Here is a 72,089-nt window from a genome sequence, read left to right as displayed (position 1 = left end):
CTCATAGATGAGTGCTTGTCCCATGGCACTCACCGTCGTAGGTAGCATGCTTTTGCATGCATCAAAGACGTGGGTGGTGACGTATGTGGTTGCCTTGGAGGATTTTTTGTGGTGGGCAGATGAAGGTCGTTGGAGCCACGTTGTTGGCATGGGTGGCTAGTGGTAGGGTGGTTGGAGTTGGGAGTAGATCTGTTCGTTGCTAGGAATTGAGTTGGGGGCTAGTACATGTGTGGTTTGTGGGGATTCTACACACACTAATTGTTTGCTGGGCTTGTATGATAGGAATGGTCAAGAGGTCAGAATTGAGTGATGATGAAGAGTTGATGATGCATTTGATGGAGTCTTCAGTACTTGCGATTAAAAATCTCTCATATGTGGTCTCTCCCTGGGGCTAGTGCTAATCTTCTTATCGTGCACAAGACGTAGTTTGATTATTTTGGGAGACAGGTCGAACTCTAAGTAAGCTGAGAGTATTTTCCGGCACTTGATGACCCAAACTGTGTATATATTTTGGTACATATATTATGTGAGTGCTTGTGCATACTTAGTTAGATATTACGTAGTTAGAAGACCGTAGGTCTAGTTCCTCGTAACAATGTGTGGATGAAGCAAAGTTGTCCATGTTGAGGAGAAGTACACATGAAGGTGTATGAGACATCCTTTGCATTGTGACAACACGATGTAGCATAATTGAACACATTGACACCAAACTTTCGGTAGTTGGTAGCTACTAGGCTTGCTCGATGAGTACGGTGTACTTTTCATAGTTATTCGTGCAGTGCTTACCATGATCGATTGCAATGGTATTAAGGCAGTGGAGTGCAAAAAGGAATCATGCAAATGGGTCAGGGTGACAGGTCTAACCATAGGCGAGACAAGCTCCCTAGGTATGTCTTGCCCTTGATGTGCCATGATCAATTGTGGGGGATGTGTAGAGGGCTAGGGAACTAGGGACGGAGCCAAAAGACCAAGGTCACTCGGCGCACCTAATTTGTGGACCCATAGGTGTTGTGCTGTGATCATGGGTGCGTCTTTTCTCTCTTTTTTCTTTTTCTTTTTTTTTATTTCTCTTTTTCTTATTTTCTTTTCTTTCTCTTTTTTTTAATAAAGAATAACATGAGTACGACCATTGTAATACTTTGAGGCTATCGGCCTTTCAATTGGATTGGGAAATATCAAGATTCAAAGGCTACAAAACTAGATATTACAACAATGATTGTGTGTTAGCCTCGTTGCTAGAGGAACAGTTGTTGAGATGGAGAGATACACTAAAGATTTTGCAAAACCTCTTTGAAATTTGCGATGTCGGTATAATTGAGGTAATAGCTGCCGTGAGTGCCAGGTGTAGAGTTTGACCCAGAAGGAGAGAGTGGCCATTGATCATGCTTTGGGCCATGCAATGTGGGCGATCAGCAAGGGTGATTTATGCTTTCGATGGTGTGGCCTTGTCATGGCTCTTTGTAAGGTTAGCGGTCTTCCGGTGACTTGGGCATTGAACACTTTCGTATAAAGACATGTGTCATCTTGCATCCACTTGGTACTTCGTGAGAGCATATGCAAGTCACATGCATCAATTATCATGCACAGATGCAACACGAAAAGATATTACTTTATCAAAATCTTATGGTCTTGACTACGATACATATCATCGGTACTTGTTAAAGACGTGACATGTATTAGTAGTTGGTAAGAGATCTTTGTACAGTTGGGGAGCCTACCCCTTTAACCACTTAAGGACAAAAAGTTATGACAAAATGACATTTGGCAAGTAGCTTATACAACATAGGGCCTATTCTGTTTGTATGAGGCGAGGTGAATTTGGGTGGTCGTGGGCGACTAGGCCTGTGCTAGTGCGGGACTCCCATCAGGCTGAGCAGGGAAGATATCGGTTGGGACCCATATGGTGTAGTCCCTGACTGCATCTGTTTCAAGAATGCTTTTAAATAATTCATCAAATTCCCTCTTGTTTCTAGCTGCCTTCTCCTCTTTCGAGCACTTGGTGCCCAAGTGTCTGGTGAGGGCCTGCATCGCCGGAGTTGCCACCCCCTGGGCATTCCCTTGAGCCTTTGTTTTCCTAGCCTGGGAAGTTTTTGGCTTGCGTCCGGGGTGATGTCACTTAGGGCCTCTATTTGGTGCATACCTCTTAAGGGTAGGCACATATTGCTCTAGTGGAGGTGCTTGTGCCTTATGCTCCCTTCTGCGGAGGAGAGCTTCCTTGCATGCCAGCTGCATTGTGTGCTCCATGATGGCTAATGTGGGGAAATCTGCAAAATGTGCACCAAGGTTAGGCTTTGAGGCAGGATAGAATTATTTGCATGGAAGGGATTAAACAATGGATTATCAAGCACATATGAGGAGGAGGGGTGAGGTGAGGCATCCAGTGTTTGCCCCTGTGATGATATTCGTCTTGCTTCGACTGCAGGGCGTATTCCAACCATTAGCAGATCTTGGCTTATGCTAAGTTGCGTGGACTGGTTGTGATGGAGTGGAGCAGGGCTCGTCCTCGAAAGGATAGATCGAAAAAAGGGAAAGGTGTATAGAAGGGGACGGCACCCCGTTTACACCGTCAGAGATGTTGGTGAGGGCTTCCTATGGTGGTAATGAGGGTTGCATGCCCTCCATCTGGAGGCGAGAATGGTCACACGACTTCTAGACGTGTGGTGAGAGGAGGACCTGAGGAGCTGAGCCTGTTAAACCCAACTCTTCTCCCTATGCTTGATTATCATTGCTTGTCTGTGTTGATATTATCTATATAGGGTCACAAAACTCATTGTTTATTTATGTACGTGTTTAGGAATCCATGTCACTTTGTGAGGATAAAAACATGGCTTGAGGCAGAAGCTACAGAGGTTGGAAGAGAAAGAGTGAGTTCATGAAGGCATTGACATGACTGACTGTTACACAAGTGAATTAGGTTCTAAGATGGAGGCTTGGACTCATAAACACAATCTTGTGTATAGATTGACAATGACACAGAGACTTTACCGAAGGACAAAAGTACTATGACATTACTTTAGAAAAGAGAGCAAGTACAATGCTTTATAGGAAACTGGATGGTAGCACTTCTCCTACTGTGCTAATGGGATTTTAGTCCTGAGCCCAAACTACTCCATACAAAGAGGCTAAGTAGGTGTGATTGCAGAAATCTCAACACCCCTCCTCAATCACAACTAGAAGTACAAAGTGTGTAGAGGCTTTAGTGAGAGCAACACCTACAAAGTGTGGGCACACCATAAACATGGAAAAACACCAAAGGTTGTCACAAAAAAGGATAAGTGTGGGTACCACAAACATGGTGGAGATCCAGAGACTGTGACAGGGGCCTCATAAGGTGTACAGATGCTGTAGTACAAGGCTACATGAGGAGTTTACAAGTTTATGTCCGAAGCATTAGGGCTAGGCAATACAAGGCTAAAAAATTCTATCCAAATAGAAGGTCTGATGAGGTTTGTCCTTCTCTTGGTGGTTTTCTTCTTCTTCTTTCTTTGCTCCATGGTCTTCTTCTTCTTCAACTGCAACAAGATAGGCCTTCTGGGACCTTTTTTGGAATGGCAGAACTTCTTGGTGTGTCCGTTCCTTTTGCAAAATTCATAGAAAAGCTAGTCCTTCTTGCCTTTGTACATGTTGCCAACATATAATGCTTTTTCATCTCTAGAGGTGCTTGGTTCTTCCTTAGTTTTTAGCTTCTTTTCCTCCTCTAATAGTGATGCATGGATATCAACAAGCTCAGGGTTTGGCATATTGATTAGAGTTATTGACACATTATTATATTCAAGAGGAAAACTTTTAAGCAGAACACCAAAGTAAACATCTTCTTCCATTTTAATGTTGATTCCTGCAAGCTGGGTTAGAATTCCTTCCATGTAATTTAGATGTGTGGCATGTGATGTGTTGGACTTCATGTCAAGCCTTAAAAATTCAATCAAGAGACCATACTTTGATGACTTAGACTGTGCACCAAACAAAGATGAAATGACTCATTTCCAAGCATTGTATGGGCAAGAATTCTTGTCAATCTCTCAATTTTTCTCATCCAATGGTGAGGCATCAAAGCATTCAAAAAAATGCTAGAAGACATGGAGGAATAGAGCAAGTCCATTCGACAAGACATCAAATTCCTAACAAAAGGCCTCGACGAACCCCAAGAGGACTCCTTGGACATTCAAAGATAGAGACGTGGTGTTCCTAAGAGTCATATTGAAGAAGATTTCATTATCTCTTGGGAAATTTAAAAAATCAATCCAAGATATTTTGGACCCTACAAGATTGTCAAGTCTCTTGGTAAGAATGCTTTATAAATTAGAACTTCCACCTCATCTCAAAGTTTATATTGTATTTTATGTAAGCCTTCTCAAGCCCTATGTTCCCAACCCTAATCACATCCTAGATGATGGACAAATTATAATGCCAACTCATGGAATTTTAGAAGTTTAACCTAATAGAACCCTAGAGATTAGGGAAAAGCCTCTTAGGAGTCATACTCTCTGAGAGTACCTTATTCAATAGAAAGACTTCCCCAAAGAGGATGCCACATGGATTGAGGAGTCCATTCTCAGGAGAGATCAAATTGAGTTTCTCTTGAGATGAGGATATCTCAATTTCTCTAAGGAAAAGAAGATATAATAACCCCAAGATTTGCAAATATATATATTTCTTCCCATTGTGATTCCACCAGTAGGAAAAGACCCCCAAAACACAATCGAGTGCCTTGGAGCCCCATTGATAGGACCTTCAGAGACAACCGTAGGACCGACAGGACAATAAGATTGAGGACAAGGCACTACTAGAGTTACTCAAACTAATCGATAACCTTGTGGAGTGGGAAACAGAGACGATGTTAGGAGTGAACACAAACCTAGAAGATGACAAGTTGGAATTGGGTGAATTTCGAGTTGCGGTCCAAGACATGGTCAACAAATATGACTTGTTGACCATAACAATAATCCATAGTAGGCTAGTGGAGGAGGTAGTGTCAAGCCTAGAGGAAGAGAGAAAAGCGGTTAAGAAAGTGCAGCAGGGCATAGCTGCCTATAATCGCGAATAGAGAGCTAGGAAGTTGCAGCATGACATAGATGTGCACGAAGCTCGACACGTGCTAGCATTAGCCGGTAGGAGCAAAGTAGGACCAAACGCGGAGAGAGAGAGAGTGCTAGAGGCAGACCTTATGCTGAGCGAGCTTGTAACCAAGTAGCTCATGGACAACACAGTTGCCAAGTAGCTAAGCAAAGAGCTAATCAAAAATCCGTGTAGTAGCTAAGCAGCTAGAAAAGTACTAGTCTAGTAGCGACCCATACAACTTAGTGGTGTAGTTCGAGCAAGTTTGCAAGGCCAACGATCTCACAGACCTTGCACAATGCTCCTAGGATTTTGGGCTCTGCTTAGGTGATAAAGGTAGGACATGGTACACCAGCTTAGATGCAGCAGAGCAAGCAAACTTTGCCAACTAAAAGATCTCTGCATTAAGAGATTCTCGGAAGCAGGGTACTTTGATAACCTCATAGTCTGAACGTCAGTTAAAAGGACAAGGAGGACATAAGAGACTACATCACTCATGTGTGCAATCTCTTCAAGAGAATTCCAACGAATGAGCAGCCCAATGAAAGAGCTGTCTCCACCATATTCATAAATGGAATCTACAGTGAGGATTTGTACAAAAAGCCTTAGCAAGAAACTCCAGCTTGTAGCAAGATGTGCTAGATAGGATCTTTGAAGAAGCAATTAGGGTGGATGACCAGCTGAGAGAGAGGAGCTCTCAAAGCTCAAACTGTGATAACCATGATAATTGTAGTCAGAGGACCTCAAAGAGGACAACAACCTCTAGCAAGAGATCAACCCCTTGCACGTAGGACAAGGGAAATAGTATAGATCAAGGCTAGGAGCTAGCCAAGGTGAGGATGGAGCTAACATGACTATAGGAATTGGTGAGAAAACCAGTGTGATCACACATCCAATGTGTGCATTGTGGTGGCAACCGCCTCCCAACTGAGTGCCAGGATCCTAGATCTAGACCTTGCACGAATTGTGGTAGGTTCGGCCATGATACCATGCATTGTAGGTTTCCTGGGAGATTCCCCTATGTCCAAGAGTACAATCCGTCGTACCTAGGGAATAGCCCACCAAATTTCTTTGGAAGAGGAGCCTAGCTAGCTCTCCCAGCACCAAACAACATGAAAATAGCCATCCCTAGATGGAGATCAACCCGACAGGCATACCCAGGCCACCAGGACCCTACGTAACCCATCCATTGAGTGATGCTCCAATCCATTATGTGGAGGAACCTAATTAGGACGAAGCCTACATGAACCCTTATGTGTCGTATGACGAAGAGTAAAATCCAGTCCTGATGGACTATCGACCAGTTCACGGGGCCAACCCAAGATCCAATCTTGGGACTTGTGGTCACCCAGGCCATATCTCATCACGATGTCTAGAGAGAAAAAGCGAATAGGGAAAAAGCCAACCTCAGATGTCTTGAGTGCAGCATCACTCATCTCTTTGCCAATTGCCCTAGAAGGAAGCCATCCGCTAGCTCGACAATCATGCCATCAGTTCCTTTGGGGTTGTTCAGAGTTGAGACATTTGACAATGAGGACACACCCATCCCATAGTGTGTCATGACTAGAGCATAGATGAAGGAGGAAAGCATATCATTGCTTGGGCCTAGCAACTTAGATGTAGCCTCAATAGGAAAGAAGAGAAGAAGGAGAAGGAAGAAAAAGATTGACGCAAAGGTCACACTTAAGACTCAGGATGTGACAAAACTAGTGACTAGCAAGAAGGTCATGGATGCAGAGGCAAAGACCACTGCTCCCAAGACATAGTAGAGAAAGGGAGTGCCAAGGTAGGGGAGTATCCTCACCCTAGGTGCCAACTCGAGGCAATAGCCAAAGTCAAGGAGTGGGTAAAGAAAGCCTAAGAGCATCTCAAGGATGTTGACCTTATCTTAGAGAATAAGATAGAGGATCTCTCTAGAGTGAGCACACCAATCTCACCTACACGACCAAGGTTGAGAGACGCACCCATGCCACAGGCGGTGCCACCTAGGCCAAGTTTAGATGCTACGGGCCAACTAGTCAGTCAAGACCAATGGCCAAGAAGCACAAACCTAGGAGAGAGGCAAGTAACCATCAAACTCCTCGCAATGTTAGTGACCACCCCAGTAACTCTGAGTTTAGGAGACCTATTCAGGCAGCACCCATGCTATGGCATGAGTTGAAACACTGGGTGGAAGAACCGATGGAGCATATTGTCGCTGACTTGCAGGATCAAGATGTAGTCATGCAGATACCTAGCTTGACGCTGCGCTCACAGTGCCAAAGGCATTACATGTCAACGCCTTTTGGGAAGGCACTGAGATGCACACAATGTTGCCTATCCTAGCCCTAGGAGATATAGCACATAAGGGAATCATAGATATTGAGGTAGGAGTGAGTGTATTGAGCCATGCTGTGCTCTAGGATTGGGGAAACTCACCTGTTGAAACTACTAGGTTCAATGTCACTCTAGCTAACAGAATGAAAGTAAGGCCATTCGAAGTCCTAAAGAATTGCCCAGTGAAGATTGCGGGTGTCCAGTTCTCTATGAACCTCATCATCATGAAGGGAGCGGACTACGGCATTTTACTAGGCCGACCTTGGATGAGAAATGCTTGAGTCATTGAAGACTGGGCAACAGTCCTCTAATCTTCCTAGAAAATCGAATGGAAGCAGTAAAGGTCAAGATGGACACTTGGAAGATGACCCCTGCCAACCTGGATGCCATCTCTACCATGCTTAGGGGCGATGTGCCAATAAGAAATTCTTACGGGCCTTTGACCAAATACATCCCTTTCCTGAGGATGAGTAGGATTGGATGCACGTTCCTAAAACTGTTGATCTTCCATTCTTGAACGAAGAGGAGATGTACAAGTAGGCCGCTAAAACCACGAGTGTGTCATAGAAGGAGCCCTTAGTGCCACTATGCATGATGGCTAGGAGCCCAAGTGGCCAACCGAGGCCCTATCTCTTTCCATATAGCTAGCAACAAGTTAGAGCTTCATGAGATCCTAGAATAACTAACAAGCAGATTGGCTGGCAACCCCGTTGCTAATCTCAAACCCCTCAAAGATCTGTTAGATGAACCTAAGTGGAAGTGGATGAAGGTGCACAATTTGAACTTACTATACAATTGGGCCTTAGTCATTCATGATGGAGAAGCTAGAGATGGGAGTCTAGGGGATGATGAGCAGTGAGAAGATGATGCTTCTGACAATGAGTACAAGGATTGCCTCTATGTTAGTGAGGAGAGCGAAGAAGAGATAGACACCATAGAGTACGAAACTGAAGGAAAGGTGTTAGAGCAGATCATAGCACACTCCAAGCCCCAGAGAAGGAATGCTTACGCGATCAAGAGAGGAGTCATGAAAATGGAGAGCACATGGAAGCAATAGATTACAAACACGTAGGGATAGCCCACCCACTGGCAGCACCCTTGCTTAGGACGGATGCACCCACTGAGGCATGAGCCACCAGGAAGAATGATGCTAGGACCACAACAAAGTTCTTGTGGGAGCAGGTTATCTCACGATTTGGTTGCCCTATCAAATTATTAAGCGACCAAGGCACTCACTTCATCAATGAGGTGATTGTCCGCCTGCTCTCAACCTACTTAATCATCCATAGGAAATCCTCACCCTACTACCCTCAAGCTAATGGCCAAGCAGAATCCACAAACAAGATCTTAGTCAATGTCCTTACGAAGCTAGTTTCTACCTCGCGAAGTGACTAGGACAACAAACTTATGGCAGCATCATGGGCTTATCGGAAAATCTATAAAACAGTTGTAGGAGGACAAACACCCTTTAGGTTGACCTACAGGACTGAGGCTATCTTGCCTCTAGAATTCTTTGTCCCTAGCTTGAGGATAGGAGTATAGGAGAGATGGTAAGGGAAGGAATCTTGGACCGATCATCTCATGGAATTGGAACGACTCACTGAGACTCGGCTCCTAGCCACCCATGCCCTAATTTGTGAGAAAGCACGATGAAAGATGTGGTTCAACAAGTACATCAAAAAACTCGACTTTGAGCAGGGAGACCTTGTTTTTCTCTACTCGATAAAGGGCCATAAGCAGAAAATGAAATTCCAAGGATTAGGATCTTTCTGAGTGTGCACCATTAGTAAGACGGGCAACATAGAACTTGAAACTCTTGAAGGTGAGGGCATAGGATTCTTTAATGGTAGTCGCATAAAGAAGTACTACCCTCCCACACATCCATTTCATGAGCCCCCTATGCTAGAAGCCCTTGTCAATGTCTCTGTAGCCACCATCACCAAATTAGAGGACAAGGCTGAGGAGGTAGTAGCACCAGCATACTTGCGTATCATGGCCATTGCCTGGTGTATGCACGCATTTGATGCCTTGATCGATGAGGGAGTTAACTTCAATGTCTTGACTTATGCTCATTGGACCCTCATTGGTCAACCACAATTACAGCCCGCCAACGCTAAACTCAGCCCATTCGGGGGCAAGTCATATGCACTCCTAGGGAAGTGTAAGATCGTAGTCTCTATCGAGTCTAAGAGCCTACCAGTCATCTTCTATGTACTGCCAAATACAAAGGATGTAGGTCAAGAATTTTTGTTAGGATGCACTTTCAAGAAGCATGCACACTACAATGTGGGCTATGATCTGTAGTGTATTCACCTTTCCATTGGCAACATTTGAATCATGACAGCTTTCAGCAAGGGGACCAAGCTCCACCAACGCCTACTATGCCACCGATAGAGCTCCTTAGGACCAATCCTAAGGGGGTTTGTGAGTCATCACAACCCACCCAGACTACAAAACCACTACCAACTAAGGCCATCCCTAAAGCCATAGAGCCCATGCTTAAGTGGGTGCCAAGGCACCAAAAGTGACCTACTCGTAGCAAGCAAACATGGCCCCACAAGGCTAACAACTAACATTTGTAACCTAAGAGACCAACCCGACACTATCAACGTAGGTGCACAATCAAGCCGCAATGGATCCCCAAAGATATGTTGCAAGGCCAAGGATACTGCGAAGGCAATACATGGATATGGTGCCCTAGAAGGGAAATCCTAGGAGTGTAGCCCAACCACGACCATCGCTTGCCAGCCCATCTCCAGGAAGCCCCACTCTTGCTAAGGTAGTGAATACCCAGGAAACCCAAGATGCAAAGCCTATAGAGCCCGTGACGGTTGTGGTCAAAAGACCCCAACCAACTTCAATGTAATCACATGGAGACAGCTGTACACACACACACTAGATGTCACAGATGTCGGTGACTCATAAAGACGAACTGAAGTGAGATTGACTTCTAACACTCCCCCTCAAGCTCAAAACAAAACTCAAATCATCTGCATCAATCCTAGTAGCTATCTAAAGTGAATGAACTTATCTTTACCAAGTGATTTGGTAAAGATATTTGCTACCTGGTCTTCAATCTTCACATGCTCCAAGTCAATCTGATCTGCTAAAACCATTTCCTTGATGAAATGGTAGTGAACCTCAATGTGTTTCGATCTTGCATGATAAACATGATTGCTTGCTAACATGACACTGCTTAAATTGTCACAGTACATCCTTACTTTGTTGTCCAAGTGTACTCCCAAGTCATTCAGCAACTTCTATAACCACATAGCTTCACAGGCAGCTAAGGCCGCACCACGATACTCTGCTTCTGTACTGGACAATGAAACTGTAGGCTGTTTCTTACTCTGCCAACAACTGATCATGCTACTACCCAATCCAAATGCATAGCTGCTGGTTGACCTCCTGTCATAAGTGCAACCAGCCTAGTAAGCATCAGTATACCCCATCAAGTCAAGGGGTTTCCCATATGCATAAAACAACCCATGATCTATGGTACTCTTTACATATCTCAGAATTCTCCTGGACTGCATCCAAGTGTGGTTTGCGAGGCTTCTGCATGAACTGACTAATCAGCCCCACAGCATAACTCAAGTCAGGTCTAGTGATCATGAGATAGATCAAGCTGCCTACCATCTATCTGTACATGGTAACATTCTCAATCTCTGTCCCAACATCAATCTGCAGCTTGACATTCTACTCTAAAGGCGTATCCATAGGCTTGCAATCAGGCATACCATATTTCTGTAACATGTCCTGGGCATACTGCTTCTGTAGCAGCCATATGCCTTGAGGTGTAGAGACAACCTCAATCCCCAAAAAATATTTCTGCTCTCCTAGATCCTTGACCTTAAACTCAGCCTGTAAACATGTCTTTACTTTAGCAATCCCGCTTTCATCATCTCCTGTAATGATCAAGTCATCAACATAGACAACTAGGAATACATAGCCACGATCTGTCTTGTTCACAAACAAACTATGATCAGCATCACCCAATCAGAAACCATGTTGTTGCAAATAACTGCTGATGCAAGCATTCCATGCTCTGGGTGCCTATTTCAGCCCATATAATGCCTTTTTCAGCTGGCATACATGTGCTAGAAATTTTGGATGCACATAGCCGTCAGGCTGTTCCATGTAAACTTCTTCATGTAACTCTCCATTCAGAAAGGCATTCTTTACGTCCATCTGCCATAGTTTCCAGCCTCTAGCTGCTGCCAAAGCAATCACAGTTCTAATTGTAGCAATCTTTGCTACAGGGATGAAAGTCTCCTCATAATCAAGACCATACTGTTGCGCATACCCTTTTGCCTTGTATCTTTTCAATGATCCATCTGATTTACATTTTACCTTATACACCCACTTGCAGCAAATAGGTGTTTTGCCCTCAGGTAACTGTACCAAATCCCATGTGCCATTTTCTGCCAAAGCTGAATATTCCTCATCCATAGCAGCACGCTAATCCTCATCTACAAGTGCCTCATCAAACTTACTTGGTTCTCTAAAACTTGTTACTTTCATCATATAAGCATAATGACGGGCCGAATATCCAGTGTAAGTGTACCTATCAACAAGTTGTCTGACCCTCTCTGATCTCCTGAGCTGTGGCTCACTGTGAGCTTGCCTCTCATGAGGCGGTACATAACGACTCTGCCTAGCACTTGGCATCATAATAGACGGAATCCCCAATTCACTGTCTAAGCTGTCACTGCTAGATGAGTCATAACTTGTAGTGAATAGACCTGTTACATCTTCAAAAACCTTTTCTTTTCCCTTATCTATTTTTCCCCTCACTAACATATCTGTGTCAGTGGATGTAGTAGTGTGACTGTGCAATCGTCCTGTCCAAGGACTCACTGTAGATGATACATCACCTGTTTGACCACTCATGGAAGTACTCTCTGCAGAAGTATTTTCAGCACGACTCATACTGGGTGAGCCATCAGTAGGCATTGTAACATGATTCCCATACCAGGATGCTAACTCATCAAATACCACATCTTTGCTTATGAGTGTCTCATGTATAGATGGTACATAACACTTATAAGCTTTCCGTTCCTGTGCATATCCCACAAACACACTCTTCACTGCCTTAGGGTCAAGTTTCTTCCTCTTCTCATCCTATATATGCACATATGCAATGCTGCCAAATACCTTCAAGTGCAAAATATAATGTTTATGAGTATACAGCTTCTCATATGGAGTGACATCATGAATCCCTGCTGTAGGGGTTCGATTCAACACATAGACAACAGTCATCACTACTTCAGCCTAATAACCATTTGGCAGACATTTCTCATTCAGCATAGCTCTAGCTGATTCCATCAGGACCCTGTTTTTCCTCTCTGTAACACCGTTTTGCTGCGGTGTATAGCTACATGTGAGCTATCTTCTGATCCCATATTTAGCAAGATACCTGTCAAAGTAATTAGAGACATATTCACCTCCTCCATCTGATCTCAAACAGGATATGTAGCAGCCCATCTCATTTTTTGCATGCTTCTTGAAGTCTTTGAATGCATTAAACACATCATCTTTATGCTTCAAAATATAAATCCAAGTGTACCTGCTGAAATCATCAATAAATGGTACATAATACCGTGCACCTCCAAAAGAAGCATTATGTGAAGGACCCTAGGCATCAGAGTGCACCAACTGTAAAGGCCTAATGCTGTTTTTTACATGTCTCATGAAAGGAAACCATGCCTGCTTCCCAAACTGATATGCAGGGCATACATGACCGAAGTCATTATCTTGAATTTGGGTAATCCAAGTACTACTTCCTTCTGCTGCATAGATTTTAGCTTTTGTACATTGACATGTCCAATCCGCTTGTGCCAAATCTCTACATCCCGAATGGCACTCTCATCATGAGCAAACATGGCTGCCTTAAGTCTTGGAATGGTCGCATCCAATGTAAACATCCTGCCATCCCTTCTGCCCTTGGAAATTAACTTGCAGCCATTTCCATACTCCTCAATGAAACATCCATCTTTCTTAAATCTCACTTGCAGATTCTGTTCTACCATTTGACCCACAGACAAAAGATTCTTTGTTATGGTCGGTACATGTAATACATCATGTAGGCCTTTCTTCTTGCCATGAGATATCATGAGAGGAACAAACCCTTTATGCTTTATGTCATGTTGGGTGTCATCCCCAGTACATACATGACCATGTGTACCTGCAACCATCTCATCAAACCACTCTCCATGCGGTGTCATGTGGTTTGACTCTCCAGAGTCAATGTACCATCTATCATCTCTATTATGTCTCGATGCATTTTTGGATACATGCTGCATGGCAAAGAGTCTATCAACTTGCTCATCATGAGCACCACTAGAAGATGCATAGTGCCCATGTTGTCTACCCTTTGCCTTCATATCTCCCTGCTTCTTGTAACAGTCTTTTGCAATGTGCCCATACCTGCCGCAATAATGGTAATCCTTGTCCCTGTTGGACTGATAAGATGAATGCCATGAACCAGATCCACCACCTCTACCGCGGGGTGATCTCCCCCTGCCTCTAAGCTCGCCAGATCCACGCTGGCCTTGTGTATTTGCACCATGCCAATTACCCTACTGCTACTGCTGTCCATAAGCATTACGAGTGTCACCACGACCTTGAAATGAACCATGACCTCTAAATCCTCTGCCACGCTAGCTAGAGTATAACACAGTGTCTCTACTCTGAGATGCACTGTAACCTGTATTCAAACCAAGTTTGACCTCCTCATGTAGCAACAAAGCAATTAGCTCTTCCCAGGTAGGAGGCTCTTCTCTAACAGAAATAGATGTGTCAAAAGCTTTGTACTCTTTCCCTAATCCATTCAAGGCAACAACAATCATATCATCTTCTAATACACTTGAGCCAATGGTAGCAAGTTGATCAGCTATGGTCTTAATCTCCGTGGTATACACCTAGATGCTCCTACCATTCCTAGACATGTTGTTGAACTGCTGTTTCAACTGGATCTTTCCTGCATGTGTCATGGTTCCATAAATTTTCATCAGTATGTCCTAAGCATCCTTTGGAGTCTCACATCCAGTGATTTGAATTACCATAGCATAAGATATACATAGAGAAAACCAGTGCAACACCTTGCATGCTCTCTCATTCCATAGCTTATGAGCTCTTTTCTGTTCATTAGTTGGATTCATTGCAGGCAACTCAGGAGCAGCCTCATCTCTTGTACATAGATCCCAATAACCCCTGCCAACTAGAAAGTTCTTCATTCTGAATTTCCATAATGCAAAGTTCTTTTTGTCTAACTTCTCTCCAACTATCTGAGTGATATTATCAGTCCCATGTGCATTAGCCATGATGCAATAGACTGTCTGTCAGATGTTTAACTACCTACAAACCAATAAGTATGACAGTCCACAACAGTTTATGATAGTTTTCTGCAACTAATTACAATAAAAAACTAGGGTATTTCAGCCCACTGATAACCCAAAACAGTCCCAAAACAAATGGTCTAACCTGTAGGTAAAACAGTCAATACATATGCTATGTATTTGCTTCAGTTTAAACTCCTACAACCTCACTGCCAGGGACCAAAGATATAGTATGAAAACTGTAGACTGTGAGTAACCAGTAGCAATTTCAAGGCCAAAATCAATGTGTCTACATGTCATACATGTCCCAAAAACTCCAGAGTATCTGCTAATACATGTGGTAGTCCAAACATAACCATTCGAGCACAAAGTAGTGCATATCCAGCAAGTAAAAATGACATAAATCTGCTCACAGATTACAAACAACCAATACTCTGGTAACCAAGATGTATTTCAGCTCCAAAAATCTTCAAGACATGTCATACATTCACTTTGAAGTGATAGGCTCAATACATGAGCATTTGGGTAGACATAGACAACCTGTCTTCATTAATCAATGTCAAGGAATACATGATTGTTCATAACCAGCCCAAGGCAATTATTTCAGGTCTGGATTTGAGTATTCAGTAGCATCCAATGCTTTCCACAATCCTCCATACATTCAGCATGCATATGTCAGTTCATATAGGTGATAGAAGCTCCAAAGTGACATGTATTGCTTCAGCAAGATATAATGCTTGCTATTCACTGTGTATGACAGTTTCTAGCCATTAAAATATTTCTAGATCTGAATATTTTAGTCATAAAAAACCATCTCCAACACATGAGAACATATAGATGCGGCCTCCAAGCAAATGTCTATGCCTTGTTGATGCTTTTGGGCATAACCAAGAGCTTCTGTAGCTCAATGATAATCAAATGCAAGCTGTCCTTTCACTTTCCCAATAGTTCAAGACTATTTCACATTGTAAAATATTACACGACGCAGCGAACATAATCTGAGAAAGAGATAGAGAGTACACAACAGAAAATAGGAGAATCAGTAAATTCTTTAACTCCAAGCAACTGATACAAAGATGGCTCTGTCCACCCATGCGCCTCCACTGTGTGAAGCTTAGATGGCGATCTAGACAGAAGATAGGTGAAGAGCTTAAGGCTAGCTGGAACAACAACTCTGACTGGGTGAAAGATGAGTGATCGATGGCTGTGAAGGGGTTTAGCTTTTATAGCCTGCGAAGGCCGTGAGGTTGGACTGACCTACCATATAAGCCTCCACTAGTCAGCTAGGGAATATTCCCTTTACCATCGGGCCGGGGGCGCTGCCCCCGGACCCCCGCCAGGGGGGCCACTTCCGCGGCCCCTGGACCCTACAATAGGGGCCCCTTTTAACTCCCTTACCCCGCAACTCGATGCAGTGCGCCTTGAGTTGCTACCAGCTTAACCACTTCATCTAACCCAAAGATTAGACCCACAACGATCACCTTTTTGCCATCCGGTCACATAGACCTCATCTGATATACAAGTCAGGACTCAACCAATATCCGGGCTCACATGTGGCTTCTCCTCATAATGGGGGCCTTACAAATTTGAGCACCATGGATCATTGGTAGCACCTAATGAGGGTGGGGCATTGATCATATCTAACACCCCCCCTCAATGTCCACCCATAGGTGAACTATCTCCTCGGCCCAATGCCGAGTCTTTGAAGATGAACTTGAAGCAGATCCTTCGTAAGTGCTTTGGTGAAGATATCTGCTCCATTCTCCTCTATTGGACAGTAGACCAGTTCCACTATCCCATCCTCCATCAAATCACACACATAGTGATACTAGATCTCTATATGTTTGGTGCGTGCATGAAACACTGGATTTTTGGCAATGGCGATGCAACTCTGATTGTCACATCTTAGCACAGTTGGTTCTTTATCCTGCACTCCATATGCCATAGAATCCTTCTCAACCATACTGGTTCACATGCAGCAAAACAAGCTGCCTTGTACTCTGCTTTGGTAGAAGACAATGCCACTATTGGTTGCTTCTTATAACCAGAAACTGACTTCATGGAATCACTGTCTCCTACCCAATCTGAGTCACACTTCCCCACAAGAGAAGTTCCGAAACTGTATGTGATACCATAGTCAAGAGTTTTCTTCAAGTATCTGAGCACCCGCATCCCAGCCTTCCAATGACTCTCATGAGGTTTGTTTGAGAACCTGCTCAAAACACCAACAGCAAAACTGATATCTGGTCTGGTATTGCACAAGTAGATCAGACTGCCGACCAACCTCCTATACCTCCCAATGTCTGCTAGTGCTGATGTATCCTCGACGGATAACTTTGCATTCACCTCCATAGGTGTAGCTATCTCATTGCACTCGGTCATGCCAAATGCCTTCAAGATCTCCCATGCATACTTCTTCTAAGAGATGAAGATCTTTCTTGGCTCTTGCCAGACCTCAATCCCCAAACAATAGTGCAGCAAGCCCAAGTCTGTCATTTCAAACTCAGAACCCAAAGCCTTTCGAGTTTGGTTGATCATATCTTCATAGTCACCTATAATAAGAAGGTCATCCACATATAGGACAATCACTACAGACTTTTTACCATCCCTGTAAACATACAAGTTAGCATCTGAGGCACATCTTTTGAAGTTTAGGTTTAAAAAGAACTTATCTATCCGCTGGTACCATGCTCTGGGGGCTTGTTTCAGCCCATATAATGCCTTCTTCAGCTTACACACTTTGTTCTCAGAATGGGGGGCCTCAAACCCTGGTGGCTGAGCCACATACACCTCCTCCTTGAGGTCACCATTTAAGAACACTGACTTAACATCCATTTGGTACACTGGCCACTTCTTGTGGGCAGCCACTGCAAGTACCGTGCGAATAGTGGTCATTCTGGCAGTTGGGGAAAATGACTCTTGAAAATCAAACCCTTCAACTTGTGAAAATCCTTGGGCAACCAGTCTAGCTTTGTACTTTTCTAAGGTACCATCAGCCTTGTACTTTACCTTCTAGATCCACTTGGTGCCAATAACCTTTCGCTTTGCTGGTCAATCCACTAGCTCCCAAGTGTCATTCTTCATTATGCTGTCATACTCCACCTGCATAGCAGCCTTCCATGATGGATCTGCCAGTGCTTCTTCTAAGTCAGTTGGCTCCTTTACTTCTCTTATAATCTCAACCATCAAGGCCATATTGACTATGTGAGCAGAATCCCTCCTTTGCTCCTCTATTCTCTGAGACCTCCTTGGTCCGTTTGCCTTCTCCTCAATAGATGCAGGCATAGGATTATTGTGGTCATAGAGCTGCTTCACCCAGCACGGCAATGGCTTTTCCAGTGGGGTAATGTCAAGTTGGTGAACTTTTTCCTCATCATCTGAAGATGATGCTTCCTCCTCCTTAAGGATAGGGATAGCTCTAGGGACAGGTTCATCGTGGACTACTTCTTCGCTTGATGATAAAGTGGAAGAACTTGCCTTCTCCTCCTCCACTGTATGCGGCTCCTCCTTAAAAACCACATCACGGCTCGCGATGATATTCTTTGCCTCTTGGTCATATAATTTGTAAGCCTTCTGCTCATCACTATAACCCAAGAAGATACATTTTCTACTTTTTGGTTGTAACTTGTTTCTCTTCTCATCTGGAACATGTGCATAACATTCACATCCAAAAATTCTGAAATGTGAGACAGATGGTTTCTTACCAGTGTAAGCCTCATGGGGTGTTTTCCCCTTGAGAGCCTTTGTGTAGCTCAGATTTAGAATGTAGACTGTAGTATAACAGCTTCAGCCCAAAAATGGTTAGGCAATCCCTTGCCCTTTAGCATGCATCTTGCCATCTCCACAATGGTGCGATTACTGCGTTCCACAACACCGTTCTGCTGAGGTGTGTGAGGTGTTGTCAATTGACACTTGATCCCTTTGCTCTTGCAAAAGCCTTCAAACTCCTTTGAGTTGAACTCACCACCACCATCTGTTCTAAATTTCTTCACACTTTTCCCTGTTTCATTCTCAACAAGTTTTAGCCATTCTTTAAACTTACCAAAAGCTTGAGCCTTATCACGAAGGAAGTACACCCACATCTTCCTACTGTAGTCGTTGACAATCAACATAAAATAAGAAGATCCCCCCAAGGCCTGTGTAGGCATCTTACCACACAAGTCAACATGCACCAACTCTAGAGGAGCATGTGCTCTATTCTTGCTTTCTTGTGGAAATGCCTTTCTCTATTGCTTGCCCATCATACAAGCTTCACATGGTTCCTTCAATTCAGTTATTGTAGGTAGGTGAGCAACCATACCTTGCTTTTTCATCTCCTTCAACACTGCAAATCCGATGTGCCCAAACCTTTCATGCCAAAGCTTACTTGTGCCCACTCCAGCGGTGGCTGTAAGAGCACTTAGCTCATACAGGTTGTTCCTTCTTTCTCCTTTGCCAACAATTGTGCCAGCACTATCAAGAATTTCTGCACCTGTCTTCTTGAACCTCACTTCATGACCAAGATCAGTTATGGCAGCAACTGATAAGAGATTTCTCTTGATTTCGGGAACGTACAACACATTTGAAAGCTTTTTGACTTCACCATTTGCAGTAACAAAAGAAATAGTACCTGTGCCCGCAGCAGGGCATTAAGCATCATTTCCAACCGTCACAGTGATGGATTCTTGTAGAGGCTGCATAGAACTGTATAGACCTTTCTTGTTGGTCATGTGATGGGAGGCCCCACTATCCAACACCCGTGAGTCAGTGGTAGATTCTTCTTGCGCCGAGGAGCACACTTCCTCAATGGTCGCCATGAATAATTCCAACTCTGCTTCAGCCGTATTGGCTGTCTCTTTCCCTTTAGTTTTAAGGGTACCATTCTTTTCATCTGCCTTCTTGACACAACAATCTGCAATTGCATGTCCTTTCTTCTTGCAGTAGAAGCACTCTCCTTGAAACTTCTTCTTGCCGCCCTTCTTCTTTTTGTCACCATCATTTTTTGTGGAGGAAACACCTTTGCCTTTTGCATTGGCAGAGAATGCAGCATCTCCATTGTTGCTTCCTTCTCGGGCTTTCAGCCTCAACTCCTCCTCCATTAATAATGCACAAAATTCCTCAAAAGTCAAAGCTTGAGGTCTCACCTGAGTATTAAGGGCAGTTACTAGTCCATCAAACTTTTGTGGACAAATCCGAAGACACCTCCGAGCTAGCTCTTCGCTAATCTTTTGTATCCCAGCGCCAGCCATCTGGTTGCGCAGATTCTTAATCCGAGTGATGAATGCTTCAACCATCTCTCCTTCAGCAAACTTCTCCGTTGCTAGTTGATTCTCCAAGTTTTGAATCCTTGTTTGGTTTCGTGTTTCATACTGACTCCTTAGTACATTCCAAGCCTTTGAGGCTTTGGTTGTATGCTGAATCAAAGTCAAAACATTGTTAGAACAGCTTGTAACTAAGGCACACAATGCATCTGCATTCCTTCATTTCCAAGCTCGTAGAAGATCTACATTCAGAGGAATCATCACACTAGGATTTGATGGGTCGGGGATAGGCTGTGGTTCTACATCAGTCCCCAGCATAGTCTCCAGAAGCTCATAAGAATCAAGGATAGTTGTAATTTTGAACTTCCACAAGGTGTAGTTTGTACCATCTAACTTGCCTTCGCTGAAGGTTGGTGGACGAATCCTCAGTGTTTGAATAGCCGGTGCAGCAACACCACCTCCTGCACCGCTTCTTGATGCACCAGAACCGCTTCCGGAAGTCGACATAGTTTCTCTTTGCTGTTGAAGCCTTTGCCTCTTGCACACTCTCCGATCTCTAGAGCCCCCTGGGCTTTGATACCATGTAAAATATTACACGGCGCAGCGAACAGAATCTGAGAAAGAGATAGAGAGTACATAATAGAAATAGGAGAATCAGTAAATTCTTTAACTCCAAACAACTGATACAAAGATGGCTCTATCCACCCGTGCGCTTCCACTGTGTGAAGCTTAGATGGCGATCTAGACAGAAGATAGGTGAAGAGCTTAAGGCTAGCTGGAACAACAACTCTGACTGGGTGAAAGATGAGTGATCGATGGGGCTGTGAAGGGGTTTGGCTTTTATAGCCTGCAAAGGCCATGAGGTTGGCCTGACCAACCTACCATATAAGCCTCCACTAGTCGGCCAGGGAATATTCCCTTTACCATCGGGCCGGGGGCGCTACCCCCGGACCCCCGCCAGGGGGGCCGCTGGCCCCCTGGGACCCCCCCAGCCAGGGGCCTCTTCCGCGGCCCCCGGACCCCACAATAGGGGCCCCTTTTAACTCCCTTACCCCGCAACTCGATGCAGTGCGCCTCGAGTTGCTACCAGCTTAACCACTCCGTCTAACCCAAAGATTAGACCCACAACGGTCACCTTTTTGCCATCCGGTCACATAGACCTCATCTGATATACAAGTCAGGACTCAACCAATGTCCGGGCTCACATTTGGCTTCTCCTCATAATGGGGGCCTTACAACTTTGAGCACCATGGATCATTGGTAGCACCTAATGTGGGTGGGGCATTAATCATATCTAACACACATATCTATGTACTCTATTCCCAGCTCATAACAGAGCTCCAGCACAAGCAATGGCTTCCTGTAGTCTTCAAGTACCTTCAGAAGGTGTAGACAAGCTCCATATCACTTAGTAAATGATGTAGTTAATAGTTTGCAAAGATTTGTGATCAACAGTCCAGAAGGCGCAGTCACGCTGATTTCCAGATCTAGTTTGACAACTGGTCCTCCTCATCATGAGGCTCAATGAGCACTTACATATGCTCAAAGATGCCCCGCCAAGGCTCCCAGAAAGGCCTCAACCACTGTGACAAAGCATAGAGTCCAAATGAGCAAATGCATACCTTGACAGAGTAATGGAAGCCTGTTTTGTTTTCAAAAAACCTTGTTCTTCAACTTCTTCAAGTCTTCTTGACTCCCTCGTGCTCCAAGAAGTCCACCAAGTCCTACTCTGATACCATGTTCAAAGATGGGAGAGAGAGACAGGGAATACTCCATATCCATGAGCCTTCAGGCTCTCATTGTGTTTTCTTCATTATTTAAGAACTAATTGAGAAGTCCACAATACAGTGTAAAAGTAAACTAGCCTAGGTGTAGACCTAATTGACTAACTCTAGTCAGGTCACTAACTAACACATACCTGACTTATTCAATGTAATCACATGGAGATAGTTGTACACACACACTAGCTGTCATTGATGTCGGTCACTCATAAAGACGAATTGAAGTGAGCTTGACTTCTAACATGAGCCTTATCACGAAGGAACTACACCCACGTCTTCCTACTACAACGATTGACAATCAACATAAAATAAGAAGACCCCCTCCCCCCCCCCCCCCCAAGGCATGTGTAGGCATATTACCACACAAGTCAGCATGCACCAACTCTAGAGGAGCCTATGCTCTATTCTTACTTTCCTATGGAAATGCCTTTCTCTGTTGCTTGCCTATCATACAAGCTTCACATGGTTCCTTCAATTCAGTCTCATTGCAGGTAGGTAAAAAACCATACCTTGCTTGTGCATCTCCTTCAACACTGCAAATCCAATGTGTCCAAACCTTTCATGCCAAAGCTTACTTGTGCCCACTCCAGCGGTGGCTATAAGAGCACTTAGCTCATACAGGCTGTTCCTTCTTTCTCCTTTGCCAACAACTTTGCCACAACACTGTCGAGAATTTTTGCACCTGCCTTCTTGAACCTCACTTCATGACCAAGATAAGTCATGGCACTAAAAATTGATAATATATTTCTCCTAATTTGGGGAACATACAACACATGATCCCTAGAGCACCCTGGGCTCTGATACCATGTAAAAATTACACGGCACAATGAACAAAATCTGAGAAAGAGATATAGAGTATACAATAGATAAGAGGAGAATTTTCAAAAATTTTCTTTAGCTCCAAACAACTGATACAAAAATGGCTTTGTTCACCCGTGCGCATCCACTATGAAGCTTAGATGGCGGATCTAGACAGAAAATAGGTGAAGAGCTTAAAGCTAGCTGGAACAACTCTAATTGGGTGAAAGATAGATTATGGATGGCTTTGTGAAGGGGTTTAGCTTTTATAGCCCATGAAGGTGGTTAGGTCGGCCTGACCGACCTACCATATAAGCCTCCACTAGTCGGCTAGGGAATATTCCCTTTACCATCGGGCCGGGGACTCTGACTTGGGACCCCCTCCAAGAAAGGGGTCACTAGCCCCCCTAGGACCCCCCAGCCAGGGGCCGCTTCCATGGCCCTCGAACCCCAAAACAAGGGCCCCTTATAACTCCCTTACCCCGCAACTCGATGCAATGTGCCTCGAGTTGCTGCTAGCTTAACTATTCTATCTAACCCAAAGATTAGGCCCACAATGGACACCTTTTTGCCATCCAATCACATAGACCTCATCTGACATACAAGTTAGGACTCAACCAATATCCGAGCTCATATAGCTTCTCCTCATAATGGGGGCCTTAAACTTTGAGCACTATTAATCCTTGGTGGCACCTTATGAGGGTGGGGCATTGAGCATATCTAATAGTGTTGTGGATGATGGCGCATGCATAGGCTAGACTTGTGTGGAAAGATTGTGGAGCATGTGGTGTTGGATTAGATGGCATGTGGCATGGGGCATGTAACATCAATATAAAAGAGATATAATGAGGCTTAATCCTTCTCGATTGGTATAGGAGCTAAATTCATTTGTAAGTGCCACATTATCCTTGCTCTAACTAGAGAAAATGCAAAGTAGACCTTAATAAATATTTAATTTAAACATCTCATAAATGAAAATTTCCTAGGGCTAATCCTTAAACTTCTAAAAAATGTAAAGCTAAACTTTAAAGGACTCGAAATTGAACAATAAGATGCATATCAAACTATAAAAATCATTCACGAGTCTAGCTACTAATCTTAAGCTTTCCTTAGAAAAATGTCATTGCATGTTAACATGTTAGCCATATTATCATTCATCCAATTACATTACATATCCATCTATAAGAATCTTAACTTTCTCAAAAGCAATTCTTCATCGATATAGGTTGGCTTCATTATATGGTGCCTACCTTTATCTATCTCAAATAATTATATTGTAGCCTCCATTTCAAATTCATGCATGTAAACAACATGCAATGCATGCATCTTTCAAGATAAAGATCAACAAGTTGAACCTATAAATAGTGATCACAACAATTTCTCAAATAATTACTATACACATGCAACATGCAATTTGTGCATGCTTGAAGACATATATCAAGACTTGAACGAATGAAAAAAATGATCACCACAAATTTCCAAAGTATTTTTCAAATAATTATTGCATGCATGCATATTTTAAGATGTAGAACAAGACTTGAACGTATGACAAGCTAGAAATACCATCCTAATTTCTAAATGAAGGAGTTGCATGCATAAATTACTAAGATATTTGTAAATAAAATAAAGAAGTTAGAAATGTATAAGTAATGTCAAAGTAGTAGGCAATAGCAATAACAAATTGACCGGCACACACAAGAGGAGGAACAAGTTAAGTACCAAGTCTAGTGCCACTCGATTGTGATTTCTTAAATTCATTAGATTATTACTCATTTTATTATGATCCATCAAATTAATTAATTTTGATTTAACTCATTATTTTTCTAATTTTTATTTAATCTTATGCAATTATTCCATGCACGCAAAATGCAATGCATAGATTTATCATGCCAACTACAAAAAGGCCTTCAAAAAAATGTGAAAGCTAATGTTCAAGGTAAAGGCCTCCTTACTTCAAGTTGGAAGGCAATAGATGCAACTAGAAAATTAAAGAAGAAATTTGAAACCTAGATTATCAGAGTACAAAGTGGGTGCAAGCAATTAGTCTTAAATGGGCATCTATTGACCAACTCTACAAATTCAGAAATGGAATACCAATGACTATGAAATGGAATACAAATGACTATGCTACATATGCTCATGAGCATGAATCCATCATGAAAATTGATACAGTTAAACTAGAGAAAAAGATTCACAATGACAACCAATCTACAACTAATGTTGGGCTTGGAAAGATTCCTAATCAAATAGATGAAACTAAAGTTGGGGTGCTTCAATTGATTTTCACATGCAACATACAACGCATGAAGTTGTTGCATGAAATATTGATTTAAATACTAATGATCGATTTGCAACTTTATTTTCACATGCAAGCAATATTAGGAACAAATTAATGAATAAACCTTGCAAACCTACTATTCATTAGTTGGAACGAGTTAGTCAATTTTCACATGCAGCATGCACAATGTGTGAAGTCATCATGTGAAGTCCTCAATTGGGTTGCTTCAATTGATTTTCACATCCAAATACATGAAATAAAATTTCAAATAGAAACAACATGTTAGAAATTCACATGATATAGGTTGAAGCAATTATAGTAAAGTCCACAAGGCAAAGTAGATAGCATCAAAATAGGCACATGTAAGATTTTTTTTCCGTGCATTAAAACAAGAGGTTTCACCTATCTTTCAATCCCTTGTTTATCTTGAGAGTCCATTGAAATTGGCCCTAGATTTCCTCATCTACCCCTAAATTTGATAGAGGCATACAACATCTTGCTAATTGGTATAAGTAGAAGATGCATTTCATTGCCATCATGGAGTTTCGACAAGTAGTAAGGGAGAAAGGTTGCCATGTGGGCACATGTCCCTTGGGGGGCCCAAACATGGTCAATTGCACTTATGTGCCTAGGGTAAGAGAGAGGAAGCTGATTAGGAAGAAGCTTGACTACTATTGGTGAGGTATCCTCACTATTTCTAGGTTGAGATTAGAAAGACCACAACGAGAGAGAGAGAGAAAGAGAGAGAGAGAGAGAGAGAGAGAGAGAGAGAGAGAGAGAGAGAGAGAGAGAGAGAGAGAGAGAGAGAGAGAGAGAGAGAGAGAGAGAGAGAGAGAGAGAGAGAGAGAGAGAGAGAGAGCCTTCTATTTTTAGATTTCCATACTTAGGTAGGTTTCCAACTGGAGGGAGGGAGAGAGTGTTAATTTTTACCTTTTTAATGTAAAAAGGAAAAATAATATCAAAAGTTAGGGGTTAAATATTACAGATTGTAGATTTGGGGAACACTCTAAGAGCCAGTACACACACCTAGGTCAATTGACGTGGCATGGTCAATATAGTCAAGTCAATGCAAGTACGGTTCAACTACTTGACTTATGCTATTGAATTTGTGGGAAGCATATAAATCTCTCTCTCTCTCTCTCTCTCTCTCTCTCTCTCTCTCTCTCTCTCTCTCTCTCTCTCTCTCTCTCATATCAGTGCATCCCCAAGCTTCCTATCACTACTTTCTTATTGGTTCTATGATAGATAACATTCACAATAGTAAATAAATTATATTTAGGTAGGTAGGTTCATTTTTCATCAAGGTTTTAGTACAAATAATGATTTTAAAAGATTGTGAGATCATGCATTATGATCTTCAAGTTCTTATTGGTCTAGGCCCAATGTTGGTGTGTACAACAAATATAAAAGTTACATGGAAACAAAATTTGAGCCTATTTCTTATATCTTAGCTTGTATATTCTAATGGAAAGTATTAAAATCTTACATCTTAATACCTTGAGCACATGGAAAAATATTGTCCCCATCAAATCAAATAAGAATATAGATGCAAGCATATATTTTGCCCTCAAAATTTAAGTAGTATGTTCCATGTAATGGGAAAAACATGGAATTTGATGAGCAATGAAATTCATAAACTTTGATTTGTGTGAATGGTAGCTTAATTGAGCCATTGCAAGAGAATCAAGGTATAAGACAAGGTTGTCCCCTTAGCCCTTTGCTCTTTACATTAGCAACACATCCATTCTTCTGTATGATGGATAGGTTGAGTGCATTAGGAAATCTATAAGGATTAAACTACAAGAAAAAGTAGATAATAGGGCAAGGATATACAGATGACCTATCAATGATAATTTAGGTAAGGAAGAAGAATATTAGCAAGGCATCACAAATGTTAGCATCTATGAAGATGCCACTAGCTTTAATATGAATTTGAAAAATCCAATTTCGTTTGTGTTTTAGAGGAAGGTCCCCAAGCTTTGGACTCAAGATGTAATGTGCTTGATTGAGGAGCCCTTGGTGGCACGATTTAGTGCTCCATCGATAGACTTTTTCTAAGTGATGCCACCACGTACTTGTTAGAATAACACGAGGTTTGTCATCTAGGCTCTCTCGAGTCCATCTCACAACGAAAGGTTCTGAGACTGTAACCCATAAGGATCAACCTGAATCTGGGTTCTTAATTCACTGCTAAGGTCATCTATCAGCATAACTAGTGTTGAAAATGAAGCCGTCGTATTCACAAGTCAATTCAAATCGAAGCTTATCAATATTGTAGTTGGTTCATAGTGAGTGAGAAGGAAGAGAAAGCAACTTTCCTAAAACGGCATTGACCAATATCTACACCAGACGAGTCATGCATTTGATCACTTCCTAAATCTAGCACCTTAAAGAAAAACTCTTTGCTTGTCAAGATTACCCATCCATAGCATGAGACCCATCAAGGATATCACCCTCTCACTTTTTTCAAGGTGTGTTTTAGTTATCTAATTATCCTAACATATTTATGTTTGACATGAAAAGAAAGCTACCTTAATTAACCACCATTAACATTGGTTCCTCCATGTAAATTTTGGTCACATACACAAACACAACGTCAAACAATCCTTTGAAAGTAGTTACAAAACAATGTATTTATCTTACACCTTCTCTAAGGTATAATGCCAACCTAGCATTTAGTCTCTTAATTAAGACTCATGTCCGATCTCAGAAACATGATCCACTAATCTACTCTTATCTAGTATCATGGCTTTCCAAGAAGTCCACATCCTCAGCCACACAGGGGTTGGATAGTTCCTAAGAGCATAAGGGGTTTACTAGCTAGAGCCCTCCTAGTACCCTTACCTCATCCTGCCCAAGGGTTCCCTATGGAGAGACCTCTCGCATTTGGGGTTGGTCTTAGCCTCTAGCACAGTCAAACAACCCCTTGGTGAAGGGCTCCCACCACTAACCTTAGAGAGGTTTAATACATAACTATATATCTACCCATGAGGGCACAATAGCTTTTATGCAAACACAACCAAGCAATGAGCTTATCAACAATAGCTAGGAAAATATTCCTTTTATATCAATCCAAACAGTCACTTGGATATTCCATAAAAATTAGTCAACTTGTCTCGGCTAGGAAGTCATCTCTTATACTAACAAATCTTATCTCAACCTAAAGCAATATCTTAAAACACTTCATAAAACAAATATGATATTCAATTTTCCTTAGGTTTTACTTTTCCCCTTGGGAATTTCCTAGGTTTTCCAAGGTATGAAATCTTTAAAATATAACTTATGGCAAGTAAGCAACACTTTGAAGTCTTTCTCAAGGGATGGTACTCCTCATAGCATATCCATCCTATAAATTTCAATAGTTTATTAACACATGAAGTCATTTAATCAATATAAGTTTCCATTTGTAAATTTATCGTAGTTTTTGTTAATTTCCCCTTCCAAAGACTACAAGTCATGGATTTGACATGGCCAAGGGACGGTCCTTCGAAGCCTGGTACTACTCAACTTAGGGGTGTTGTTGCTTGTAAGATTTGATAGTTGGAAAAATTAAACTCTAGTTTTGCATCTATGGTTTGCCTTTTAATATTTTGTTGTGCGATGACGAGGATCAATGGGAGAACTCATAGGTGATGGGACTAACTATAGGGAACTTGCCTAAAATATATCTCTTCTTCTCCCTATTCTCTACTTGAACTACCTCCCTCTTCTTCTTTCCTTTCTTCTCCTCTTCCACCCCCTTCTATCTTCTTTCTCTCTCTAAATTCTCTTCTCCTCCCCTATCTTCCCTTCTTTCTCCTCCTCCCTACTCTTGCTTTCTTTCTCTTCCTCTACCTTTCTCTATCATCTCTCTCTTCACTATCTTCTCTCTTCCAAGTCTTCCCTTCTTTTCCTTCCCTCTCCATTCTCTCTCTCTCTCTCTCTCTCTCTCTCTCTCTCTCTCTCTCTCTCTCTCTCTTCTTTCGGATGCCCAGTGTTGCAAATAAATGAGAAGGCTCCCAATTAAGCCTTTGGCCAAGGCTTATATAGCGTTAATAGGCTATTCTTCTCCTCTCCTTTCTCTCAGGCTACATTACCTTCGCCACTGGTCGACATCGCACCGCGGCCTAATCCGTGAGACAACTCCTCCTCTCTCATTTGTCATCTCACTGCAACTTTTCTCTCTCTCTCTCTCTCTCTCTCTCATCGAGTTCAAAGCCATTGCGGTACACACAGCTGTGTGACGGTAACACAGTGAGTGGCATAAGTCTGGGGGATGCGATGCATTCGAGATGGTGAGGGTGGTGTGACTGCGGTGGAGTGGGAGTTACTGGCGGCGGCTGGTGGCGGCGTCAGCGATGGCAGGTAAGGTAAATATTAAAGTTTCTCTTTTTCTTTGTAATAGTTCTGGGGGTGGGGGCATTACGGGAGAGGCGGAGTCGTAAGAAGAGGCACAATCTTCCATTACATGGGCTTTCCAATGGGGAGACGGGATACTGCAGCTCTTATCCTTTCCGCTCTCACATTCTATAAATCATGGAGCTCACTCATTTCACATCTTTAGTGGAAAAAACAAGGGAAACAGACATATCTAGTGCCTACAGCTGCAATTGAGCTAACAAGGCCTTGAGTATGGCAGCTTAAAGATATTGGATGTTAAGCTGGAAGTAGCTAGGAGCAAGATCAAGTTACTCAAAAGTTGTATTGTGCAAGCACACTCCTTGGGGTATCTACTTTTGGTCCATGAGATATTCTCTACTCAAAACAAAGTATTTTGTGCTAGATGAAAATTGGACATCAAAGAGGCAATCACTTCTCATGCTGTGGAGAAGTTTAAAACGCATGGCATGTTTGAAAATATTTTGGAGTACTGGAAATTTTTCATGAAGAAAGCTAGGCCTGGAGCTGTTGAAATGACCATTAAAGGTGAGGATAATGTTTATTGGACCTAGGCTTTTGAACCCCACTTGCCATACAACTCAATGGTAGGGGTAGGTTCTTGGAAGAAATGTATATATCTAGTAAAGTATTGGATTAATCATGATGGTATAGTAGTTTAGTTACAACAAGTTAGGTACAAAAAGCATCTCTCATATGCTTCCAAAATTCCATGGGAGATGATTTCCATGAATCTGGATAGTAAAATTTGTTGCAGGAGCTACAAAAATAATCGAGAAGGTGAAAAAGGATATGTTGGAGCTTCAAATGCACAAATTTGGGCTAGTGCCAAACAAGGTCAAAATTGCAAAGCTCAAGGGGATAATCACCATTAAAAAGGAATCCCTAAGAGACATGGATGTTGAGGTTATAGACATACTCAACATCTATTGGTTTGGCGAAGAGGTGGCAGACTTAGATGTTTGCAAGCTTGATTTCTAGCTAGTAATTATATTTATTTTTTCATGGATGTAGACTTAATATGTTGTAAAGTATACTATGCCATTTTTATTATAGGGTTAGCACAACAATCTAATGTGCGAGGAGGTAGAGGTGGCAATAACACATCTTCAATTTGTGAGAAAACTATGAATTTGTTCAATACAAAAGTGCATGTTCCTTCCTATTAGACCTCTTGTTCATCTAGACATGGCCCATAGCAGTGCACCATTTGGTGATTGTGTTGGTTGCGGAATGTTGATAATGTAGAGTTGTTGTTTATGAGTGTATACATGCTTCAGTGCCTACACCCATATCACCCACTCACCACCTATACCTTTTAGTCCCATTGTCTATTTCAAAGCTCCAAAGAGTAGTGCAATGATGTGTTGGCAATGTTAGCACCTTGCGATGTGCATGTGGATGACCACAATGCACATAATACATGTTAGTACACTTTATAGTAGATTGATCATTGTTGTTTCACACTTTATACATTTTTTATTTTTTGCATGCTGATAACGCAGAGAAAAGACTAATTGTAGCTACAAAGCACAATTTGATGGCATTGGTAATACTTGGTAATTTGATTCTATATTTTTCTCTTAAAATTTCGATTCTATATTCTCCTCTTTGCAATTCTTTTCTATATTCTCCTCTTGTAGTGTTCCGAAAACTCTATTATCACTTCATCATTTGTGATTTGCACTCCCAAGCTAGGTCCTCCAGAGAGCCCAACATTTATAGTGCATGTAGTGCTGGAGTACATAAAGTGCCTAGTACCATCGAAGATGGCAAGAAGCCCCACCATATAACAAATAAATGGGCAATACATGGAGTAGATAATGTTAAAATCACTAACACATTATATGTATTTGGGAGATTGCACAAGGTTCACACTACCTAAGTTAATCGGCTTACCCTATGGTTGTATCCATCAATAAAGGGAGAGTATCCCTACACCCACCTTGCACTGTGTGAATGCACTTTAGGCACCAAACCTTTTCTCTTTAGAAAACCCTAATCCATCTTATTATATGCCTATAAAAGGGTACCCATCTTTCATGAATAAACATGTTATTTGCTTTGTACTTTCATTCTGTCATTGTACATGTGTACTTTCCCTCTCATTCTCTTTTCAAATTTTAACATGGTATCTAGAGTAATGATAGGTATGGATCCTCGAGCTCATGTTGCTATCCACCTCTTCTTGTTTATTCGTCTCACTATGCTCACTGCCATTGTAGTTGGAATGATATGAGCTAATGTCAATTGTTATCCCCATTAGATGGATCTGAAATAGGTGCCATTATTGATACCATCTCTCCTACTCACTATGGACTACTTTGTTGAGTTTTTGTTGCTATATGGGAGATCTTGCTTTTTAGCTAAATAAAGGTGTCATTGCTAAAATGATTCATGCTAGCAAAGCAGGTGCCATTCTTCGTGTTCTTTACTACCAAAAGCTATGGAGGAAGTCCATTATCAACTGAAGTAAAAAACAAGCTTAAATATCCCACAATAAGCGACCTTATTGTTGCTTATCTCTAACAACGATAGAAGGTCAAATATGCTACCATATCTACTCCATTCACGATGGTTAAAATAGTGAAGATCTACCCATCTACTCGTGTGATATGTCGAGTGTTCCTACTACTATATCATGACTAAGTTGCTAGATATCTATTGGCGAGCTGATGTTGTCATAAATCAATGATGGATCTGCACTTGAATCTTCATGCCATATGCTCTTGGAAACCAACACCATTGTTATCTATTGTTCATACTAGTATACAAGCATCCTTGCTAAAGGTTTGTTCACTCTACTAATAAGTTGTTTCTTTTGCCTACAACTTAGGCTTTCATTCTCAAGCATCTTCAAGCTTAGGATACTATTTATGGGGGTGAAATGATGCACCAATGAGATCTCCAATTTGAGTCTATCTGTTGCAATGAATTTTACTAATTCATTTCTCCTATGAAACATATCATATCTAAGCATTAGTGAGCTACCATAACCAACATCATTGTGTAGATATAACGAGCTTCTCATCTGATCCTACAAGTGATTTGCTCCTGCTCTTAGGTGTATTTAATGGCTCAAGTTTGAGCTGATTGAATATTGATCATTGTGGTGTTTAATGCTCTCCATCTATCCCTAAACTTTCAATGAAGTTTTAAACTCATTGATCTATGGCTCAAATATCGCCATTCTCATTGTCCAGTCTCAAGAATCTATGGACTAATTTGTTGCTACCTATTCATAGTTGAGAATATGTGTTTTAAAACATAGCACCATCATTTGCTGTGGCTTCCAACAATGGTGAAAATTGTGTTGTTAAGTTCAAAGGTTATGCAATTTATACTTGGTAGACAAGAATCAGATTGATTCTTTTTATGAAAGGCTTATGGAGTATTGCAAATGGAAAGGAGAAGAAACCCCAAGGTGCAACCCAAGTAGCTACATGGGAAGTACAGTATGACGAGGCCAAAGCCATCATTAAATTAGAGCTAGATAATACTTGCATTCATGATGTGGATGGATGTGACACTACAAAAGACACTTGGAATCAACTCAACAAGCTGTTTGGATCTCAATGCAAGAGTTTTAAGTTTGGGTTGCTAATTGAATTCTTTTATTGAGAAATGAAATATCAGTCTTTTCTTGCATCTCATTTGAATCACATGAAAGGCTTGTTAACTCAACTTGCAAGGATTGAACTTCAAGTTGAAGAAAAAATTGCTATTGGTGTCTTACTCAAATATTTGCATGGGAGTGTGTGCAAGAAGCAAGCTTTTGAAGCGAGCTTTTTTTTGAAAACTTTTAGTTTTATTCCACATAGTCCACTTGGTCCTCTTTTTTTTTTGGCATATATCAAGCTCTACTTCTACTCTTCCATTGCCACCACCACCACCCTATAAAAAGCTGGAAAAAAATAGGCGTTTAGTGTAGAAATAATAGTAATACCATGTCACACTAGCATAGGTATAAAAGGGAGAGACATGTAAATTTTCACATCTTTTTGAAGCATTACTACATTATAGTCTCTTACCTCATCACCTTGCTCACAGCTTCTATGGCTTATCACCACTTCATGTCTTTCTCTCTCCAATTTTAGTTTTTCTCTCTCTCTTTTGTAGTATTCTCTCTCATCTCTCTCTCTCTCTCTCTCTCTCTCTCGTCCACTCCTTGACAAGTGGTATCATAGCATTGTTCTTGGATCTTTTTTTTCTCTCTTTTCTTCATATTCAATCCAATTTTTCATCATATAAACCAATTTCAAACTAGCACTATGAGTACAAGACATGGACAGTGACTAGTAGTGGTTTACAGAACATCTACAGTTGGAAAAAGACTGTATCTAGAGATCGGTGGGACGACTGATATGGTAGTGAAAGGAAAAAATAGTAGGTCGTTATCAAATTTTCATTTAATTTTGAAGATAACATGGTCAAATGGGAGTTAACCGAACTTGGAAGGAAAACAATCTGTGGTTACTTTTCAAGGGAGGTTTCTCTTTCCTCTTTCCTCAAGCTCTTGTCAAGCTTCCATGAAGTTTTTAGTATAGATCTCCTTCTAGCTTCCAAATCATGAAATTTTCCAATCATTTTATACTTGAATCTTCTTCTACTCTTCATCCTCAATAGGAGGAGTATCAAGTTGCACTATAGTTGAAATGTTTACTACTGTAAATATCCCAAAAAATTGTAGTGTAATTTTCGGGTTGTTCTTTGGTTGATTCTTCCTATTGTTGATCATCACTTGGTTTGAGGCTTATCATCACTGATCTTTGGCATGCTAAAGTTTCAGCAAATTCTTGCAAAGTTGGCATTCTCTTCTTCTCCCATTTCTGAGAAACTCTAGCCATGGACAGCCATGAAAGCTTTAGCTCAAGCTTCAATTTCTCTTCAATTTCTTGAAGATTCTTCATTCTTTTAGCCTAGGGATTCATTTCAGTAAAGGTTCTTGGAAAATTTACAAGGATTGAGTATGAATGCCCAAGCATTAAAGCTTAAGATCTTCTACAGAGTCAAAATTTGAGGGAAATCAATTTAATGCTTCAATCTTAAGTATTTGAAGCTTCAAGTTTGCCTCCAAGCATTAAATGCACAAGGATTGAAGATTGTTTCAGTAATATTGGGCAACCAAAGGCTTCATCAAGCATTTGGGGATCAATTAAGTCTTCATGAAACATACAAAAGGTATTCCTCTTCCATTCTTAATCTCTCTCATTCATCCAATTGCTAAGCTTCATCTAATTGATTGAGAGATTAGAGAATTGTAAAAATTCCATCAAATTTTAGCAAATCATTGCTTAAATCAGCCCATTCATGGAATGCAATATTTAGTTGATGCATATTGGATCCAATCTTATTGAATTAAAAGCTTCTAACCGAAATTACAGCATTGCATTCAATCCAATTGATTAAACCCATTGATTGATAAGATTGCCTACTCTAATCCATTGGATTGCTAATGATTGTTCATTCATAGCAAAATATATCATAAATCATTCTACAAGGGTAAGTCAGCAGTGAGTCACTGCTTGGTAAGACTCTCTTCCCATTCATTTTGCCAAATTTTAATTCTCTTGCATTCCATGAAAAGAGCTAAATGAAAACTTTAGTAATACATTTCATGTCGATTAATTAGAGTAGTATGCCACTTCCATGTTGATATTCCCACTGAGGAAAAAGATAGATGCCGGGGGAGATAGTGGGACAAAAGAGATGTAACTCTCCCTTACTATTAAAGATCCCGAAGGGGTGTAACCAACCGACTCGTGGAGAACTTTGCCCACCTTCCGATGATTTAAAGCTCATGTCAGGAGCTTGTTCTACCGTTTTATCCCTCACATAGGTACAATGAGTGGAGAATTAAAGATTGAAGCACTTTAAAGGCTCAAGTACCTTCATGATCAAAACAAGGTAAAACATGGAATTTACAATATATACAGGGTATACACAGGTAATTACAAGTATCATTACTGAAGTACATATGCAGATACTATAGGGTATCCACATGTCCTATCTAGCTTCCTACAGGGTTTGGTAGCCATTAAGGACTACCATTTTGCTCTTACACAAGTGGAAATAGGGTACTTAAAGGTTAAAACAGGATGTAGACCTGGACATTTCAGCCTCAAATATTGAATTGTAAAATTTTCTATCCTAAACATATTATGACATGATATAGCTCATCTTGAAGAGGGCATCATTGGCTTTGATTGGAATCAAAAAGTTTGGAAATTCAGTTTCCTAGCTCAAGTTATAGTCAATTTTCTAACAGGGGGTACTATAGGACTACACTACTATCGGAGGTCATAAGGGAAAGAGTAAGACCCAGGATGAGTATGCACAACAAATCAAAGATTCCATGCTAGATAATATATCTATATAGGGCCTTGAAGAGCCTCAAATGTAATGTGAAATCAATGCACTCAATAATATCATATGTGAACATGAGAATAGATATACTCAAAGGCATGTGGAGTTGTTATCTAGAGTGGAGAAAATGATATTGTCTACTAATCAAACGAAGTCTTCCATTGAGAAGTTGGTAGATTCCACTACTCAAACAAAGGCTTCAATTGATAAATTAGTAGAATCCAATGCTCAAATAATGGCTCAATTCTCCCAATGGATGCAAATGCAAATGGAAACCAAGAAAGCTAAGGAGAAAGCTAATTCAAACAGTGAACCTTCAATCCCACTTCAGCCACCTTACCAAAATGGTCAAGATCATGATATCATTGAATGAAGGGGTATTCCCAATAGTCAATATGAAGTAGATGAGACTTCACAAAGGTATGATGACTTTTTGGGTAGTTTGAATTATGCTAATTCCCAAGCTTATGGGCTGAATTTTCAACTTCTTAGAGATCCTCTACCAATGGGAAGGTTTTATATTGGTTCTTAGCCATCTATTGGGAGAGTACTATCTTATTTTGAAGGTGCAATGTCTAGTAACAATGAGTAGTCTATTTTGGGATAGCAACCCTTTCATGAAAGAGAGTTGAAGAATAATATCATTTTAGAAAAGTACAATGGATAATCATCTTCACCGTCCCACCTAGAGGAATGGATTTCAAAATTGGAATCTTACTTTGATATGTTTCCTAGAATTGATGATATGAAGATTCATTTTGCATCTTTGCATTTGGAGAAATTTGTGCATACTTGGTGGAGATACATTAAGAAAGAGAATATACTTGTAGAGAATTGAGATACATTCAAGACACTTATGGCTGGAGGTCTTTGTCTCTCCTCTTGAAAAAGAGAAATTGGTACTGAGATGGTATGGATTAGAGCAAAGAGGCCTAAGTGTATGGGATTATACAAACCAATTCCTCAATCTTACAATGTATGTAGAGAGCATTAGTGATGAAGCTAAACTCCATAAGTATATGTATGGTTTAGAACCTTCTTTATTAGCAGATGTTATGGCGCAAAACCCTACCAATCTTTTCAAAGCTATTGAGCTTATGGAGCGTTATGGAAGGAAGTATAGAAGGGAATCTTCATTTCAGTTTAGTTATGGACAGTCTAGGACTGTTTTAAAACAAGGATAAGTTGGCAATATTTATGGCAGCAATCATGCACCAATTGGAAGCTTAAGAGTGTCAACTTATCCATCGTTCAATGCTTCAAGATCTCAAAGCAATTTCAGGGTAACAAATAGTCTGAGAGTGGATTTTAAACAAGGAGAGAGAAAGTCTAAATCTATTTTAGTCAATATGAATCCAAAGTCTATTCTTATAGACCTCTACAAAGAAAGAAAGAAAGAAAGAAAGAAAGAAAAAAGGCTTAGGCTTTAATTGTGGAAAAAAGCATGCAACTGATCATGCCACAAAGTGTGTATACAAAAATGCAAAAGCCAAGGTTCATAGTATGTTAGTCTTTGAGGATTCTAAGGATGACATTGATGAGGTCAATGCACTTGTACATATTGCTGAAAATGAGGATGTGGAGGAAGAAGTTGGGCAAGAACATTTTTATGACCTTGCTAACATTTTTCATTTTGATTTGGATGGTAGTGTTCCTTTCGAACTGGAAGAAACTCATGATGAGCCACTTGCTTCCACTAATTATTCCATTTACATGGATGCTTGGACATGTTCTAAGAGCCTTAGTACACTTTGTATGAAGGGTAATCTTCATGGAAATTATGTTTTTATCTTGACAGGTAGTGGCAATGTACACAGTTTTGTGAATAAGTCCATTATGGATAAGTTGAATTGTCTTTGCATTGACTTATAGCAGCCCATAAGAGTTCAAGTATCCAATGATGAAGAAGAAATTAACACTCAAATATGCCCACATGTTTCTTTATAGGTTGACTAAAAATTATGAAGCAAAAGTAAACTTGATAACCTCGGAAATGGGGCCCATAGATATTGTACTCGGGTGTGATTGGCTGATGGCATTAGGCAAAATTACTATGGATTTCTCACAGCTATATATGGAGTTTACCCTTGATGGACAACTCATCTATTTATAGGGAATTCCTAGTAAAGTAGATTTTTCAGCTTATCACCATTCAACAACTCAAAAAGGAGTACAAGAGGCACTCTCATAGATCTTTGTTTTGCACTCGAATAAAGAGGTTGAAGATCATTCCACAAATTCAGCAAATTATCTAGCTTTGAAAGCTCTTCTTGAGGAGTATAGGGATTTGTTTGAAGTATCTACTTCATTGTCTCCCAAGAGAGCAATAGATCACCCAATTGATTTGGAGCCCAACTCAAAGTCAATTAATAAGCTACCTTACTGATTGTCCAAGTGTGCGCGTGAAGAAGCAGCCAAGCAAATCAATGAGCTTCTTAAAATGGGATTCATTGACCCCAATTCTTCACCTTATGCATCTTTGGTCTTGTTAGTTAAAAAGAAATATGGATCTTTTGGGATATGTATTGATTATAGAGATCTAAACAAGATCGTAGTGAAGAACACATACCCAATATCGAGAATTGATGATTTGCTTGATAAACTCAAGGGGGTTAGATTCTTTACTAAGATTAACTTGAGGTAAGGCTATGATCAGATCCATATGCAAGAGGGTGATGAAATCAAGACTCCTTTTAGGACTAATTGAGAGCTCTATCATTTTCTAGTAATGCCATTTTGGCTTACTAATGCTCCAGCTACCTTACAGAGTTTGATGAACAAGATCTTACAATATTTTCTCTTCTAGTTTGTCTTGGCCTTCTTTGATGACATTTTGATCTACAATAAGAACCTTCAAGACCATTTATCACACATGAGAAAGATTTTTTATATATTGAGGCATCAGAGACTCTTTACTAAGGAGAATAAATGCTCTTTCATGTAGACTAAAGTGGAGTACTTGGGATATATTATTAATGAAAAAGGGATCCATGTTGACTCCAAGAAGGTGCAATGTGTTAAAGATTGCCAACACCTACTATCACTACTTTGCTCAGAGGGTTTCTTGGTCTATCCTCATTTTATCTCTGATTCATCAAGCATTATGTGGCTATTGTAGCTCCTTTGACTGATATATTGAAGAAGGAATCTTTTTTGTGAGATGCACTTGCAGATAATAGCTTCAATTAGTTAAAGAAACTCCTTACTTCTACTCTTATTCTAGTATGTCCAGATCTTTCAAAGGAGTTTACCATATAGTGTGATGCTAGTGGTCAAGACATAGAGGTTGTTTTGTTACAGGAGCATAGAGTGATTGCCTTTGAAAGTCACAAGCTTACAGATAAGAAAATGTCTATGGATATCTATGAGCAAGAGATGTTGTTTATCTTATATGCAATTAAAAAATGGCACCATTATTTGTATGACAGCCGGTTTAGAGTTCAAAGTGATCATAAGTGTTACAATATAGACATGAGAATTCACCCTAGGCAAGGGTATATGAGGGTAGATGGATGTAAATGGCCTTAAGGGATAGGGGAAACCCTAACCCTAGCTTGGTAGAGGCTATATAAATAGCCTATGGGTCACTATCGAGTATGAGATAGAGTATACCCAAGTTGTACTTTGAGCAACTTAGTAAGCAAGATTTTTTTCTTGTACTTTGAGCCCTCATCTCCCTCTTGTGCATACTTTTCTTGCTGCAACTCTGGTTTTCCTCATAGTATCAAAGCCTCCTCTGATCCTTTCAACTTCTTATACCTTTAGCTTCACTAAGTGCACATGATTTTCCATCATCTTTATCTTTTTCCTCTTACCTCCATAGCCAAACCTTGACCCCTTGACCTTGGAAGACCTGGGGAAGCAAAGGAGAGGATTCTAGCTCCTGACAATAGGCTAACATTGGGATATGGTCTATGTGTTTATAGTTGTACACATAGCCTTACAACCAAGCAGAAATGGATAAATGTTATAAGGCACTTTGATGAATTTGATTTTTTGATTAAAAAACCAGATTTAGTCAACATCCAGCTAGCAACATGATTGTACAATGCAACATTAGTACTTACAAGCACTCATCTCAATGTTTATGCCACTTGAGATGTAAGATGCTGAGTTAAAGAGATCCACCAAGTGTAAGAACTTTGAAATGGAGCTTTTAGACCTTCAACTAACTTTGGAGAAGATTAATCAGTGATTAGAATCATTGTTAGTGCTCAGACATTGAAAATTTTTGAAGAATGAAAAAGCTTGAAGTTTCCTGGCTATGGCTGCTAGGAACAGACAGTTAGGGTTTAGTTGATTTTAGCCACCACAGGAAGAATTTCAGCAAACCTCTTAGAGGGAGATAGCTCACTAGGGGGGCTTTGAAAGCCCTATGAAGATTGTATCACCTATAGAAGACCACGCAATGCCCTCAAACACCACGTTGCCCAAAACTGCACCTGATCTGCAATTTCTTCAATGCTGCCCTCCACGATGCATAATGTCGCCCTTTGATGTGCCATGCTAGGTCGCCTTGTGCTGGGGAAGAAGTCCTCAGTTGAGGATACATCAGAGATATGAGTGTTATTGTACTCTCCCCTGATTCATCCAAGAGCATAGAATTAATCGATAAGCTATGCTCCACCAAGAACTCCACTAATAGGCCACATTATCGAGAAGAGCCTAAAGTCCAGTCAAAGCTCACCTTGTTGAAACCTAGAAAAACAATAAAACCTAAATCAAGGGTAGCTCGAAGAACATGACCTCCTAAATCCTATCTTGAGATATTGCATATGTATGATTTCCAACCATTTTCAACTCTACAACTTTAAAACTTGGCTATCAGTTTTATTCGGTTGTACTTGGCCACCTGTAAAGGATTAAACACTGCCATTGCTTAAGGAAATTGGTAAGAACTTCCTATAATGGCCATGGTGGCCTATACAGATGTAAGGCCTCAAATTCACAAATTTAGTGGAAAAGATTTCCATCCTTGGCAAGTCTTGGTAAAATACAAAATGATGGAAAGAGGCTACTGGCCCTTCATAAAAGGGACCAAAGTAATCGACCCGTCCAATCCCCTTGATGTAGAAGATGATGAATGGACTCAGGCCATCATCATACTTCATTTAGATGAATCTTTAATTCGTCACATCGACCAACTTTCCACTGTCAAAGAAAAGTGGGATGAGCTTAAAAGGCTCTACGGTGCTACAAGAAGAACTCCAAGATATTTCTCAAGATTGAGTTTTTCAGCTTGGAATACAAACAGGGAGAAGATCTAAGCAAGTTTATTTTACATATGAAGGGGCTTATGGAACATCTTGCCTCCGTTCAAGTATCCATCCATGATGAAGATGCCATTGCCATTCTGCTAAAGTCTATGAATAAGGTTTTTCCAACCCTTGTGACTACCCTAACTAATATTTCGAACCCAAGTTTAGCAAGTATCATTCAGTCTTACCTGGATGAAGAAAAGAGAAACCATACTGAAGAAACTTCAGCAGTCACTTCTTGTGAGCAAGTGTTAGTCCATACCGCTTCTACTAAGTGCTCCTTTTGTCACAAAAAATGGCATATTGTAAGCAATTGCTGGAAGAAATACCCTGACCAAATGAAAATGAAGTGCAACAAATGCAAAAATACTACGCATATCACCAATAAGTGTCCTAGTGTTTCACCAGTATCTAAGGAATTGGATGCCAACTTTGCCTCCCAATCCACAAATGATCGACTCTTTTGAGTCTTGTAAACATCCTCTACCTATGAATATCCTTGTAGCCTGATTTATAAAGGCATCCCATTTGATTGAGGGGGGGGACTTTAACATGTCTTGTGATGCAATGCCACCCTGACATTGAGGAGGGGTGTTACAATATAGACATGAGAATTCACCCTAAGCAAGGGTATATGAGGGCAAATGGATGTAGATGGCCTTAAGGGGTATGAAAAACCCTAGCCCTAGCTTGGCAGAGGCTATATAAATAGCCTATGGATCACTATCAAGTGTGAGATAGAGTGTATCCAAGTTGTACTTTGAGCAGCTTAGTAAGCAATATTTTATTCTTGTACTTTGAGCTCTCATCTCCCTCTTGTGCACACTTTTCTTGCTACAACTCTAGTTTTCCTCAATAAGGTCCTAAAGTATTTCCTCACTCAGTCCAATCTCACTTCTAAGGAACATAGTTGGATAGCTACATTGCTAAATTATGATTTTGACATCACTCATACGAGGGGAAAGACAATGTAGTGGCTTATTTTCTTTCTCGTATGTAGGCATGTAAAGTTTCAACTATGACTGAGCTACATAGCGGCTAGATTGAAGAATTACAAGGAGACTATCTTTTGGATGAGGAGCTCAACCATTTTTTTCAAATATTATAGCAAGGTCTCATGGAAAATAATTCATATTATTAGCTTAAAAATGGCCTAATTTGGTTGAATGGCAAGATTGTCATTCCCTCTACTTCTTTTACACAAAAAATTATGGCACAGTTGCATTCTTCGCCTTTAGCTGGACACCTTCGAGTTTTTAAAACCTATGATAAGATCAGTAAAAGCTTTTATTGGAAAGGACTATGGAAAGATGTCAAAAAGTTTATCATGAAGTGCATGCCTTATCAGTAGAATAAGGATAGCACCCATAAGCGTGGTGGTTTGTTGCAGCCATTACCTATTCCTATAGGAAAATGGATGCACATTACTATGGACTTCATTACTGGCTTGTCTATTACCAAAAAGGAATGGAATAATATATATGTGATGATGGATAAACTCACCAAGGTAGTCCACTTCATTCCAACTAAGACCTATTTTACTAGTTCTCAAGTGGCCAGTCAATTTATGGAACAAATTTTTAGATTACATGGATTACTACAAGTGATTGTTCATGATAGAGATTCCAAGTTCATGAGTAACTTTTGGTAGGATGTATTCACATCCATGGGCACTAAATTGGCTCCCTCTATAGCTTATCATCCACAAACTAATAGACAGGCAGAAAGGGTAAACAAGTGGCTGGAGACTTATCTTCATCATTTCTGTCATGATGTGCAGAATTCATAGGATTCTTGGTTACACTTAGTTCAATTTGCCTACAATAACTCCACTCATGCTAGCATTGGAGTTTTACCCTTTGAGGCTATGTATGATTACAAGTACCCTTATCTATAGTCATTTTCAATGAGAGAATTAATTCTCATATGGGAAAGAACATATGGGAAAGAATGCAAACCCTTCTTTAGTAGTGTAAGATGAATCTTAGAAAAGCCCAAGACCAAATGAAGATGTATGCAAATAAGAAGAGATGACCCTTAGAGTTTTAAGAAGGAGAATTAGTTTTGTTGAAGATGCCCAAGTCTCACTATTCTACTTTGAAGGATGGATCTAGTAACAAGCTTGCTCATAGATTTTATGGACCCTACAGGATCATGAAGTGCATTGGAGACTTGACATATAGATTGGAGCTACACTCTTCCACTAAGATTCATAATGTATTCCATGTTAGTCAACTCAAGCCTTTTTATGGTGCTCTTGTTAATATTGTTGATGAGTTGCCACCTATTGATGAAGAAGGTCTTATTTAGTGCATCCTTGAGGCTATCATAGGTCAATGTGAGAAGAAGCTTTGAAGCTTCGCTCTTGCTCTATCATTGAATATTTGAAAAAATGGAGAGGTTTACCATCTTAGGAAGCTTCTTGGAGGTTTAATTCTATACTAGATGAGTTTCTTTACCTATGGGACACATTGGTGGCTAAAGCATACTAACTATGGAGCCAGTTATGATGTCGATAGGGTCCTGACAGGCAACTATTTTAGAACAGTTTTTATATTGTCCAATTTTTAGAATTATACCAGCTACATAGGGTCAAAGTAATCTTCAAGAGTTACATTTTGACATGTGGCATGCTTCGTTTGGATACTTCCACACATTGCTTGATAGTCTTCTCATGAAATTGCGGTGGAAGGAAATTCTGCATGAACTTCTTCTTGAAATCTTTCCAAGTAGCAGGACATTCTATGCTCTTGCGTACTACAGTCCACCAAAGTGATGCTCTGTCTACCAAATGATTAGTAACACACTTGATTTTATCTTTTTCTGGATAGGTTTCCTCATGGAAATAGTCATCAAACTGGCTAATGAATGATAAAACAGTCTTTCCTTCTCGTATGCCATTGAAAGTACGAAATTTGAAACTTCGTTTACTTATCTTTGATTCCTTGCGAATGGTTTGAGCTTCAAGGGTGGCGTCGATGGTACGTCGAATCAAATCTTCAGCTTGAGGTTCTTCTTTGTCACTAGACGCTCTTTGTAATTTTGCCAGTTGCGCTTGCAATGCTTACCTAGCCCTTCGTTCTTCTTCCAATTGCATCATGATTAAGTCCAATTTTTGCTCCATCGTAGACTCAGGTAGGTCGTCTTCAGCCATAGGATCATCTATATGTGGTTCCGTCATCCTGTAAAACTCAAAAGACCTTTCTCACTCAAAATCAGGTTAGCAGGATGAGCGTAGCTCAAATTCGGGGTTACAAGGCTATGTGTTTTTGGGTATTTCTTTCTCAATATTCAGTAAATTTGGGATTTTTTCTTCTTCGTATGCTGAAAATGCTTCAGCAAACCTGCGTATGGGTAGAATACTTTGCCACGAACAACTTTGCAGTTCGGAATTTCTGCGCAGGAACAGCCCTTCTAGGAGTTTTGAGCACAAGTCAGTTCTGACTCCAGTTGACTAGACTGACTTGCAGAGTTGCAGACTTGCAAAACTTAGCCGACTTAGTGAACTTGCAGGACTTAATCATAGTTAACTTGCAGAACTTGATTTCTGGAGTGCAGGACCCGGAGTTTGTTGACTTGCTTGTCTTGTCTGACTGGATTAAGCTTAATGATTTAAGCTTAATAGATTAAGCTTTTAAGGGGGGGCTTAATGGATCAAAAACGACGCAGATCGTGAAGGGGGGGGCGGCCGTTTTTTCACGTTGCGAGATTTTCGAGCATCCTCTAGGATCAGTCGATTGATTTTTAGCTTTTCACCAAGCTTCTAAGCTTTCTCTTAAGCTTTTTGAAAGAAAGAATTAGAAAAATAATGGAGCTTATCTTTCTCTGTTGACGACTTGATAATGGAGATGAATGCGTGGTTCTCCGCCTGTATTGATTGGTCCTTCGCGATCTGATACTAGAAACAGGGGTTCTTGATCGCCAGAAGTCTGCCTGTATCGACGGTTCGCGATGAGATTGATCGTAGAGCCCGATCGTTCTAGGAGCTCCGCCTTCGCACGAGATGGGTAGCAATTGGAAGCTCTTGATCTCAGCTCTGCTCTGATACCAGTGGTGCGCAGATCAGTCACAATATGCTCACGTAGTGAATCCCGGAAGGTCCCCAAGAACAATGAACTCTACCTTTTTGCACAAATTACAATGTAAAAAGCATGAACGACAAGATCAAAAGACCAATTGGGTTCAATCTCCCCCCATGCCTTGTGTGAGCGCTTCACAAAGCATGTATTTTATGTATATTTCCATCTTCATGCTCAATAATAGCCCAATTTACAAAAATATGACAAGCTTTTAGCTTTTGAGTTTGCTTTTACAAAAATAGGAAATAAAGCTAATGGACGGTGCCCATAGAGTCTGGCACGCCCAACACAATGTCTCAAATAGAAATAACATATCCGTGCGCATAGATGCATACAAAATAATAATAAATAATCGATGCCTCAATAGACATGACAAAATATAGGCGTGGCGCCTATCAAAATATAATCCATAGGTCGAATACTCGCTAGACTCCAATACTTTCCTTTGCCACTGCTACTATCTCTACACATCAACTGAAGCATTCACAATCGTTAGTAAAATAATACAATTAAACCGACAAAAGTGAATACCTAGCAGTCTTCAGCTACATAAATAAATCAACTGGTTAGAAATAAATCCTAACCTTAATTTATTACGAGTGCACACTCTAAACTCATAAACGTTTATTAATTTAATATGCATTTTGCAGAATCACCCGCTATGGAATCACCCATGTACACACTAAATTAATGAAACGCCCAAAAAGGACAGGCGTCCCCATCAACTTCTCGCACAAAGAATTCACTTTGTGTATGAGCCCCGGTCATCAAAGTTTACGGAATCTACCGTAAAACCTCATGGAATCCACCATGGCATATGCCTCCTGGCATCAGAAAAGCAAAAGAGGGAAGTTATAGGGTCTTCTAAGAGGTTGAGCTCAGTAACCTTGAATGATCCCAACAATGGGGTGACAAAATCATTGAAGGACTCAAAATCAATGCACTGTGTGAATGGGTATTCTGAGACCAACAATTGTGCATTGCAAACAAAATGTTTGTCATGCTTTTATTTTCCTTGCAAGAGTAGCCAATGGAGAAGGTGCAAGAACACATCACACATAGAGATTTGGCTGCACCACACTTTGGAGTCAGTTGTCTAGGATTTCCAAGAAGGTGAAGACTCAAATTATGAGGTCCAAGGTTCCACATATGCAAGTCATTATTATTCCTTGAGTGATGCTCTCTTACTTTGCAATGATTTTGCTGCCCCTTCCAAAGAGAATAATGAGGAAGCTACCGACTTCTATATTTTGAAATGTGGTGCATCCAAGGACCTTGCAACTAAGGAGCAAATTGATGCATGGGGCAATAAGATAGAGGCCCAAACTTTTATGATGACATGTCATTGGTATAAATCTCTACAAGAAAACTTGTATTAGTTGTAGGATAATAAGGTAGCAGCTTTCATATATTCACACTTGATAAGGGGAATAAAGCTCCCTATGGAACCTACAATTGTTACTGGCATTGCCAAAGCGTTTGAATTTTCCAATACAAATCATGCATGGGGTACTACACAAAAGCCAGCTTTGCAAGTTTTTGAGATTAAAGATATCATTTGACATGTTTCATGTAATTAAGTTTAGTTTTCCTATTTGACCACTTCAAGTTGTGCACCACTTTAAGTAGTGCATCACCACGTTAAAATGGTGTACCATTTAGTGAATCACATCTTTGTAAAACTTACTCTCAACTTTATATCTTAAAACTTACTCTTGACTTTGCAACGTTCATTAAAAACTAATGGTGTTGTACCATCCAAGATTCATGGTTTTGCATCAACAAAAAGTGAGCATACACCATTGAAAAGTAGTTAAGAGTGATATAATGTTGTAGCATTCTAGTGATGCAACACCATTTGGAAATAATTAATGTTGCACTACTAAAAGTAGTCAAAGTGATATAGTGTTACAACATTCTAGTGGTGCAACACCACTCAAAAGTGGTATAGTATTGCAACATTCCAATGGTGGTGCGGCCTTGAAAAGTGGTTGTGTACTACTAAAAAGTGGTCAAAAGTGGTGTAATATTGCGACATTCCAATGATGTAGTACCATTTAGAAAGAATTAATATTGTGCTACTTAAAAGAAATATTATATCACTTTAAAGTGGTAAAAAATACTAACTGCTTTTAAAGTGCCATCACCACTCAAAATTAGTGTGGAATAACCCAAGAGTAGTTCTAAACATTTAGAGTTCAAAGAATATGGAACATCACAAAAACATGTAAAAGATATATATATTCATATAGAAATATATCACATGCTATCCAAAGATTATAGTATATTTCAACTATCTAGTGGATCTGCATAATTTTAGTGGGCATCTTGTAAAATTAGTCTTAACTTTGAAGGTTAAAAACAACAGTGTTGCATCACTCTAGTGGTGTAGTACCATTTAGAAAGAATTAATGTTGCACCATTGAAAACTATATTACTTCAAAGTGGTAAAAAAACACTAACTTAGTGCTGTCACACCATTCAAACATAGAATAACCCAAAAGTGGTTCTAAACATTTAATGGAACAACATAGAAACAGAAAACAAGTTTAAAATTATATATATTCATAGAGAAGTATATTACATGCTATGTAGAGGTCATAGTACATTTCAGCTATCTAGAGGTCATAGTTCATTCACTGCCTTCTTGTGATAGTACAAAGTAATCATAAACTAGAGGAGACAAATAATCATTGGGATTGTTGAGAGGGATGATCGTTGTATATTATAGGGAGTCTAGGGCTATCTCCATGGGCATAACCACAGTAAGAGTATATGGGTGATGTAGTACAAGTCTTGCTCCTCATCCGTGGGATCAAATGTTGGAGAGATGATGCAATTGTCCTAGTTGTCATCATGGAGGTTTTTGTACCTATAGTTGTCAAATAGCACTATGTAGTTGGTATCATATTGAGAAAACTTGTTGTAGACACAAGAAATAGACTTAAAATAGCAGCAAATTGTCATTCAAAGAAGCCACCAGCTCATATCAGCTATCTTGGAGCCATGGACGAAGACGAACATGAGGATATGCCTGATTTCACTGAAGATGAGGACCACACCACTACTATTTCCGACACTTTACCAGGTATGCCTACTCCACATTCATTATTGACTATGAAAAGTTTGGTGTATGGAAAGGAAAAGACTATTTTGCATGATGACGGTAGTACTCATGATTTTATTTCAGCAAAATTGGTAAAGAAATTGAAATTACAGACTGTACCTACGCATTATCGCATAAAAGCTGCATTTTTAGGCACTAGGTATAATGGTACACAGGAAGTGCAAGACTTAGAGATTCAAATTGGTTCATACACTGAAAGAAGAAATTTCTTAGTTGTTCCATTACAGTCGAGTGACATTATTTTAGGAATGCCTTGGCGACACCAGCATAACCCAGATATAGATTATTTCACACACATAATGAATATTAATTTTCAAGGAAAATGTATTACATTATATGGTATACATGCATCTAATGTTTTTCCACTGCTTTCGCATACTCAAGCTAAACGTGCATTACGCAAGAGTTGTAAATCCTATCTCATTTGGGTGAATGAATTGCAAGTAAAGGAAAATCATATGCACCCTAGGCATAAGGAATTTCTTAAATATTTTAAGGACTGTTTTGCAGAAGACCTACCACCAGGTTTACCTCCTTCACGACCAGAATACCATAAGATAGATTTGATCCCTGGCACACAACCACCTTGCAAAGCACCATATAGGCACAACCAGATAGAGCAAAAAGAAATCCAGAGTCAAGTTGAGGAATTACTAAATAGAGGTTTGATTCGACCTAGCAGTTAATCATTCGGTGCACCTGTATTGTTAGTCAAGAAAAAGAATAATACCGTGTATTGACTATCGAGCTTTAAATAAGATCACTATAAAGAATAGGTACCCTATTCCTAGAGTTGATGACCTTATGGACAAACTGCAAGGATCTTCTATATTTAGTAAAATTGACCTTAAGTCTGGCTATCATCAGGTAAGGCTAAATAAATCTGACATATTCAAGACTGCATTCAGAACACAGTTTGGTCATTACGAATTTTTAGTCATGTCATTCGGATTGACTAATGCACGTGCTACCTTTAGTAGAATGATGAACCGTATCTTTTTGAAATATCAGTATTGTGTAATTGTTTTCTTTGATGATATTTTGGTGTTTAGTCAAAATGAGACAGAACATTATGAGCATTTATCATTAGTTTTTCAATTATTGAAAGAAAATCAACTGTATGCAAATCCTGAAAAGAGTGAATTCTTTAAGACAAAAATTGAGTATTTAGGTCATATTGTATCATCTGAAGGAATTAAAGTTGATCCTAAGAAAATCGATGCAATATTGCATTGGCCTGTTCCTAAAAACGTGCATGAGTTACGCTCATTCCTTGGTCTTGCTAGTTTCTATAGGAAGTTTGTACGTAATTTTTCATTACTTGCTTTACCATTAACCAAACTTCTCAAGAAAGGAATTATTTATCAATGGACCGAAAATCAGCAGAAATCCTTTGACTTACTGAAACATGCATTAACCAATGCCCCTGTTCTACAGTTGCTTGACTTTAATAGACCATTCTTTCTAGTTGTGACCGATGCTAGCGGATCAGGAATAGGAGCCGTACTTATGTAAGACAATCATCCTATAGCATATTCTAGTTGTAAGCTGAAACCTCTGAGCTGAAATATTCCACATATGACAAAGAACTATTAGCAGTTGTACAAGCATTAAGACAATGGAAACACTACTTAATGGGTTCAGAATTTATGATTAAGACCGATCAGCAAAGTATTAGACATTTACTTAGCCAACCCCAAATCTCTGACCGACATATCAAATGGGCCTCCTTTATTCAAAGTTTTCATTCTATCATTCAATACCAACCCGGAAAAGAAAATGTAGTGGTTGATGCATTGAGTAGAAGACCTGCAATTCATAACATTTCTGTCATATCTTTTGATTCTTTAATTCCTATGAAAGATATATATCACCAGGATATTACTTTTCATTCTGATTGGAATAAATTAGTTCAAAATAATTTCATTCATGTTGATTCATTTTTATATAATGATGAATTTATGTTTTATGAAAAGAGACTGTGTGTTACTATTCCATTCCAATCTTTTGTTTTGAATGAAATTCATTGTCCCCCATATCAAGGTCATAGAGGTATCATATCTACATTACGTATGTTAACTGAAGATTTTTATTGGCTGCATATGGATGCAGATGTATCTAACTTTATTTCTGAATGTTTGATTTGTCAAAGAGTTAAGAGACATCATGGTAAACAGTATGGATTACTTATGCCTTTGTCTATTCCATCTAAACCTTGGGAACAAATTTCTATGGATTTCATTACTGGTTTACCAAATACTAAATCTAACCATGATATGATTTGGACAGTTGTAGATAGATTTAGTAAACAAGAATATTTCATTCTATGTAAGAAAACTTTAACAGTATCACAAGCAACACAATTGTTTTTTAAAACTGTTTTTACTAACCATGGATTGTCAAAAGTTATCATTTCAGATCGTGATTCTAGATTTTGTAACAATTTTTGAATTACCCTGTTTGCTAATCTAGGCACAAAGATTGATTTCTCATCTGCATTTCATCCAGAAACTAATGGACAAACAGAAGCCACAAACAGTACCATTCTAGATCTTTTACGTGCATATACTATCTCTAAACCACAGACATGGGACACTCATTTGCATTTATTACAGTTTGCATATAACAATACACCGCACACATCTACAAAGAAAGCACCGTTTGAAGTCATTTATGGATATAGATTATCTACACCTGTTGCATCTTTGTCTAATAGAATTCAGAGTGTTGATGATATTGCTAGTATGCATAACAATATTTTTGATGAGGTTAAGGATATGATTGGTAAAGCCCAACAATCATATACCACACAAGTCAACAAGAAAAGACAAGCCATGAATTTCAAAGTAGATGATTATGTTTGGCTGAGAATAGAAAAACGTAGACTGCACAGTGTAGATAGACATCCATTTGTCAAACTAGCTCCTAGATTCTATGGACCATTTAGAATCATTCATAAAATTAATGATAATACATTCAAGTTAGAATTACCATCTTATTGGAAAATTCACAATACATTTCACATTAGTTTATTGAGACCATTTAGAGGCCAATTACATGTCCACCCTGTTTATAAAAACCCACCTTTATTAGAGGAAGAGACTGAAATACTTGAACGAGAAGCTATCATAGACACTAACTTTATGACCACTAGAACTGGGCGAAGGTATTCTAGATATCTAGTTAAATTTAAGAACCATCCTGTAGAGGAAGCACAATGGATGCACGCTAGAGACTTAAATGCTTTCCCCACTCTGTTAGCTCCCCATTGAGCTAATAGCAATTGAGGTCAATTGCTATGCCACCTCGGGGTATGATGCCAAGAGGCATATGCCACGGTGGATTCCGTGAGGTTTTACGGTGGATTCCGTAAACTTTGATGACCGGGGCTCATACACAAAGTGGATTCTTTGTGCGAGAAGTTAATGGGGACGCCTATCTTTTTCGGGTGTTTCATTAATTTAGTGTGTACATGGGTGATTCTATAGCGGGTGATTCCGCAAAATGCATATTAAATTAATAAACGTTTATGAGTTTAGACTGTGCACTCGTAATAAATTAAGGTTAGGATTTATTTCTAACCAGTTGATTTATTTATGTAGCTGAAGACTGCTAGGTATTCACTTTTGTCGATTTAATTGTATTATTTTACTAACGATTGTGAATGCTTCAGTTGATGTGTAGAGATAGCAGCAGTGGCGGAGGAAAGCCTTAGAGTCTAGCGAGTATTCGACCTATGGATTATATTTTGATATGTGCCACACCTATATTTTGTCATGTCTATTGAGGCATCCATTATTTAGTATTATTTTGTATGCGTCTATGAGCACGGATATGTTATTTCTATTTGGGACATTGTGTTGGGCGTGCCAGACTCTATGGGCACCGTCCATTAGCTTTATTTCCTATTTTTGTAAAAGCAAACTCAAAAGCTAAAAGCTTGTCATATTTTTGTAAATTGGGCTATTATTGAGCATGAAGATGGAAATATACATAAAGTACATGCTTTGTGAAGCGCTCACACAAGGCATGGGGAAAGATTGAACACAATTGGTCTTTTGCTCTTGTCGTTCATGCTTTTTACATTGTAATTTGTGCAAAAAGATAGAGTTCATTGTTCTTGGGGACCTTCTAGGATTCACTACGTGAGCATACTGCGACCGATCTGCGCACCATTTTCATACATAGTAGTTGTCCCTATACTAAGATGCATTCTCAAGAAAGAAACAACTTCACTAGCACAAGTCGTGCAGTTTCAGTTCCTCATGAGTTAGAGCCCTTTTTATGACTGTCCTATCCCCATCATATTTCCCCTTCCCATGTCCTAAATAGAAAATATTCCAAGTGATTTCCATGTGAGTAAGACACCAATATCTAGCAAACAACAAAGTAAAATGGTTGCTTTTCTTTGAACTATGATGCTACACCATCTAACCAAAGCTAAAAGCCCTTGAACTCTGAACCATTGAGCATGTAAAAGAAAAGCATGTTGCACAAACAAGGTGCCATGTTGTTTATCATCTAAGGCAGAAAAGTGCATGGTCTCCTTTATTGCATTCAATGCGATGCAAAAATAAGTAATCATGACCAAAATATTGGCATTCTTAGTGTACCAATGCACCGACTGGATCTCATTTTGCTCCTTGAAGGAATGGTTCTTTGAGAAGTCTATGACAGAGACCACCCCTCATTTGAAAACAATGAAATGCACTCCTTGAATTGTTGTTCTCACCATCTAAATATGAAATTATGAATGATATATTTCTTCAAGTGGTTTTGGTACACTTGCGCAAGTTCTGAAGGTAGCATTTTCTTTTAGACAATGTCTTTCACAATGCTCTTCTTGCCTTTATTTTCTAATCAACCAATACTCACTATATTTCAAAAGACCTTAACAAGTACTTGCTTACTCTACTTTATTTATTCTCTTGAAAGAAGTTGAATTTTAGTTACACCACATGCATTACATGCTTCCATTAAGTATTTGTGATGGTGAAAACTACGATCGAAAGGAAACAAACAGAGGATTAACTCCCAAAGTAAAGTGATACTATTACTTGTATTCCTGGATACAAGATATCCATTACTAAACAACTTGTAGAGGGAGCTCACGCTCAACCGCCAAGACCCACGGACCACTTATTGCTTCAAGCGTTTCAAGCGAGCATAAATTGCTATCTCTCACCTAGCCAATACGCCTTTGATCCTATTCGGGTGTAGTGAGCTTGATGTCTGAATGAGTATCCTCCTTCATGCAAGTTGATAGCTCCATGATTCGTGATGCGAGCTCAAGCATGCACCTCCAAGCTCCATCCTCCATAGCCGCGCGCGAGACAAGAAAAGAGAATAGAATAAAAGAAGAAGAGAGGAGATTATGGAGAGCTTCTTCTCCAAGATCCCTCACCCTCACACACTCACTCCCTCACTCTCAGACTCCCTCTTTCAAGCACACACAAGCAAGCAAAAAGGAGAGGAGAAGAAAAGAATAAGACTCCACTTTAGCCACACAACAAAGAATGAGCTTCTCATTCACTTTTTGAGTTTATATACAAAACCCTTATCCCTTTGGGCACCCATTCCTTTTACATAACCAACCATTGTAGCAAGATCCCATTTTTTCCATTTTCTTCTAGTTTCCCTTTCTCTTTACCTATGCCCATCAATCCTTTACAATTTGCATAGTGCTCTTTACCTATGCCCATCTACCCTTTACAATTTGCATAGCAAGATCCCATTTTTTCCATTTCCTTCTAGTTTCCCTTTCTCTTTACCTATGCCCATCTACCCTTTGCAATTAGCATAGCAGGGAGCTTAGCGCTCTTTTACAAAAAATTTAGGGCCGCCTTGCATTTAAAAGTACGGTTTTATATTTTGAGATCACCCTTGTGCTTTTGGTGGCCATTTCCCTTTCTACTTCTTCCTTTATGTCCGCATTTGCAGTTTTCTTAGGCTTTATTGGACTTCTTTTTCTTTGTCTCAAATAGGGATTAACATTACCCCCTCCCAAACGAGTGCTAATCCCATGGCACTTGTGTGTCTGTGTTGATGAGGGCTCAGTGATTTGAAGGGTGGTTGGTGAATTAATGATAATGGGGCCTCTTGGATATTAGTCATTGGAGAGAAGCTAATCAAAATGTTGAGGTGGTGGAGGCCAAGAATAGTTGGACTGGATGATGAGGCCTCCGTAGTTGGTGGTTTGCAACCTTTGTCTATACTGAAAAGAAAATATGTACACTACCTAGGGGGAGTGTCTACCTTATAATGTGATGCATTGTGCTAATGCTAGTGGAACTGGGAGCTGGGTCAAGCCTCAGTATTGTCCCACACTTGAGGACCTAGTTCATGCATAAGGAAGGTGCAGTGGTTGTGGCTTAAGGAGACATGTGTAACCGTAGGCACCATAGGCGAGTGTGACCTTCCTAGGTATGCCCTGCCCTTGATATGCCCTAAGCGTGATGTGGGAAATCAAAATAGGCTAGGGGGTTAGGGGCGGATCCAGCCAACCGAAGCCATAGATGCACCTAAGTTGAGAACCCCTAGGTATAATGGCTATGGCCTATGTGTGTGAGGTGGTTTGATTGCTTTTTCTTGTGATTTCCTTCTCTTTTCTTTTCTTTTTTCTTTGTTGTTTCGTTTCTTTTTATGTTTCTCATTTTTCTTCTCTTTTTCTTAAATTACATAAATATGATGAGAAGCTAGTCTTTGTCATCTGAGTCGTGAGAGGGTGGTTCTGGGGGACTTAAGAGATTTTTCAAGGAATTTCTAGCTCCACATGTACCCCTTGAGGTTCAGAAGTACTTGGAGAGTGGTGGTGGGAAGAAATGGATGATTGCAATGGGTGAAGCGGCTATCATTCATATCTTCTATGAAGGCTAAGCAAAAAGAGGGAAGTAGAGAAGCTTACATCATTAATCTAACCATAGTGCAATTGTCTATGCCATTGGGATAAAAAAAGAGTGCCAAGAGATGATGCACTTGTGGTATCGATCTTGCCTTAGTAGTATCCTAAGCAATCTAAGGTTGTTATATATTGTGATGAAAGCAGGATCGGGGCAAGAAGAGAATTCATCAATGAAGCGGACTATTGAGTCGTATAAGTCCTCTGATGTGAAGATTAGGGCTTCTTCAAGTTTAGTAGCTTTGCATTATAGATCCCTGGAAAGTCATATCTGACGTGGATGCTTGGATTAAAATCTACTCCTACCCTTCTTAGATATGGCATGAAAGTTAGGTTATTCCTTTCGAAGGGTAGGGTGTCACAAAATGCCATCCAGGCATCTATGTTTACATTAAAAATGTGACTTCTCTAGGTTGGTTGGCATTCATAGCCCTTCACTACTCTAGGTACTTCAAAAATTTTGTTTTGCAAAAAATCTGTGTCCTCTGTCTCCCATAAGGTAGGGCTTTGTGCCCTCTCAGATATCCATTTGTCTCCCAGTCTACTTCCGACATTAATTACCTCTTCCATCACCTTGACTGGTAGTACTTTGCACAAGTTAGCGAGATATCTAAAATTAAAGTCGAAGGGCTCACAAGTAGTCTCTTGTTGCTCCCAAATCACGAGTTCACCATTAAAGCTTGTTGTGAAATCATCTTAGCTTGGTGGGATAGGTGCCGTTGTTGGTACTGCTACTGGTTGGGCATTCAGTCTTCTTCGTGCTTGCTCTACCATCTATTGTCTCTTCTTCTTAAGCTCCACTTTTCTTTCCGCAGAGGTGTCCACTTCCAGCTACTCTTCTAGTCAAGGGGAAGGGGGTTGTGCGATGGTTCTTCCTCTTGCGGCTCCATCTCAAAACTTGTTCATGCCTCTTCCTCTTGTCTATCCTAATGTTGTGCTTTCTTGGCAAGCCCTGGGGCATCCACTTCTTGTGGGGTCAAGCTTTCCCTTAGTAGATAACTCCTCTGTTCTTTGAGGCTAAGGCTGACACCTACTGGTTGCGTTGGCATATGCAATCCTACTCTCAAGGCCTTGGGAGCAATCCCTAGCTTTCTCTTCAATGGTTCAATGACTACCCCTTCTTTTGTTTGAGTGATATCTAGGATTGTGTTAAGGAAGGCGCATTGTTGGGTCTTTAGGCTCACTTGAGTGACCTTTGCCTTGCTCTTTGCTAACACTTTATCTCCTTCCACATGGGCCAGATGGTGTGCCAAGTCCTTCACTCTTCTTTCATTATGATTAGCCCAATCTTCTACTCTCTTTTTCATTTCTCCAAGGCTCTTCCCTTGCCTTTGTGCCAAGATTATGAGCCGTTTCTCTTGCTCTTCAATCTCTCTCCAATCTCTTTTGCTCCTCTTGCCCCAAGGTTGCTTCCTTTTTCCAATTTTCTATCTCCTCTCGATACCTCCGTGCCCTTTCCTCTCTTGCTACTTCTAGTATTTCTATAGTGTATTGGACATTCTTCATTACTTTTTGCAACTCTTCATACAACTTTGCCAGCTCGTCAATATGTTGTTGCATCCTCACGAGGTTCTACTTCTCCTCAGCCAGCCTTGCTTCCCACTTTCCTTCTTCGCCCTCCTTAGCTTCGAGCTTTACATTCGGCTCATGTATTTCTTTCTGGCACATAGCTACTTTGCGGATTTTCTCTAATTGGAATGCCACCATGGACTCCTTTTCAGCTTCTAACTGAGTCACTACTACCTTCTTATCCTCCTTTGCTTTCTTTAACTGCGTGAGAAGCTCTTGGACATACTTATCATAGTTTGCAGGTGGTGTTATCGTTGAGGGAATGGAGGTCATGGAGGTTTCCACCCTCTGCCTCTTAGGGTCATGTCTTAACTCGGCATCTGTGCTTCCAGTCTCTTACTTCCTACCTCGGGAGTTCCTTCACTGCCCCTTGGGCCATCTCCTTATTCACCAAGAATTGAACCTAGGCCAAGACATTGCTAGGATCAACTTTAGACATGGAGCCTTAGGTGGTTGTGGTTGTAGGGGGAGTGGTGGTCACTAGAGTAGGATGGGATCCATTAGGCCCTTGCCCTTGCCTTCTTTCACCGGAGGTGGTGTGATCTCTAGAACTTGGAAACTTGAGCCTAGGCCTTTATCTCGTGGTGGGCTCATAGTACCCAGCTCGTCCAGTTTGCATTGCTACTCTATTGGCATGCGCATTGCTAGCATGATATCCTCTTCAATCCTTCCTCTTTTTCAGCTGCTTTCCTCCTCCTTTCTTCTTCATCTTTTCTTGACTTTTCTTTCAATCTGTCAGACTCTTCTTTTTCTTTTTTCTTCCTTTTTTCATCATCTTTCTTAGACTCTTTTTGAGCCTTTTGCAAATCTAATTTCTCCTTTCTTCTTTTTGCTTCTCCTGTGTGGTCTTCTTCTTTGCTTTATCAACCCCTCCACTACTAGATTGTGTTTCTTGTTCCCCTTCTTTGTCACTTACAATTCTTTCACTGGATTGCTTCATTCATGGTGGGGAGGTGACCTATTCAGTGTTTCATCAACTCCTTCTCCTTCTTCTTCATGCGCCTCTTTCACTGCTCTTGGATAAGAGCAATTAGCACACCACCATATCCAATGAACAAGGCTTTTGATGATGGTTTCTTTCTTTCAACTCCTACCTTTGACGTTGGGGATTCCTTGCCAACCAATTTCTCCCTACGGCTAGTGCGTTGTTGATTGGTCAATCGTCTTTCTCACATACCCATTCCAATCAACCTCATTCAATGAACAGGCTGCCAAGCTCTCCAACATGGACACGTTGATTTTGTGCATAAGTAAATTATACATTTGGCTAGAGAACAAGGAGTGGATGACTTTTTCTTGAAGCCTTACTTCTGGATCCAGGATATCTTGGATGTTGATGCCATCATTGGGTGGTCAAAACCTGGTCCTTCTTCATGTTCAACATGGCATAGACATCCCTTTTGGGCCTCCTTTCCACTTTGTGCTCTAGCCCTAATGTCTTTTCCACCAAGGCTTTACTTAACTGGACCTGCACCTGTTTGGCTCATTTTCCTCTTTCGAGTGTCACAATGCCTTATTCTCTAACGGGATCATAGGTTCTCAAGAACTTTACACACTTAGTGTGGTGTAGATTATTCTGCAACTCTTTTGGTAGCCTCTTCCAAAGCCACCACTTCTTCAATGTTGTCGATAGTTTTAGCTAGTTGTAGAGATGGTTCTCAAGGGAGATATGGTACTTTGCCCTTTCTTCTTTCGTGAATGGAAGCTGATGGGCCCGATCCTGTTGTGCTGCCATTTTGAGTTCTTGCCATGATACCATAGTTCACCATTAATGTCCTTAAGATAATTTCTTGCCGAAAGGTAAGCAGAAATTGATTATGCTTTTATGGAAAGAATAAAATGCTTAAGTACAAAAAAAGAATTTTCCTTCAAGGAGTTCATTCAATCCAAAAAAATTATGACACTTTTGTTGAGATATCGAGCTCCACTCGTGATACGCCAGGGTGACCGTTGTGTATTTATGTCACCGACTTGTCAGTTGCAGACGCGGTTGGTACACCGCCCATGAATAATAGCTACATGATAGCTATCCTTATCTACTCTAGTTCGTGGCTTAGTTAGTATGCCACCTTAGTTAGTTGAGTTTGGTTTGAGACCCATATATAGGGTTCTTCTATTTCTTTGTACTTGAGTTCTTTTGGCTTACACAACTAAGAAGAGAAAAACTGTTTTCAGCCTCCACCCTTGTGTGTCTTCCCCCATTGTGCAAGCAAGAAAGCTTTAAGCGAGACTCCTTCCTTCTCTCCCACAATCTTGACATGGTATCAGAGCCTTGTTCGTGGTAAGGAGCTCAAGAAAGCAAGCCAAGCTCGCGGTGTTCTGGTAAGAGGAGCAGTGTTGCTTTCATTTTCTGTTTTGGGAGCAGATCTCTGCAGGTAGCACAGCCGGAAAGTGCAGGAGTGTATTGTCTCAGGTTGAGACGCCCTTCGCGGTGAAGTAAGAGGGTAGTATATGCTGCGGGACAGGGCTTTAGCCCTTGGCGACCTTGTTTTTTTTATTTGAGGCCATTTCGGGGCCTGTTTTGGAGGCGGAAGTTCTCTGCACGCACTTAGAAAAAGGCCCAGTTTTATGCTGTGCAGCCACTGTTCTACAGGTCGGTGAAAAGTTACTGTAGAAATTGCATCGTATGCTTGTGCGCAGAGACATTGGGAGTTACAGAATCATCCATGTTGCCTGTTGATGCAAAATCGTCACTAGGAAGTGACTGTGTGGTCAAATACCACTTTCACCAGTTTTGCAGATTTTCCCTTGTGAGGGTGAAGCTGTGTTTTTTGTAGTGACAGATTTTTTTGCAGTGTTCTATAATGGCATCTGATTCTCTTTCACAGATTGTCACTGAAAAGCTTGACAAGAACAACTTCCAAGCATGGAAGTTTAGAATGACGAATTTCCTTATGGGAAAATGATATTGGGAATTTGTTGCAGGAAATGAAGAAGAACCAGTTCTTCCTGATGTTCCCAATCAACAGCAAATGTAGGCATTTAAAACATGGCATGAGAGAGCCAGGAAAGTTATGTACTAGCTGTCTATCAGCATTTCAGACTCTATGATTGTGCATATTCAGGATGCAAGTACGCCAAAGGAGGCATGGGATACTTTGTCAAAAATGTATAGCACAAATACGCAAGCCAGGAAAATGCAGCTCAAGCAAGAGTTGCATAATGTGCAAAGAGAAAATATGAGCATCAATGACTACCACATGAAAGTGAAGAAGATTGCAGATGCACTTGCTTCCATCGGGTCGCCAGTGGAAGATGATGATTTAGTTTATGTGACCTTGAATGGTCTAGGAAAGGATTATGCACAGTTTCGGACATCCATTTCAGTTCGTGAAAGATTTCCTGATTTTGAGGAGCTGATTGCTCTTCTAATTTCTGAGGAGCAAAGAAATGGTGGTGCATCTTCTTCAGGAGAAACTTCAAAAGAAGCTGTCTTCTACTCAAATGTTGGAAGAGGTAGAGGCAGAGGTAGAGGAGGCCGATTTGGAGGCCGTGGTAGAAATCAGAATATGCAGCAAACTCAAGAAAACCAGTCCTATGGAGGAGGACGTGGTAACTCTAGAGGCAGGGGGAGCCAAAGAGGTCGTGGTGGATGGCAAAGAGGTCAAAATGCAAACAGTAATGTTGAATGCTACTACTGTGGTAAAATGGGTCATATGGCTAAAGACTGCTATAAAAAGCAGAATGGCATCATGAATGGAAAACTGCAACAAGGAAATTATGCATCTTCTAGCAGACAGGGTGATGACATAAATGAGCATTTGTTCATGGTGCAGCACATGAACAATTCTGTGACAAGTGCACAAGAAAGCAATGATGTATGGTATGTTGACTCAGGTGCATCAAACCACATGACAGGTCATGCAGAATGGATGGAGGATGCAAGGAAAATGGAAAAACTAGGATTTGTGGAGACTGGTGATGATACTGCACATCCTATTGTGCAGATTGGAAAAATTCCCTTGTCTATGCAGGATGGGAAAAAGAAATACCTGTCCAATGTATTTCATGTCCCGAATATCACCAAGAATCTGGTTTCTGTCGGTCAAATGGTTGAGCAGGGCTTGCAGGTCAGATTTAATCCTCATGGATGCTTTGTTGAGTATATGAAAAATAAAGGTCACTTGATAGCAAAAGGAAAGAAGAAGGGCAGAATGTTTACGTTGGATGCAGACATGTCTGAATTGAGTGCAGCAATGTTTGCACATGGGACCGGTGTAGTTGCAGATATTGATATATGGCATAAACGCTTTGGTCATGTTAATGTACAGCGACTTAAATCAATGCAGGCCCAAAATATTGTTGCAGGATTGCCAAAATTCAAGGTTGCAGAAATGCATAAGGTATGTGAAGCCTGTCAGTTTGGAAAACAGGCAAGGAAACCATTTCCTAGACATGTTCAAGAGAGTGAGAAGCCATTGGAATTAATCCACTCTGATGTGTGGACTACTAAAGCTGCATCTCTTGGAGACTATCATTATTTTGTCACTTTTATTGATGACTATAGCAGAAAAGTTTGGGTGTATTTTATGAAAAAGAAAAGTGAAGTTTTTGGGCATTTCAAAACCCTTAAAGCTATGGCTGAAAAAGAAATATGTCTGCAAATAAAATGCCTAAGGTCAGATGGAGGGGGAGAGTACCTCTCAAATGAGTTTGCAAAGTTCTTGCAGGAGCATGGCATAAAGCAGCAATATTCATGCAGTTATACCCCACAACAAAATGGAATTGTAGAAAGGAAAAACAGGCATATTGGAGAGGTATCTCGTGCCATGCTCAATGAAAAAGACTTGCCAGATTTTTATTGGGCTGAAGCAGTTGCTACAGCAGTCTACATAATGAACAGGACTCCCACTGCAGCAATACATGGAATGACTCCAGAGGAGAGGTATACTGATAGGAAACCAGATATTTCTCATTTGAAATTTTTTGGTTGCATTGCCTATGTACATGTGCCAGATGAGTTGAGATCCAAGTTGGATCCAAAAGCTGAGAAGTGCATCTTTATTGGTTACTCTCTGCAGCAAAAAGGGTATAGATGCTATAACCCTTCTACTCGTAAGTTTACAGTGAGCAGAGATGTTGTTTTTTATGAGATGAGTAGCTGGTATAAACCAGTAAATGTGATTGATGATGTAGATGCACAAAATGGTAATGCTGCACAAAATTCACAGCAGCAGTCACACAATATTAGTGGACCTGGAGCGTCCTCTAGTAATGGTTCACATTCTTCACCATGGACATGCAGATTGAGATCAGGAGAATCTTCTCAAAGTAATGCAGATAGTGGTATGCAGGTATCACGAAAAGGAAAAGAGAAGGTTGATCAGTCCATGTTTGATGTGAATGCAGGTCACTCTTATGTGGATGGTGAATCCAGTGGCTCAGAACAGAGCATTGATGATGAGTTGGGTATTCCTTCTATTGTTACACCTGGAGTAAGGAAGACCAGGGATGTTTTGAGAGCACCTGGGAGTGAACCTACTTTGCGCAGGTCTACGAGAGCTAGGTATCCTGTGGATAGGCTGAAATATGATGGATTTACAGCCATTCACTATGCATATATGGTCAAAGTGATACAGGAACCAGAACCCACATCTTTTGAGCAAGCCATGGGAAAAGAAAAATGGGAGAAAGCCATGGATGAAGAAATGGATGCCTTGGAAGCAAATGCTACATGGGAGTTAGTACCTTTGCCTAGAGGTAAGAATGCAATTGGCTGTAAGTGGGTTTATAAGGTGAAGCACAATGCAGATGGTTCTGTGAATAGATACAAGGCAAGATTAGTAGTCAAGGGGTATGCACAAACATATGGCATTGACTATGAAGAAACATTCAGTCCAGTTGCAAGGATGGCAACTGTAAGAGCAGTCATTGCTATGGCTGCATCAAAGGGATGGTCTTTACATCAGATGGATGTAAAGAATGCCTTCTTGCATGGTGATTTGCAAGAAGAGGTCTATATGGAGCAGCCACCAGGTTATGTGCATGCTGTTCATCCTGAGTTTGTTTACAGGTTGAAGAAAGCCTTGTATGGCTTGAAGCAAGCACCTAGAGCATGGTCTGACAAGATAGGACAGTATCTTGTCACTATTGGCTTTCAGATTTCCAAGGTATATTTCTCACTTTATGTGAGAAAAATAGAGAAAGGTATTATGCTACTTGTCATTTATGTTGATGATTTGATTATGACAAGTGACAGTGATGAAGATATCCTTCATGTGAAAATGCTATTGAAGCAGAAGTTTGAGATGAAGGATTTGGGAGAGCTGCATTATTTATTGGGCATTGAGGTGATTAGATCACCAAGTGGGTTACAGCTCTTGCAGAGGCAGTATGGATTGGACATGCTGTCCAAATATGGGATGACAGGCTGTAAGCCTATTTCAGTTCCTTTGGAGCAAAATGTGAAGCTGAGCATAGATGCAGGTGAGCTTCTAGAAGACCCTACTATGTACAAACGCATAGTAGGAAGTTTGATTTATATGACTATTACCAGGCCAGATTTGAGCTATGTTGTTGGATTGGTAAGTCAGTTTATGCAGGCTCCAAGGAAACCACATTTGGATGCGGCTAGATGCATACTCAGGTATGTGAAGTCCACATTGCAGTATGGACTATTTTATGAGACTGGGGTTCAGATACAGTTGCATGGATACACTGATGCTGATTGGGCTGGTAGTATTTCTGATAGACGATCTACCAGTGGATATGTGTTCTCTTTTGGGAGTGCTGCAGTCACTTGGAGCAGCAAGAAACAGTCTACAGTTGCCTTGTCGAGCACAGAGGCTGAGTACAGGGGTGCAGCAATGGCTGCATGTGAGGTAGCTTGGTTGCATAAGCTACTTTATGATATGCATCAGTCTACAGATGGACCAGTTGTCATTTATTGTGACAACATGAGTAGTATACACTTGGCAAATAACCCAGTCTATCATGCTAGAACAAAGCACATTGAGGTGCATTATCACTATGTGCGAGAGAGGGTTTTACTAGGTCTTATTGATCTAGTTTATGTCAGCACAGAGGATCAGGTAGCTGACATATTCACGAAGGCATTGGGCGCAGAGAAGCTGCGCAAGTTTAGAGACCTGCTTGGTGTGCAGGAATTGGGATTGAGCTCGAGGGGGAGTGTTGAGATATGGAGCTCCACTCGTGATACGCCAGGGTGACCGTTGTGTATTTATGTCACGGACTTGTCAGTTGCAAACGCGGTTGGTACACCGCCCATGAATAATAGCTACATGATAGCTATCCTTATCTACACTAGTTCGTGGCTCAGTTAGTATGCCACCTTAGTTAGTTGAGTTTGGTTTGAGACCCATATATAGGGTTCTTCTATTTCTTTGTACTTGAGTTCTTTTGGCTTACACAACTAAGAAGAGGAAAACAGTTTTCAACCTCCACCCTTGTGTGTCTTCCCCCATTGTGCAAGCAAGAAAGCTTCAAGGAGACTCCTTCCTTCTCTCCCACAATCTTGACAACTTTTTGTTAACCCTCAAATGAACAAGGTAAAAAATCTAGAAAATCTAAAGTAGAAAACAAGGCTAAGGCAAAAGTGAAACAGAAGATGAAGATGCACCAAGAAAAATCTAGAAACACAAGAAGGGAAAAAAATTCCTAAATCAAGGAGAGAGGCGCACAAGAAAAAGCACAAGTCAATACGTTCATAAAACTGCACAAGGCACACCATGATTTAATTTATAAAAGAGCATCGTCTCACCCGTGCAAATTGTAAAGGTAGATGGGCAATAGGAAGGAAGCTAAGAAGATAGGAGGACAATGGGAAAAATGACCTAGGCCACGGCCGACGACCATGTAAAAAGGGGATAAGGGAATGACCGGCCAAAAGGGATTTAGGGTTTTGTATATAAAGTTGAAAAGTGAATGAAGAGCTCATTCTTGTGTGTAGTCAAAAGTAGCTCACTTCTTCTTCTTCTTTTTCTTCTTCTTCTTCTTCTTGCTTGCTTTAGCTTGTTCTTAAGAGAGGGAGTGTGAGAGTATGAGGGAGTGAGTGTGTGAGAATAAGGAACCATAGTGGAGAAGTTCTCCATCTTCTTCTCTTCTCTTCTCTTACTCGCAGCAATGGAGCTTGGAGTGTGGAGCTTGAGGATTGAGCTTGATTGAAGCTTGCACTTGGATCGTGGAGCTACCAGATCGGGAGAGGAGGCAACTTGATTGGGTATGGAGGTAATCTCATTACACTCTTAGAGAGAGATAGCACGTCGGCTATGTGAGAGGTAGCCATTAGTGCTCGACTTGAAACACTTGAACAATAAGCAATCCGTGGGTCTTGGCGGTTGTTTCCTCTACATTTTTTGTTCCATTTTCGAGACCAATAGATTCAAGCCTTGAGTGCTTGCGTACTCTGAATTGAGCATCAAAGTAGAGTTTTTTCCAAACATGTGCTTGAAATAGATAGGTAAGAAGCGAGGGAGTTTGAAGAGGTATTTGATCTCCTTAGCAAGTAAGTTTTTGGTTTTTTTTGGATTTGGAAAAGCATGTTGAAGTAGTGTAGGTGTTTTTTTTGTGATTTGGATGCACTAGGGTAGGAAAAAATAGAGAAAATAAAGGAAAACAAGCATTAGGGTTTTTGCTATCATAACAGGGCAAGTGGGTTTGATTTGTTTACCAATCTCTATTTTGGACTTTATTTTCTATTTTAAGTATGTACAACTCTTCTCCTCTATCCATAGATTTGATATGGAGGTGCATGTAATATGCCGTGACCTAAATCATGTGATTCAAGCAATTTATTTTTGCATCGGCCAAAATCACGTTGCGTTTGGCCCAACCATCTGAGTGACAATGATTTTGGGTCGAGTCATGAAATCGGTCCTCCTCCTATATTCGGTCATTCAACCCACCAACATTCGGAGGCTTAGGACTCAGCCGGCCGAATCAACGATTTGGTCCATCTTACTCGTACACTTGAAAACTTGGCCCTCGGCCCGATCGATTTAGCCCATTACCATTTGGCCATTCAGCCCTTAGACAACCACATTTGGATGGTTCAAATTTGACATTTGGACCAGTTGCATTCGACCCTTTCTCATTTGGCCCCCTTGCAATTCAGACCTACTGGGCCGAATTTAGATTTTTTCAAATTTTTAACATGTAGACCCTAAAACCGATCCAGAGCTTAAAGCACATCATGGATCTATCACTGGGATGAAATCTAAAGCAAGTAATTCAAACTTTGGCTACGAATGGTCCTTCAAATCGCGCATGGTGTTTAGCATAATGGCCTTGCGGGCCCCTAGACCCCCACAGAGGGGGCTCTTGCCTCTCCGCACCTCCCCCAAATAGGCTAGAGAGAAAATGTGCACCATGACAGGTCCTCCAAATTAGATCCTAGTGTAGTAATGGCTCTACACAAGCATAGATTCTCACTTGCAAAACAACAACCAAAAGCCCATACCCGAACAAAGACAAATAGAGACCCTAGAACCTCAATGGGCCAATCTAGCCAATAAGGACAAAAATGCCACACCACAAAAATATGTATATGTTGCATTCAGATTGCATCTAGTCAAAGTAGAATGCAATAACATCAAGCTACAACTATGAGGATAACTAGGCCTGACAGTCCTGATGATAGATATACCTTGAACGGTACTGCATAGAGATGACCCAAGTCATCAGTGGAGAATCCACATCTGGTTGTGTAGTTGGGGACTCAAAGGCATGTGTCAAAAGGCTTGAATTTATAAGCCAAGACCCAGAAGATAAAGACATAGTGATGCTTGCTTATCTTAGGGTCAAACTCACTATAAAAAAAGAGCATAGTGTCGATACTCTCATCGATGAAGGAGCTAATTTTAATATCTTGACCTATGAATCATGGACCCTAATAAGCTAACCAGAGCTCACATCGACTAATGCAATTCTTAGTCCTTATGGGGGACACCCACAAGCACATATAGGGAAGTGCAAAATCCTTGTAACTATTGAAACTGAAAGCATGTTCCTCCAAATAGTGCTAATTGTGAAAGAAAACCCTACTAGGAAGACCCTTCACAAGGGTGACGAAGTGTGAGACCGATTACGTAGCATAGAGAATACACTTGACACTATCGGGTGTGAGGATAATCACAACCTTTAGTAAGGGTGACATTGTCAAATCTTGAGGAAAAGACCAGGAATATTCTGACATACTAGGCAAGCCAGTAATAAGAGCAAGGACATGTTGAAAGATTTAATACAAGTGCATGTGGAACAGAGAGAACCAATGAGAGAGGCCATGCTTGAAACAAGAAGGTCAGGAGACAATGCTAAGGATAGGCTTTGGACTTACAGATATCATAGAAGACCACAAAAGAAGCCCAAGCCTTATAGACAAAGGTATCGATGGAGAGCCAGCGTGATGCCACGATGGATATCTAAAATGTTGCTACGTGCTCAAGGATATTATGCAGCTAATCGATGGATTTGGGTACCAAAACCCCTTGCTAAACCACCTCTATCCAACTGAAGGCCAGATCATTGTATCAAAAGCAACAAAGTGCAGGAGGAAATATAAATGAAAATCCAAGTCTTGAGTCAACAACATTGGAGTGATTGAGCCCCTCATGATTGAAATCAAGAAACCAAACATGTCTGTTTGAAAGGTAGATCCTCAACCTAGTGTACTTAACTAGCAGATGTTAGATGTAACTGTCAAGTGTGCACAAAGACCACTAGTGCCCAAGAATCCTTTGACTTTCCAAGAAGATGATGAGAACCACAGGCACAATGGTGCTCATGATAAGTCTAATTGCTCAACAAAGCAAATGGCAGAATCGTTTAATAGCCACGAGTGAATCTTCTAGCCAGTGCCAAGCCCACCTAAGAGTCCCAAATCTCCTACACCTTATTTCCCTAAATAGACACAGGAAACACAATAGTAGTCGTCAAGTGCACTTGCTCAATCTCAATCTCTATCTCCATTTGAGCTTCCAAATGTCCAAGATGCGGGACATGTCACGACCCCCAATTCTCAGCCTAAGGATATGTCTGTGCAATCCAGTGTGACTAGCTCAACTAATCCTCAATCTATGCAAGTGAAGGTGCAAAGGGTAATAAAAGACACGACCACTTCTAATCTACCTAAGGACTTGACATGGCAATCTACCAATAGTGGCCAATCCACTGAACTAGCCGCTACTACTTTCAATCAGGAATCACAGCAGTCACAGCCTCAGTCACAGCCTTTGGCCATGACCATGCCCCTTGCAGAACATATCCTTAGCAATTCACCTATGGTAAAGATGTTGCAACTAACATCCTTGACACCTCCAACACTTCCAAAGCACCTAAAGCCTAGGCTTGATTTGGCCAAGGAGATGGCGCATCTGACTAATGAACTAAAGATGAAGTGCATGATGAAGGTTGATCACAAGTTGATAACAATCACACATAAGTACGTCCATGTGGACATTGGAAGGCCAATACCAAAGCACACAAAGCTCATAGTCGAGAACCCTTGAATTGGGATGAGCAACAACATGTTTTCTCTCACTATGTAGCTATTGCTGAGGAAGTCATAAAGGACATTCCAAAGGCCACAGCTAGATGATTACTCTTGATACCCTCACTCTATACTGCTCAATGTGAAACAAACAAGGAAAAACTCAAAGAAATCAAACAAAAAGGGAAAGGACAAGGTAAGTTTGTGCAGAAATGGTACTCCAACCAGAGTTTGGCAGTCAAAATTGGCCACCAACAAATAACACTCGTCGTTGAGCAAAGGAAAGCCCTTTGGATATCAAGACATGATCCCATGTATGTCACCCCAACCTCATTAAGAGTGTTGGCAATGGTCCATGAGGTCCAACTTTCTACCACTATCCAAAAACATCCCTTGTATGATAAACTGCTTCTAGAAGAAGATCTACACGTGACTAGAAAGCTAGGAGTAGGGAGCATGGTACTTGATGTTAGTGCATATGTCTTCTACCTCACTCAAGACCGTGCAATCCTAGATCTCTATGCTTCCCATCAATACAACCATGACTTCTTCAGCTGCTTTCATCCAAGCTTACATGACACAAATCCTAAACTATCTCTTGGTTCTACACTAGAGTCACCCAAACCTCCTTGAGCAAGAGAAAAACAGCTCTAAACACAACACTTGCACTGATAAGAAGTAATGGAGGCATGTTCCAATGGGTAAGGACAACTGTCTAGAGCAAATGCTAGCAGACCAGGAGCAACTGCCAATACAATTGGATGAGGGGCTAAACGTGCCATCTTAATAATGCTAAAGGGTAATGTACAAGTTAGAAAATTGTATGGGCCGCTCACCAAGTATATCCCTTGTCCTAAGGATGAGCAAGATTGGTTGCACATGCTAGCCATGATTGATCTGCCATTCTTGAATAATGAGGAGTACGAGCAAGCTGTTAAGGCAATTGGTAAGCCTAGTGACATGCCCTCAATACTAGTTTGCATGATGGCTAGGAGCTCACATAGATAACCCAACCCTATCATATTCCATGTATTGAACAACAAGTGAGACCTCCTTGAGATCTTAGAGCATTTGATGAATAAGCTAGCTGGCAACCCAATAGCCAATCTCAAGCCACTTAAGAATCTCTTGGATGAATCCAAGAGGCAGTGGATTAAGGTGCATGACTTGAACTTAATATACAATTGGGCCTTAGTCACCGATGAAATGGAAATGCTGTATCAAGACTTAGGAGATAGCGAGCAGTCAGATGAGGACATATCTAATAATGAACATGAGGACTGCTACTCCTTCAATGGACGAGAGTGAAGGAGAAATCAATATGATAGAATACGACATTGAGGGACATGTAATTGAGCAAATATGGGCAGACTTCAAACCTCAAAAATAAGAACACTTTTAGAATCAAGCGAGGAGTCATGTGCATGGATTGCAATCACCCAAGCAAGCATGCATGGTCTAACTGAGTGCCGCACCATTATTCAAGATAGGTTCACCCTTTGAGCTACAATTGCCAGGAGAGACCCCCTCATTTAGCAAAGGCATAGAGTTCAATACTGAGTCAGAAGTAAGCTTAGACAGTGATCCTGAAATACCTCGACTACCTAAGACCAGATGCACAAAGGAGACTTACCAATCCACCTAAGGCACCAAGGGTTAAAGGAAAAATGAAAGAAACAGCCAAAGGAATCGCAAGCTGAGGAGCAAAGGAAACTGTAAGACTTTCCGAAATGATTCACGAAGTTTAAGAAAGGCAATAGGGTAGTGATCTTGCAAGGAGACAAATGACAAGGGCAAGTGAGTGAACCAATAGTAGCCAAAGTCAAGGAGGTTAATCTAGCCTAAGGAAGGGGAGATGACTTGACCTACCTTTATAGTTGATGACTTGACTGAGGAAGAGGAAGAAAGTCTCATTGCTCTCTTACGGGAGTATATCAACATCTTTGCTTGGTCCCTCGATAAGCTAAAAGGGGTAGATCTGAGTGTAGTGACTCACAACATACCCATGATCCCTGATGCAACATTAGTCAAGTAGCGACCATATCCTATGAATCCCAAGCACACTCACTCTGTCAAAGAAGAAATCGATAAATTGTTGAGAGCAGGATTCATTTACGAGATTGATCACACGGACTGAGTCTTGCCCATAGTGATTGTACTGAAGAAAAATGGAAAGATTAGAGTGTGCATCACCCACAAGAAAGTCAATGCTGCCACTAAGAGAGACAATTACCCATTGTCGTACACTGAGCATATGCTCGAGCGAGTAGTTGGTAAAGAGGCCTATAGTTTTTTGGATGGCTTCTTAGGGTACAATTAGGTGCAAGTGCATCCTGACAATAGGCACAAGACTGTATTTGCCACTGAGTGGGGGGTCTTTTCCTACATAGTCATGCCCTTTGGGTTGACAAATGCACCAGCCACATTCCAAAGGCTCATGTGTGCCATATTCAAAGACATGCTTAGGAAAGAATTAGAAGTATTCATTGATGATATGTGTATTCACTCTAATTGGAAGGAACGTCTAGACAAAACTATGAGCAGTCTTTGAATGATGTCGATTGTATTGTCTCTTGTTGAACCCCTTGAAGTGCCAATTTTGGGTAAAATATGGATGCATCCTAGGGCACGTGGTGTCAAAGAGTGGCATTGCCACAGACTTTTTGAAAGTCAAGGTTGTTGTTGATCTACCACCACCATTTGATTACAAGGGAGTTCAATGCTTCTTAGGCCATACGAGGTATTATCAAAAATTTGTATTGAACTATGCATTGATTGCTAGAGCTCTATAAAAGTTGTTGATAATATTCGAATGGACCGAGGAATGCCAACACACATACGAGGAATTGAAGAAGGCTCTAACCACAGCACCAATCTTATGAGCCCTTGACTGGTGGACCATAACCTTCCACGTTCACATTGATGCTTCAAAGTTTACTGTGGAAGTTGTGTTGTGTTCAGCTTGGTGAACACAATCTAGACTATCCAATGAGCTTTGCTAGTGGCAGACAACTCATGGACATAGAAATGAACTACTCAACGACAGAGAGAGAGGGTTAAGCCATGGTATTTGTTGTAAAGAAACTTCAGCATTATCTTTTGGCTATGTCTTTTTCCTTCTTAGTTGACCATCAAGTCTTGCTTTATCTCGTTAATAAACCTTGTGATGCAGGACACATTGCTTGATGGTTACTTCTACTTTTAGAATTTGATTTCTCTGTGGTTGTACACAAAGGGAGAGAACATTACATGGTTGACCATATATCTTGTATACCCACTGGAGAAGCTGCTGGATAGGGCATTATGGACAAATTGCTAGATGCACATCTGTTTAATATGTCTAGCGAATGAGATTTATTTAGAGTTGACTTGATGTCATATTAGGCAGACGACGTAGTCTAGGTGCTTGAGCACGGATTGCCTAAAAGACCCCTTGGACCCACGGACCGCTTATTGTTCAAGTGTTTCAAGCCAAGAACTAATAGCTACCTCTCACATAGCCAGTGTGCTATCACTCTTACAAGTGTAGTGAGATTACCTCCATGCCAATCGAGTTGTCTCCTCTCCCGAGTACTCCGATAGCTCCATGATCTAAGTGCAAGCTTCAAGTGAGCTTAATCCTCAAGCTCCGTGCTCCAAGATACATTACCGCAAGGAAGAGGAGAGGAGAGGAGAGGAGAGGAGAGGAGAGGAGAGGAGAATATGGAAAGCTTCTCCACCACGGTCCCTCACCCTCATACACTCTCACACTCCCTCTCTCAAGCATAAGCTCAAGCAAGCAAGCAAGAAGAAGAAGAAGACAAAGAAGAAGAAGAGGAGGAGGAGGAGGAGGAGGAGGAGAGCTACTTTTGGCCACACACAAGAATGAGCTCTTCATTCACTTTTCAACTTTATATACAAAACCCTAAATCTCTTTTGGGCGGTCATCCCCTTATCCTATTTTTACATGACCGGCCATGGCCTAGGCCCTTTTTCTCATTGTCCTCCTATCTTCCTAGCTTCCTTCCTACCGCTTGTCTACGTTTACAATTTGCACGGGTGAGGGCCCCAATGCTCTTTGAAAAAATAAATCATGGTGCGCCTTGCGCTCTTTTATGAAAGTATTGACTTGTGCTTTTTTTTATGTGCCTCTCTCCTTGATATATGACTTTTTTGCACTTC

General features: G+C 40.6%; 1 long non-coding RNA gene across 1 annotated transcript; it reads left to right on the top strand.

Annotated features, from left to right (window-relative positions):
- The first annotated feature begins 28,795 nt into the window (after nucleotides 1–28,795).
- Nucleotides 28,796–51,823, top strand: LOC148010344 (uncharacterized). Its single transcript, XR_015689603.1, has 2 exons — nucleotides 28,796–29,157; nucleotides 51,689–51,823. It is a non-coding gene; the product is annotated as an uncharacterized LOC148010344 (long non-coding RNA).
- The last annotated feature ends 20,266 nt before the right edge of the window (nucleotides 51,824–72,089 follow it).

The sequence above is a fragment of the Lygodium microphyllum genome, chromosome 29 (assembly GCF_053477565.2).
Source record: "Lygodium microphyllum isolate KBCC chromosome 29, Lygodium_microphyllum_v1.1.10, whole genome shotgun sequence".
Classification (NCBI taxonomy): Eukaryota; Viridiplantae; Streptophyta; class Polypodiopsida; order Schizaeales; family Lygodiaceae; genus Lygodium; species Lygodium microphyllum.
The sequence above is the reverse complement of the archived record's forward strand: the minus strand, read 5'-3'. Positions and strand labels throughout refer to the sequence as shown.